We start from the raw sequence: 72,089 nt of genomic DNA, 5'->3' as shown, positions 1-72,089 counted from the left end.
AACCATCCTTTTCATTAAACATTTTAATTAATACAGTTAAGTACATTATTTATTTATTTGAAATTAATATTACATATTATTTTTAATTAGATATTTACTGCTTTCTTAAAGAGAGAAAAAAAAAGAAACATTTAAGAAGTCTGTATATGTAGCAGAGGTGGTCTTATTATTATTGAGGAGCTTTTAAATCACTCAGCCATGTGTTGGAAATCAGGAAGGTGTTTTCGAAATCAGCGATATTAGGCTAATACATAAAGGATGGCTACAATGATCGAAAATTTAAGAACAGCTGCTATAGACAAATATGAGGGAAAATTCACCTAAAACAGCATAAACTGCAAAATAAAAAAAATTCTACATGAAAGTTTAAAGTTTAGGTTTAGAATTGAAAGTTTAGGTTTAGGTTTGATCATCATTACAATCATTACATATACTTGCATACCAAATTTCATTTCATCGCAGACACACACATACAAATAGGCATATATATATATGCCTATTTGTATGAGGAGCATATATATATGTACATATATATATATACACACACACATATATATATATATATATATATATATATATATATATATATATATATATATATATATATATATATATATATATATATATATATATATATATATATATATATATGATCGTCATGTTGTTTCGTTGCCTTCATGTTGAATAAATTTAATTTAAGCTATATAATCTCTGTTGCAAGCAATATATTTCTAATAAAATTAAACGGGTTGTTTTATCAACATGAATATGATCCAAACAAAAGTACAAATAATCAACATCATTTTAATGTTTTAAAATTAAGACACTAAAGATTAAGACAATTAAAATGCAGAAAAACTAAATTCTTAAAGGACGAAAGCACTCAATCGAATCGGTCCAATACACAGCTTCCAGCATTCCTCTCTCTCAAAAATTAAAAAAGAAATCTTTTTTTCAAACATTTCAATCACAAAAGCAAACCAGCTTCCGTCATTCAGGGGCTCGATTTTATTTTTTGACCGATCCTCCTCCCATTTAGTGTATGAACTGGTATGGCTAGTCGTCTTGGGCAAGAGGCCTTCAGGCTACCGGAGATTCTAACCAAAGTTCAACGTTACTTTCTCCGTGACCTTGCTGTTAAGCATACGAGTGGCGCGGTAGCGGGTGATGCCTTTTGTTTTTGCTGCCGGAGATCGTAGACCCCGAAATACCGTTTGCAATTCAGGTAGAGTGAATTTTTATTTGAAATCCCTTTATTGATAAGTCGTTGGCATCCGATGTGCCAATGAGGAGACTGTTTATTTCAGTTTAATTTGGTTATGTTAACTTCCTGTTGAGAAGTAATGCTAGAACTATTTTGTGATGGACCGCATAACAAGAAATTAGAATAATATTATTTGTATATAGTATTATCATATTATTCAGTTTGTTTATTTTCTGAAAGTTTGTAGATATGTTTCTGTGTTCATTTAAAAGATAGTTAACAATTATTTTAATTATTTTTAATTTGTTATTTTTTGTATGCATTTTTCTAATAAAGGATTAATTTAAGAATCATACTATGTTTTGAATGCAATTTTTCAGTGTTCTTTTCAACATTACAATAAGATTTAGTTCATGGGCAAATTAAAACATTTTAAAATACTTTTATTGATGTATTTTTCATATATAAATGTATAGCAATAAATTATTATAACTGTCAAAAATTAAATATTTTTTTAAAATTAAAACAAATCTAAAAATTTGGAACAGAAACATTTTTTTTTTTTTTACTCTAATTAAAATTAGCGACGAAAAAACATATTCTGATGTAATTAAAATAGTCAACAGAATCATAAATTAAATTGTTGAATGAAACCAAAATAGAATTATATCATTAAATATATAATTCAAATTTTATCACATAGTTGTAGTTTGATCACATAATTTAATAAGTACTGTTTTTTTTTTTTTTGGTTATATAAAAACTACATCTGAATCTTATTGAGTTACTATTATTGTTTTAAGTTAAATAAGATGAATAATGGAATAATTTTTTTCATGTCATAAGCAACTGTTGCATTTTTACAAAAAATTTGAGTAAAGAAAGCGAAAAAAAAGCCTTAGATTGAAAACAATTACTTAGCTGAAATCCGAGTAAAGCAACTAAAAAGTTTTTCCTTTGTTTTTAAAAGTATTATAAATTAATATCAGAGACATTTGTGATTTTTTTTTTAGTTTAAAAAAGTTTAGATTAAAAGTCTAAATGATGGGAATTAAGGGGATTTTTTTCCAACTATCAGTAAGTAACCGATTAACAGTAATCAATGAAAAGGATATTCGTTATGAATTAGAGAAATAAAATCTCTTTGCGCGAAGGGAATAATATTCAACGAAATCTAAAATACTAACAGAGAGAGTTCAAAAGAATTAGAAAGTTGTAAATCCTCTAGAAAAACATCTCTAGCAAAAAAAAAAAAGCATGATGATGAAAAATGCTTTAATTAAAAGAAATTTTTCTGAATTGATTTACAAATAAAATGTTTTAAATTACATATTATAACGTCTTTTATTACATGGAACCATACGTTTGATACAAACTTAGAAAGACAGAATCTTATTGTGAGAAATCTGAGATTTTTTACAATAAGCTTTATTAGCTGATATAAGCTTTTTGCAATTGGAGTAGTGTTTAATATAGATTGAAATTATTCTTTGCTATAAAACAACTTCCATTCTGCATTAACAAATAAATTTTGAAGAGCAATTTATTTTATAAAAGATTACTATAAAGAAAGCCTAATGAATATCAAGCCATATCAGCAAACCAATTTTTGTATCAATATTTATTAACAGAACAGAATAAAAAGTTAGTGTCAAATGTCGACACTGACACTAAATATTATGAGAATTCTATGAAATAATCAGAAATAGCATAGACACGCCATTTATTATTTTATGTTTTGAATATTATTGTTATTATTGGTTAATTAAAATTACTAAAAACATTTAATACCTAATTATCTTCTACAATACGTTTCAAATTTCATAATCATTTTTTTCTTATTTTAGGATCCATTCAATGAAAACCATCTCTATGGAATTACAGCATCACTTCGCCTGTTTACTTATTGTTTTGGTTTTATCATTTCAAGTAAATATACTTTTAAATTTAGGCAAGATTTTTGACTAAAATGTTTTTTAATACCTAAGTTGAAATTTTACACCTTTTATTCAAATAAAATCGTATTTATCCTTTTTTAAGGAAACGGAAAATGATGAAATTTATTTGTTCATAATTACCTATAAATAAATATTTATCGATATGTTATCACTTAAATGTTTATAAAAAATAAAAAAAAATGATTAAATAAAGGATTATAAAAATAAACAAAGAAGACTAATGATAGACTTTTTTCTTTAATTTTCTCGTATTCATTTTTTTAATTATCGTTATATTTTACTATTTGTTTTATATCTATCTGATATATTCATTTGTATTATACTATCAGAATTCAGCCTTTAACGAACATCTTTGAGACATAATTCGTTTTAAAATAATCATTATTTTCTCTCTTACTTTGACAAAGAGCGTTACTAATATTTGTTAATTATTTAACGAAAAATTTGACAAAATAAAAAATTTTCTCGCCTAATTACTTTTATTAAAAGTTGTCTTCTGATTTTGACTAAATTGTTTCTTAAACATTTTCTGCTAATGCCCTTTTCCAAACCATTTCTTTGTTGACTAATATATGAAACATATTTTAACTGCAAGAATTATCATCTGTTCAGACATCCGCTGTGCCTGTCAACGACGATGCCGAGGCTGAGTCACGGGATCAGCCATTTAATGAAGATGAAGCATTGCCAGTAAGTAGCCTTGTTCCCCAAATAAATTTCAAAACATGAACTTCGTTAACAATAGAATCTCTAATATTTCAACCTGATAATATATTTAAACAAGCATACTATCTGTAAATGGCTTGATTCAAAAACTTTTCAGCATTCTCTACAGAGAAGACAGTTGAACCTAGAACTACCAAATTTGAAATTTGGTTACTTCTTGATAGAAGCTGCTCATTAAGAAAGGATTTTTGAAAGTTTTAATTGTATCTTTAGCAAAAAAAAAAAAAAAAAAAAAATGATTGATACAACAAAAAGTATGTTTCTGTAAAAAATGACTGATGGAACGCTTTCAATATGTCTTTTATACCAATTCTTATAAAATGTTGAATGTTTTTAATCATTTGCAGGATTTTTAGTTGATTTAAATTAGTTACTGGTTTGTTTATTTATTCCTACTAATATAAATTAATTCTTTTTTCAAGGGATTCAATCTTGAGTTGCCTCCTGAAATGTACGGACAAGGCCATAGAGAGTCCGACAGCTGTAGAAGTGGCTCGCATCAGTACAGTTCGGCAAAGGAAGATGACGAAAATGATTATCCTTACATGGGATATGAAGACAGAGAAGATACAGTAATCTTGCTTTCCTCTTTTTTGAAATTTTTTAATTTAATCCTTATCAATTTAGATTTTTTTTAATACAATGTGAGGCTTAATGGCTGTGAAAAGAAAATGAACTTTATAATCCCAAGCACTATGAAATTTCGCAAAACTAACTGTATTAGGATAGGAAACTACTCCACGAGGGAACAGTATTGCTTCTTGTGATGTCTCGTGAATGATAAATATTTTTAAGGATTGTGCATGTTAAGGATATTTGTTTTGATTTCTTTTTAAATACTGATTTAGCCATTAATTCTTTTGAATACTTCACTATATTGTTTCTTCTCTATTATTATGAAAAGGCAATAGTACTCAATAACAAGACAAATTGAATGATTGTCTGCAATATTAGAATCGGACTTCTCAAGATTTCGTATTTTTAAGTCAAATTTATATTAAAATTATGATTTAGGATTTGACAGCCGCTAAAAGAAAACGATATTTCAACTTTCATTATAAAAGACTTTTTTAAAAAGTTACCGATATTGATACTAATAAGTCTAAGTAGTTTCAAATTCTTAAATAAAAAAATAAAAAAATAAATAAAAAAATAAAAATAAATCAATGAGACAACTGATTATACTAATGTATTGATGTTAATTAGAGTCATTTACTATTATATTACTATTTTGTGTATTTTATTTATATTCTTGCAATGAGTTTGTGGTCATTATTCCAATTTTTTCCACCTAGCAGAATTTGTGTAATTATATTAAATTTTCTCTGTTCATTAAAACTTTTACATTTCAGGCCAATCGCTCACACATACGACTTAATACTATTAGCATATATTCCCCTCTTTGTTCATCTGATAAAGTTTAAGTTTTTACCAATTTGGAGTGTTCCACGGGAGAGGCTACTCGTCATTGAGGATAAGAAGCTTCCGGCATGGTGATTGGTTCTCGCCACATTAGTGAATACACAAAAAGGTGGGAGTCTGGTTTCTGTTATCGATGACGGGACGTACCTCCTTAGGAAAGGGTTGTACCATGACCGGTGACGGCTCTTAGGACTTGTAGCGATCGCTCTAATTCTCTCAGAGAAAGCGCGCCAAAGTTTGATGTGCGTTTCATCTCCATTAATCATAAAATGGCATGAATGCGCAGCATGATTCAGTTTCTCGCCTCTCGGGGAGCGCAGAGAAACATAACCAGAGTAGCTCCGAGGGACAGAGCGTGCGATGTTGTTGTGTGTTGAATCAAAATATATTTTTGATATAACCGAAGAGTGATTGCTTCCAAACCCTTACATGGAGTCAGATTATGTCAAATGACATTATGGATTAATCAATCCTCCTCAGACTCAACCACAATTCCAGCCAGTATTGCTGTTGCAGCTGTCTGGTCATTCAAATGTACCTTTCGGCGGTTTTGAGAAACCAATTTGTGGTCTCCTGTTATTTTGAAAAGACAATTGTATGCCATAGCAAGGACAAATCGAATGTTTGCCAGAAAATTTAGGATCAGACTTCACAAGATTTCGCAGATTAAATCAAAATTGATATTAAAATTAGGATCTGAAAACTGCTAAAAGAGAGTAATATCTCAATTCTAACATTACAGAAAATCTTTAAAAAAATTATCTATATAAATAATAATAAGTCTACGTCGTTTCAAATTCTAAAGTTGCAAAAAGAACTTGGAGTCAACCAGATAACTGATTATACATAATATATTGATGTTAATTAGAGTCATATACTATTATATTACTATTTTTTGTGTTTTAATTATATTCTTACAATGAGTTTATGGTCATTATTTCAATTTTTTTCTTTAACTGAATTTTGGTAATTTTATCGAATTTCCTGCGTATATCCAGTGCCATAAATAACAATATTAGCACATGTTTTACTCTTTTGTTCATGTGATCAAGCAGTTAAATTTTTTACAAATCCCACGCTTTTATTCAAAACAGTAACAATTTTTAAAAAGAACAAAATGTAAATTAAAAAAATATGGTGTATAAGTAATCAGTGTGAATTAATCAGATTTTATGATTGAACACTTCCCATTCTTCCCTTGAAACTTTATTTAATATTTTTTTAGTAACAGTTCAGAGTTTTCTTATTTTGCAGCCTCAAGACCTGAAATCGAAAGAAGACTTGCGAGCCCTGGCGGATGATAAGGTATGAAAGAGCATGTTTTATTTAAAGAATTTTATAAAACATTTTTTTTTCTGATTTCAAAATATTGCAATAATTCTCTAAATTCTACGTTCTTGCAGCTCCTACTTTTCGGTGGAAACCCCACTTTTACAGAGGCTGGCGAGAGAATTGTGGAAGGCGATATCGTAGTTCCTAAATATGCGGATGATTATAAGGAATTATCGCACAGAAAAGGGACCATCAATCTGTTAGCGCTATGGTCCAGAGCTACAGTATATTACACATTGCATTATTGTAAGTACAAAATATCAGTTATTAAAAATATGTGAAGAATAAAAAAAAAATTTTTTCAAGTGTTTATTCTAATAATTCAGAAAAGTTTGCTAAAAATTACTATTTAAAATGTTTTCTGAACTAATTTGTAGGGAAAAGAGATCTTATGTAGCACTGCGCCTATCATAATACAACTAATATTATTCAACAAATTTATTTTTATCCGTACTTCTTCAATTGCTCTGTATAATTCCTTTACTGACAGCTTCGATGCTATTTAAAATGAAAGAAACTGATTAAAACTGTTAGTTTAAATTAGAAAATAGTTATTCCGATTCGAAAGAGAATTGTTATTGCAATAGTCATAGCATCGGAGGATATCACCAGCATATGGATGAATGACTGCCACATAAGTATTATGATTGCTTGCCTGTGAGAGGGGACGTTACATAATGTCGAGTTATTCATTCTAATTGCAGAAAGTATTATTTTAACAAAAGATGTCATTAAATAGATTCATTAATAATTGTTGGGACACCAACCTCTATACCCACGTTCAATCGTCGCTAAAAAAAGTCATTCATATCATCTCTGATCTAAAAAGACAGGACTAAATCAGTCCTCGTTTTTACAATGCCTTATCATTTTTTCTCTGAAATTTTGCGTATTTTTAATATTGTATGTATTTATACTGAAATACATATTTTATTTCATTTCCTCATAATAATATCAAATACAGTTCGTACCAACAAGAATTTTGTGTTTTCTTTGTTTGAATAATTTGGAATGTTGTGCATAATAATGATGTATTTAATTAAGATATTAGTTAACACATTTATTAAGTGAATCAATACAGTAATGTAATACACTTTAGTAGGTGAGGTGTCTGAATAAAATAAATAAGAATTATATCTTGAATTCTATAATTTTTATTTCAATAGATACGAAAATGATTTTTTTTTTCCAATTTTGAAAATCAATCCTCATTCTTTTACCTCTTAAAATGCACTTGACTAAAGCAAGTTAAATTTCTCTGAGAAGTAAAACTAACAGGATATGTTTCCAACCACAAACTTAAAAACTAAATATATTTTCATTGCCGTATAAAAAAAATGTAAAGAGATTGTTTATTTTCTGGACAGCTCTGAATCCTCTGGGAAGACGTATGATAAGAGAAGCCATGGAGCATTGGGAGAACATGACTTGCATCAGATTTGTCGAAAGAACGACTCAGCTGTGGTATGTTCGCTTTCGAGGAGACAGAAACGGGTAAGAGAAACAAACAACCGTTGGACTAGTTAATAGACTGAACCATTTTGACATGGTAAACAAATGAATCATGTGATAATTAGTGAAAATGTTCTATCCAAAAATTTATCTCATATTCTCTATAATAAAGATGCTATCTTCGCTCCCAATATACATAAAATTATAGACTTCGGAAAGACGATGAGCCCCACAAATGGTTAAATTTTTATTTTCTAAGGAATTTTCTTTTCAATATTACGAAGCACTTATGAGAGTGTATGCTCCGTAATATAGTAAAGAAAACCGTACTTGTGTATTAATTGCATAACACTGACGAACTACTGTTGAAAAATATGAATCTTAACGTGGATCTACTGTACAATCTTTGACGATTAATCGCGGGCATGCAGCTAATACCCAAGTTTTCGAAAATCGAATATGTATTTTGTATGTCTTTTTCCAAATCGATTGAAAACCAAAATCTGACATTGATTTACAATTATAATTACAAGATTACATACCAAATTTCATTCATTTAAATCATTGTGCTTTTTAAATATTGAATTTAAATGCAAGCAAAAGTACAGATAGACAGATGGTTTCCGCACATCTGGTTCCAAATAATATAGGCATATACATTTTAAATAACTTGAATACAAAATTTTATTTATCTAGCTCTTTTCATGTTCTCATTATTGTCTTCACTTACACTCCGACAACCGGATTGACAGACAAACTCCCTCATCATGCATTTCATTGAAAACTTTACAGAAATCTACAAATATAATTTAAAGTCTATATATTTTAGTGGATTGAGATGCGCGAGGATAGAACCTGGGACCTTGTGGTTCGCAGTCCAGTAACATGACCAGGATACAAAAGCAATTATTCGGATAGCGTAGTTGTTAACTTATATGCTATTCACCACAGACTCACTCTCCAGTGAGTCGGAGATGAGACGAACGATATGGCTGTTGAGTGGTGATGTATTAGCTATCTAGTCTAATGCATGTACCTATTGGAGTAACGCCATGTGTTATGGTGTGGGTGAGTGGTGGCTGTTGCGCCAAGTGAGTCTGGCGATTTTGGTTGCAGGTAGATGGCGCCACAACTGCTGTGCGAAGGTTAAAGGTTCATCGTTCGAAGGCAGACAGGGTCACCATTTTAGCGGATTGAGATGCGTGAGGATAGAACCTGGGACCTTGTGGTTCACAGTCCAGTAACATGACCAGGATACAAAAGCAATTATTCGGATAGCGTAGTTGTTAACTTATATGCTATTCACCACAGACTCACCCTCCAGTGAGTCGGAGATGAGACGAACGATATGGCTGTTGAGTGGTGATGTATTAGCTATCTAGTCTAATGCATGTACCTATTGGAGTAACGCCATGTGTTATGGTGTGGGTGAGTGGTGGCTGTTGCGCCAAGTGAGTCTGGCGATTTTGGTTGCAGGTAGATGGCGCCACAACTGCTGTGCGAAGGTTAAAGGTTCATCGTTCGAAGGCAGACAGGGTCACCATTTTAGCGGATTGAATTGAGCGAGGATAGAACCTGGGACCTTGTGGTTCGCAGTCCAGTAACATGACCAGGTTACAAAAGCATATGCTAGTGTAGCGTAGTTGTTAACTGGCAATATGCTATTCACCACAATATAAAATTTCATGAATCTACCTCAAATAGTTTTTGAGTTATCATGGTTAAGATAGACATACTTCAAAAAAATGTTTTTCGGCATCGGAAATCTGAAACGTGAAGATTCATCAAAACCTCAAATCCTCAAGTACGAATTATTTGACGATCACAACACTTTCTCGTTATATACTTCGTATGCAAGAAAGTAAGGAAATGAACATTTAAAAAATTATAATGATGATCAAATGGTGAATAACTCATTTCATTTAAAATATCTGTTGAAGCTTTAAAAATACAAGTTCTCAATTAAAAGATTTTTAAATAAGGTAAGACTTGTTTCACGTGAATACGTAATTTTGAGGCTTGAAAGCCTCCATAGTTTTGTTCTTATATCTAGTCTGTTTAATAAAACACGAATTCGATTGTAAAAACTTTATCTTACAGAATATGTAGAACGATACTTCCTTTTCCCTTCAAACTAGTCCCTGTTTATTACAATACACTTAAGATCCGAAAATAATTTTTTTTAATTCATAAGTTGGTCTGAAATATACAAATTCTAGCCATTTCATAACTTTTATCAAATAAAATATCATTTAATAATATTTCAATTGAAATGAGGAAAATAAAGGCTAGTTCATATGAAAAACAATTAAATAGTGATAAAATACAATCAAATACAGAAGAAACAATCACGTACAGAATTCTGTGTAATGTTGTTGTCATACCATACAATGTTCAATTCTTTTTTTTTTTAAAATATACCATCTAATGCATCGCCAAAATAACAATTTGAATATGTTTTTAAAGAAACATTATAAAAAATTGTGTAATTTAACACATTAGGGGAAACAAACACTGCAAATTGAAATATAATATTTCATTTTATCGAAACCATGCTAATAAGCATAAAGCAGTGTTCCAGAAATGATTACGTGACACTAACTACATCGAAATTATTTTGTATATTAGGTGCTGGTCGTCAATGGGAAGAAATTTATTACCTCTAATTGGACAAGATCTCTCAATCGGAAATAGATGTGAAAAGGTAAGATATATATATATATATATATATATATATATATATATATATATATATATATATATATATATATATATATATATATATATATATATATATATATATATATATATATATATATATATATATATATATATATATATACCACTTTTATGAATATATATATATAGTATATACCCTTAACCACAATATTTTTAGTTTACTTAAATGAAAAGTTATTTCCTTATTGGATAAGCTCATTCATTTTTATAAATTATATAAGAGAAATATTGTTACTACTACATTAAAATGTTGTAAATCAAATTTATCAAAATATTTTACTGAGACAAATTATTGTATTATTTAGCTACAGCTGATCTCAATTATATAAATTATTGTGAAAAGCAATTGCTGTGTAATCACACAATATGAATCGGAAGCGGTTTTAGTTCCTGCATCAAAATATCGAATATTTTTTTTCATGCTTTTTGACATATACTATATGCGAAATTCTATAATAGTATTTATAATTTATAATGTTTTAACTCCTTGGTGCGATATAACTTGGATATTTTATCAATTTAAAATTATTCTACGTATATCAGATCTTTTTAGAAAGCTATAATAGATCTTAAAAAGACTTCTGAAATTAGTATGGAGAAATTTAAGAGTGTTCGTATCTGTTATTAAAAATAATATAATTTTTTAAAAAATATCTTATTTACTGTTACAGATTGCAATTTTTCAAAGTCATGTTTCCGTTAAATTATATCAACGTTTCCAGGCAGACATGAAGTTAATGTCATCAATAAAATGTAAAATAAAATTTTTAGAACTTTTTTTCAATCATTAAAAATGATTGCACACATTTTTATAAGATGTTCATGAAAATGATTGTACATTCATTTACGATGGCCATTTATTTTCAAGCTCCGATCGACTATAAAAATAAAACAAGAGCAGACAGAAAAGTGAATTTAATACCAATTGTTTTGCACAAAAATGGTTACTTTTCAGCATAATCATTTTGAAGATTCAGGCATTTGCAATGTTGAATTTTTGACCTACTCTTTGAATAATATTGTCCTTAATAGAATGGGATTATGCTTTAAAATTAGTTCAATAGTATAACAGATTTTTTTTTTTTTTTTTTTCATTTTTTAAAGATAGAATATGGAGTAGGAATATCGAAACATTCATCCTCCAAAGTCAAAATTTTGACATTTCTGGGTGACCAGATTTCCAACATCCTTTTCTTCTTCTGAACAATGTTTTCATTCATCAGATGATGAGATATTCCACCTTAGTCCCATTTTATCGAGAATGCGATTTAGAGCCGAGTGATTTATATCTTTTTCAAAAATTGAAAATCTAGCTATAATACCAATATAATAATTCAGGATGAATAAGGAGCTTTGAAGGAATGTTAAGCACATCTCAAATTACTGGTGGCAATTTTTTTTTCGAAGAAAGATTGGAAACCTGATCCACCGATATGACAAATGCCTGAATCTTCACAGTTATTATGTAAAAAAGTAATTATAATTGAACATATATTTTAAAAATAAATTCATTTTATTCTCTATGTTTTCTTTTTCTGTGATCCATTGGTGTTTTAAAGAAAAAAAAATTCATATGGAAATTTTTTCAAGTAATTTTAAATTATGAATTATAAATGCTTAACCATTTTCGATTTCAAAGGCATTTTTTCATATTTTAACTCTTTAATTCCTTTTTAAAATTGAAACATTTTTATGAATTAAATTGCATGCAAAATACTACAGCTATATTTAAAATAACACAATTTAAAAATCAATTTAATAATTTCAGATTTTTTTTAAAAACAAACATTTATTTACCGAATCGAATCCACGATAATGATAAATATTTTTTCTTGTTATATTTATTATATTGTCTACAGAATATTCATAGTTCATCATTTAAAACTCACAGACACATTGATCAATAATTACTGTTTAACATTAAAGCGTTACGTTGTCGTTCATGAAGTCGGGCATGCTTTAGGCTTGAATCACGAGCAGTCACGCTTGGACCGGGATCGCCACGTTCGAGTACTCTGGAGGAACATTGCGCTCGGTGGTCGCCCTCAATTCTGGAGAGGTTTAGACAACGCTCATGGAGTGGACTATGATTTAACATCCATCATGCACTATCACCCGCAAGTAAGTTTACATTATTATTCAAGGAACATAGTAGAGGGAGAGTCAAAATAATTTAAGCCATTGCATCTTGAAAATTCTTTATTTCAGTGTTATTATATTTAATTAGATTCATAAAACATGGGATGACGAATGGAAATAGAGTGCCTAAAATGAAATCTATGAATTATTATTGTAATCAAAATACTGAAGATAAACCAATGCCCATGAAAAGTAGGCTCCGATAGTGTGTTGGCCAGCTGAGATCTCAGTTCTCAAGTACGTAGGGAAAGATTATAAACTGACTGTATAATCAGAGCACAGAAAGTATGTCATTTCTACGGAAAGCAGACTCCTATAGTGTAGTGGAGAGCTCAAATCTCTGTTTTTTAATCCTTGGTTCTCAAGCATGAGGTAGAGGACCTTGAAACAATATCCAAGAACTGTCCGTATATTCAAAACACTGTAAGTAACACATTGCCCATGAAAAGTAAATTCTAATAGTTGTTGTTTCTTATGGCACTTGCCACTGACTTCCAGGCTTAAGCCTGCTGTTCGAAAACAGCCGATTTAAGCCTGAGGGGGAGCGTCTCGTTTTTTTATAGTAGTGCCAACTAGGGCCAAGAGTACGACTTTGCTACTCACGCATCACTCATTCGCTTCCACGACCCCTTTTTACAGGAGGGCAAATTCGAACATCTCACAGATAGAACAACCATGCCCAAACCGAGACTCGAACCCAGGACGCCCAGGTCACGGTAAAGACGCGCTACCCCTATGGCAGGACGCCGGCAAATTTTAATAGTGTTTTGGAGTAACTGTGATCTCAGTTCTCAAATTAGAGAATTCTTAAACGATTTCTAAAAACATTCAGCACAGTCAAAAAACCGAAAATAACTAAACCATTACCCACGGAAATCAGGCTTTGATATTGATGTCCTCGAGAGATGAGATTCCAGTTTTACAAATTACTCGATTTGAAAATTAAATAATATTTTATTCATTTGTGAATTTCAATCTTTATTAATACTAAATTTCCACTTATATCAATTTCTAAATTTAACATAATGTTATCCTACATGGTTGTTTGTGTAAAATAAGTATGCTGTCCATAATTGAAGAAATATTGTCACAATATAAAACTTATTGTAACTTAGAGATTCAGCTAGGATGGAAGAAGTGTGTAAAAGTTATAAAAAAATTCTGTGCAGTGAAAGTTGGCCTTTGCTATTGATGTATGAGATCAAGTTAAAAGTATTTATTTGGAATCTTTTAATTCTCGAAGAAAGATACTTTCTCTTCTGTGATATGGAATTTATACAATTTATGAAAAGATCTGATGAGGTATATTTGCTCTCCTTGAAATTTTTTGTAGAAGTAAGTGCTATCCAAGATTTACATATTTCGAGACGAAATTTTAAATACCATCTATTTTATTTGATTCAGAAACGTATTTTAAAAACTGCTTGAACTAAGCATAGCTGTACAAAATCTAGTTCTTCCTTACTTTAGATCCATTTATAAACTATTTAATTTTAAAATGGTATGTAATTAATAACATATATATTATTATATATATATATGAAATATATATCATTCAGTATCAATTTATATCTCACGATAAACAAGATTCGTATTTATAGGCATTCAGCAGCAGAATGTTTGAAAAAAATACAGTAGTAAGTCGCAATCCACATCATCAAAGGCTCGTCGGAATGCGAAGGAACGATTTAAGCTTCAGAGATGCAAAACTTATCAATGCAATGTACAGATGCGATGGTAAATATGAAAACCTTTTTTTTATTATTAAAATAAAATTTGTAAATTTAACTAGAATTTATCAGCTTATCATAGAATAATTGAAATATATAATTTTTAGATGAATTCTGGAAAAATTTTTAATGTCTTTGAATGCACTGTCTTACAGATAGTAAACAATAATAAATTCAAGATTGTATTTAGGAGAGGAGGGGTGTTAAGGTCATAAAAATTTCGTATCATAGTGACATCTCCAAATTTTACAAGAAAGAACGAAGGTGTTTTCTTAGTATATTATCATAATTTCATAAACAAGATATTTAAACAAGCTAGGAAAAATGTAAGATATATTGAAGGATCTGACTTTGATGATATAGAAAATTATATAAAATTTTGTTCATTAATCATTATTAAAAGTTACGACAAACACATTGACATTAACATTAAAGTAACCAAATTAGAAAATTACAGCAAAATATAAGACAATGTACAAACAGCAGCTCTTTTGGCACTTTATTGGTATTTATGTCTAATATATATTCATAAGTGCTAACGAAGTAAGTTTATTTTTTTCTATGTTACATTATTCGAGTATGTCTTCACGTGTTTTAAGATGCTATAGCTCTTTTCTGATGATACTGTTGCCACTGGTATAACTGTAAATATTCTAAAATGCCACTGCAAGTAGAGGAACATCTAATTTTCATATATATTTAATAGTTCATAAACAATTTAATTCTTTTTAAAAAAAGCAGGTGTATTGATTTTTAAAAAATCAAGAGTATTGCTTTATATCTGGCGCAGGAAAGCTTCTGTCTTAAAGCACCTTCCTTGAATTTGTCACTAGCAAATAAGTTCAAATAAAAGCTGTATATTTTAATTGCATGAATCCGAACATATATTTATAACATGAGAAAATATTTTAAATACAAATTTCATAAAATATTTACTCAAATTTTTGAATATTTCAACAAATTTTTTCAAAAAAAAAAATCTATTGAATTTATGTTTTTTTAAAAGTTTTAATTTCTGTTGTGTTTAAATATAATGGAATTTAGGTAATTCGAAGTAAATAGACCATTTTAAAAAAACTCCATTTATCCAATTTCATTTTTTTAAAGTAGGGTCTAAAAGTGAGAAAATCAGAAACCAACGGCAGTGTTCTTCCTTCTTACATTCTCTTTAATAGAGTGCTATCCCCTCCTTCCAGCATAAAATTGTAAACCTAAGGTAAGGCTGCAAATGCCTTTAATGACATTGGCGAATAATTATTACAAAATACTGATATTTGGTATAAATTTAGCCTTTTCACTGTATCTGTCATGTGATTTTTGTGATCATTCCTAGCATGTGGTTAATACACAAGTGCCCAAAAATCAAATTTTCCTTTTGCACACTTTTTCCCAATCGATTTAAATCAAATTTAGGCGTAGAACTACAATTGTAATCGCAAAATCACACAAATTTCCGTTATTTAAGGCACTGCGCTTTTGAGTTATTGAATTCACATGCACGAGAAAGTACCGACCGACAGACGTCAACCTTCCGATAGATTTGGTTCAAAATTTGATAGGGATCAATATTTAAGATGCTAAAATTGTGAACCAAATTTCAAATTCCCAAGTTAATACGTTTGTGGCGAAAAGCTTATAAGCCAGCTAACAGCTACGAAACACGAGCAATTGCTTTTGTCTGGTGGTCTTGCTACTCGGCTGCGAACCCCAAGGTCCCAGGTTCTATCCTCGCTCATCCCAATCCGCTACATGTTCTTCAGTTATCGCGTTTATATATATGTAAAAGTATAGACCGACATACGGATAAATTTGATAAAAATTTAACATAGATATATATTATAACTGCTGAATTTGTATACTAAATTTATTTTCTAACTATTTACGTTCTGTAATTATCGAGTTCATCTATATTCGAACAGACAGACAGACTTCCTTTGAATAAATCTCATTGAAAATTCCATATGATGAAAATCTACAAATGATGCCATATGACAGAAATCTACAAATGAGATGTGAAGTCTATATATCAAACTTCATCCATCTAGCTTAAAGCATCTGTAAGTTATCTTGCTCACAGGCATACGGACAGACAAACGCGATTCCAGTAGCATTTACTTTTTACACGTCATTAAATTAAAACTCTTGCATTGTTTTTTATTCGTTTATCATGTTCAAAAATATTCATTTTAAATTCCACTAATATTTAAATAATGAATCTTTTAGCTAAATGCCCTAATCGTGGGCAAGTGTGCGAAAATGGAGGTTATCTTGGTCCATACAGGGAAGGAGAGGAAAGTCCATGCCCGTGTATTTGCCCGCCACATACAGCAGGAGATCGATGTCAAGATATAGTTAAAGACTATTATGGTAAGTAAGTCAAAGAAACCTTTCATCAGTATCAATGAATTCACTCTCAAGAATAGCAAATGTATTTTATTTTAAAAAAACTGAATTATCTTACCTTAAAAAATATATTTTTAAATGGGATGGTTTTTCTTTGTACTTCTACAATAGTGGGCTGTATGAAACCAAATTTAAACTTAATGGATATATTGAAAGAAGACAATTTTGATACTTAATATTACATTAAAAAAAGGTTTTTAATTTTTGTGATCTTTGCTCTATTTTTGGTATTATGCAAATTAATACTGCAATGATTATTATTATCTTTATTTCTCTAATTTTTAGGTATAATTAACAGAAATAAGAAGAAAAAAAACTTGAAAAATTGCCTAATAGAATAATTCATTAAAGACTTTCAAAATGTGAGAAAAATTTTACAGGAAAAAAAAAATAACTAGTTTGTTCAGTTATGGATTATTAGAGTTAAAATATTCCGTCAAAATAAACAAGTTATATTTATTACTAATTAAATTACAGATAGAAATTAATATGATATCACCGAATTTTCTCATAAGAGTAACGCTGATTTCAGAATGAAAAATTTTAATTTAATAAAATATTAAATGTTGGTGAAAGCTATTGTATTATCAACTTCTATAACTTATCTGCACTTTTTTCTTAATCACAAGACTATACCAGTTCTAAATTCGGAACTGAAGCCTAAACATGTGCATATTTAGAAGCATTTATTTCTAATACGCAAGTGTATTACTTAAGAATTAAATTAAAGTTATCATTTTAATTACCTCTTCGTTGTACTGCCTATACAGAGAACAAGAAATGTTGATTTCTTTTATTTAAATACATTTACATGAGGAATTTTTAGTTGTTGTTGTTTTTTTTTTTTTGTTTGCACATATATAGTAATTTATATAGTAATGGTGAACTCTCTTAATTTTACTATGAAGCGTATTAGAAAAATTATATATATATATATATAAACTTTTTAAAAAACTTTAATTAGAACAACACTGTAAGAATCATTTCCACTAGACAGAGTTTATCAGCTAAAAATGGTACATCGACTTTTTTTATTTATTTGAGTGATTAAAATGTAAAATGTATGAAAAGAGTGCAATTTTTAAACATTATTTGAACAATGTGTGATTGAACATAATTGGACTCTAAAGCGATAAGAAATCATATTTAAAATTTAAGTTTGCACATTACGAAAAAAACATCGTTTGATAAACCAATTTTATGCAATCGAATTCTTTAATGCATCTTAGACGAACCTCCCTGCGGTGGAAATATAACGGACGAAACCATTATAGAAACGCCCGGTTTTCCCGAAAGAAATGAACCAGAAATGAGCTGCAGTTGGATAATTACCGTAAGTACTTTTGCCAGATACATTTTATTGCAAACTAGCTAGTTGTGGCGACCAGCAGGTTCGTCAAGTAATTTAGTTATGTTTATTTTGGTTATTTGATGAAATAAACCAAACGGTTTCAAATTGATTGCAACAACAAAACTTATTGCTGATTATTATGAGGGAAAAAAATTTAGGAAACAATAAAAGGTAGGTGTTTTTTTTAAATTTAAGGTGTACATACACACTTGAACAATTTTTTAAAAATTTTAGCTTTAAAAATCCAGTGTTTTCACAGTAGGTTATTAATACATGTTTAAACTCATTTCAGTGAGAAAAAACCATATTACACTAATTATTAATTAATTAAACAATATTTAATGAGCTAATTAGCCTATTTTTTGAAACATGATATCTTAAATTCTAATTTGTACAGACATGCAATTCTAGTTGGAAATGATGCCTAATATTAGTCTTCATGTTGTCTGCCTCAAACAAGTTATAAAAATGTATGGTTTTTTTAAAACAATTTTTTCATCAACGATGAATAGAAAAAGCGAGAATTTTTCTGTCATTTTAACTTTTAAACAGCTATTAAAAATTTATTTCGATAAATATAACTTTGATTGAGGCACAAAACATTTGCTATTTCATACAGATTATTTTGATATATTAATAACTGTATTTGGTTCATTTCATGTTGAGTTATGATTGTTTGAATGAAGCAACATAGTGGAAAATTATCATTCTTCATAAAATGAGTTTTAAAGACACCGTAACTAGAGTTTTTAATGAAAGCATCTCAAGAAAAATAATTATAACTCGAAAAATATTGCGAATTTCGACAACATCTTGGTATCGTTTGAAAGCTAAAGGATCAGAGAACTTTATTAAGCAATAAAAAAATATTCAATATTTTGAACGATTTTCGAAGTTTCAAGTGTGTACATACACCTTAATGCACAACATTCTTACACCATTTGTAACAAAATCATCGTATTTATTACTTTGGGTACTACCACTATTTTTAATCATTTATGTTGTATATATAAATGTCGATTGTAAATAAAGTTACTTAGCTCAAACTTGTATTGTCTGATTGGTCAACCAACAACCTACAATGAAATAGTGAAAAATCAATTTGCGTAACAATGTTTTCAGCTGTTATCAAGAAAAAATGTCAAAATCTCGATTTTCTTAATTAAAATTTATAGAATCACCCTGGCATGCACATTCCCACTCTCCAGAGTATATCTGTTACCAGTTTAGTAATTCTGGATCAAATGGTCTCAATACACACACACTTTCTCCTTTACCAGAATTAGAGATGCATTTAACTCTAAAAGAGCTTTACGATACGCATTCAAAATAATTAGTATACTTTAAAAATATGATAATAATTTCGAATAACAATCGAGGAACAGGATGCTAACTTTTTATAGCCTATCTAACTTTAAATATACCAATATTTAATAAATAAATTTTATCACAAGATGAGGTATATATTTTCTCCTATAATATTTCCTTGATTATTCTATTGGACTTTTAAAAAATTCTGAATTTAAATATTTCAGTGTAACTTAACCGAAGTATCAAAGAAAATACCTTTGGAAGAACTATGTACATTCATCAATATGTGCTATATATATATGCTTAAAACAACTCAACAATTTAATTTCAACATTGAATTTTAAATTAATAATTGCTTATTTATCTGCATTTCAACCATAGTTTAATTGCATTAATCCAATGATAATCAGCCTTCGCTCACGATATAAAAAATATTAATTTAAGAATGCCAACCAATTCTGAAGACTTACATCTTATCAAGCCAAATGAAAAGATTATTTTAAAGTTACACTTGCAAATAAATGAATACTTTTTTTTTTCTCACAATGATCCGAAATTCCCAAGCTGCACCAAACAATGAAAATTTTGAAATAAAAATATGAATGAAGATGAATATAATTGGAGATTTCGGTTCAGTTGTGTCTAGGGATTGCAATATCAGACCAAAATTTCAATACCGGTATTCGATATTTTTTAAATCTTAATACCGGGATACTTTCCATGATAACGGACAGCGGAGGTAGGCAGAGAACCAATAATAATATTATTGGTTCTCTGCCAATAACAATATTATATTCTCAATTATTTAGAGAATATAAGCTTTTATATGATATAAAAAATGTCGAAACTGTATCTGTGATTTGGGCTGAGCGATTAGTTCTGTGGTTTCTTAATTATTTCAAATAGATAGATTATCTTCATATGATAAATTCTTGTAGCGATTTTTTTAAACTGCTATAATAAGATACTCAGATTATTTACATAAAGGGCTGAATTTTTTGCATTTTAGTTTCATAATATCTCAAGCTTACAACAATAAATTAGAAAAATTGAACATAAAATAAATTCATTACCAATAGTACTGGATTCAATATGTGCTTAAAATTTAAATTGTGTTCACTTTTATAACAATAATAATAAATCTCTTCATATAAGGCTAATAAGTTGTTTTATTTTTATTTATTTCATTCATTTCATTCCCTATCTAAGGCACCAAGGAGAAAAGAAGTAGAAGTAGAATTCGAGGAATTCTGTTTTCGTGAGCGGTTACAACAGCAATCAAGCTCTTTCTATGGAAGGTGTGTCTCAGAAAGAGTAGAAATAAGGAACACAGATTATTATAATGGAAATTTGTAAGTACTCAATCGTATATTTAATTTAATTTACAAAATATTTACATTCAAAAATAGTTTTATTCTCTCTTACAAAATATTACTGAGACTACAATTTTATGGATTTATATCATGGACTTCAGGATATTAAAACAATATAAATTTATCATCTAAATATTCAGACCAAATAATTTCTAAGCATGTTATCAATGTTCCTGACAGTCACCTTTATTAAAGAAAATTCATGCATGACTAAATTATACTTAAGCTTTCTTGAAAAAGATGTTCTATAATTCATACATTTAAAATTTTAAGCTTAATTTTTTTAAAAGTAAAAAATGAAAAGTATATATACGTGATAAATAGTTTTTTTAAACAATTATGAAATTTAAATTTCAGCTTCAGTATTAAATCTTTTTGGTTAAACATAAATTCAGCCAATTATAATAATCAAAATTATAAAAAAAAATCTTTTCATTTTCTAAAAAGTTATAAGTTTATCTTGCAATTTCTTATCTGCCAAAAAAATATTACAGCAGCTTATATACTCTTTGTCACATCACTTTCATGTCATATTTAATAATAGAATTTTCAACAATCTAACTTCTAGTTTCCTTCTCTTATCTTCATGATATTACATACATAAATAAAAGTTTTAAACATTTGTTTATTATACTTATTTTTTATATCTTCTAGTTATTGTGGAACAGATATAGAACCTGGTACTAAAATGAGATCAAAAGGTGGAACTTTCATCATTATTATTACCGCTGATGATGAAATGGAAGGGAAAGGACTTCGGGCAAAGATAACATTTGTTTAAAAACACAAGGACTTCAACAAAATTCATGTGCATACTTATAGATCATATTTATTAAGTGATTTATTTATCATCATATTATGGCACTTCTTCATAACCAAATCAAACAATGCATAAAATATGAAAATCAATCAATGTTTCTACATAATATTGGTCCATAGAATGAATACTATTAAATTAATGATTTTTTTTTTACATATTTATTTCCCAATGCATTGGTAACTACATTTAATAACATAAATTATGCATTTTAAATGCATTTAAAACTATGTAAATGAGCAAAATATTTCATTAAATATTACCCAAACTGTAAATTAAATTATCATTCATTACAATATTTTTATTCCATTGGAGCTTAATTGCCGTTTATTCCATAAGCAAGCTATAAATAACTTCTTATATGGTCATTTTCTATCACTGTATGCTCAAATGATTAATTTCCCCTGTTTAAAAAAAATAATCATCATTTCAGATATTGCAAAGTGTTTAAATATGTCTCCATTATTATCATAAGAAGTTTATTTAAATATTTATAACCATAATACATCCTTTACAAATTATATATGTGTGCAGTCCTTATTAAAAGCTGACTGTATTTATGAATTTTGCATTCTTGCTTCAACCAAAATAAAAAATAAAACGATATTTCTAATTTAACCAATAGCTTTCATTACGATTTAAAGTTATTAAAAACTAAGATAAAAGTATTTTTAATTAATGAAACAATCAGGAGATTAACAACTTATAAAATTTTATTGCTCAGAAGTGTAAAAAATTGTAAAAACATAATACTTGAATGCATGATGCAGTTAACAAAAATATACACAAAAAACATCACATCTTAAAACTTATATACAAAAGTAATATTTCTGTCAAGTGCATTTTTCATACAGTGAAAGTAATTTTGTGCCCTTTACATGCACCCATAACAAGCAAAAGATAAGAGAATATCTGAAAAAAAAATAATAACATAAAAGATAAAGATTGATTGTGCTACACGGCAAGTTTGAGAGCAAGATACAATGCTTGTAGATTTTACAAAATTGTTTCTACAAAAACTATTACACAATTTAAAACAAACTACACATTCTGTCTGTAACTGGAAAAATGGTCAATATATTTCTCCAAATCTTTTAACACAATCATTCAATAACATTTTACATAATTTATCATATACATCATGTTTACCAACATAAGAAAAACAGCAAAATCTTTAATACCTCAGAATATAAACATATGAATTCACATGCATATATTTACCAACAGTCAAATCTTCCTTAATACTATTATTAAGTAATAATAAATAAAATAAAAATGAACATTCATCCTAAAAAAAATTGAAGCATTTCTCAATGCTCTATTGTAAAAATTATTTCCTCCCACACTTATTTGGCCTACCCTAAAAGCTTATAAACAACTTTTTGGGATAAATTTTCCTGGGAATAAAATCCTTCTGGAGTGTTTGTCAGCAATTCAATATTTATCTATAATCATGGTACTTTTTTAGATTTTTTAACGAGACATTTGCTTTAAACTGGAATACTGAAATTCCTAGTAAGATTTATTTATTAACCATTTGCATTTTTAAAACATTATACTGCAATTTACAGCAAGGCCGCACAAAATATCTGATCTAACAGAAATTGGAAAAAAGATTTATATCTTCTAATAAATTAATTTTAGGCTTGTGAATGTGCTCCTGCAAATTGTGCTTCAGCAAACGATCTCAGTCAACAGCTCACAAACATCATTATCATTTACATTCAATACAACACTGGTAATTTTGTGACATAAACAATTTGACATGCAATGTGTACAATACAACACTGGTAATTTTGTGACATAAACAATTTGACATGCAATGTGTACAATACAACACTGGTAATTTTGTGACAAAAACAATTTGACATGCAAGGCATGCCTTTACAGTGCAAGTGGTAAAATATATATTTAAAAAAAAAAAAAACTTAAAACTAATTGATTCAACATGATTGTAAAAAGAAAAAAAAATGAGTTAAATGCATGTTTCTATGAGAAGTAGAATTTTAAACATATTTAAATTAATAATGATACCACATGTACAATATGGAAGTAAGCATTTAAGAGTGTAAATTAAGAGAGTTTCGTTCCCTACAATTACAAAGGTCCATCCAATTCCAAGGAGGGGGGGGGGGCTTGTGACCTTAATTTCTTTAATGCTTTTTGGCTTTAAAATACATTTTTATTCATATTTACATTCATAAATTGAAGCTTCCATATTCCATTATATTCCTTAAAAAAGTTGAAGCTTACAAAAAAAAAAAAAAAAAAAAAAAAAAAAAGAGGGGCTGGAAGGCTAAAAAGAATGTACATTATGAATGTTTATGGCCAAAAGAACACACACAATTACAATTCCTCTTTTCCACTTTTTTTCCTGCTGAGAAATTTTGAAAAAATGTAAGAAATTAAATAGGTATTTAATTTATCCTATAATAATTTAAATCATTAAAATTTATCAATTTGTTGTAACTTTTTTTTTATGAAATTCAATGTCTAATAGACAATAGATAAAGAAAAAAGATCACAACAAATTAAAATTGAAAGCATGTTGTTTGCAATTCCTTGAATATTTAAAGCTAACAAAAAGCAATACATTCTTTATTTTAAGACATACAAAAATATCACAACAACAGAGGAACAAATGAATGAATATTATTTTATAACTGAATGAATTTTTATGAATATTTTATAACTGAAAACTAGTTCTTTCATTGACAATCATGATTATTGTTCATAAAATCAGAATCGAGTCAATTCAGGCAATAATTTAACTAAATTCATTAAAATATTTTAATATCTAAAAGAACAGATATCTGAAAATGCATTCAGACAGTTTCTTTCAATCTTGAACAATATATTTACATAATATACATTTTACATTTGCAATGACACAAACTTACATATGTCAATGAATAAACAAATTACATTTTTAATCATAAGTTATTTATTTTGAAATATAATAATCAATGTAAATAAATGTTTTATCAGCATACTTACCATTTAAAATAATACATAATAATTTGTTCAAATAGTTCACATTTACTGCATATGAATTAAATTAAATTCTCAGCCAAAAAATTCCAATTTTTATCAAGCTTTACAAATATGCATGGATAAAAAAAAGCATGTATTTAGATAAAGCATTTTATAAAGTAATGGATTCGTTTGTGCTTTCCAAGAAATAGTAAGGAAGTGCATCCAAAACTATATTAAACATCATCAATAAATTATGCAAATATATATATATATATAAACTCAAAATAATCAAACTTTTTTTTTTAAATTTAACTCAACAAAATCTGAAATCAAAGTTTAATATAAAAAATATAAATTCAATACACAATATTTTAGATGCATTTTTATTTGATTGTAGTTATTATCAACTAGTTTAAAGTTAAGGTACAATTTCTGTTATTTTTTTTACAAGATGAAAAAAATATTTTATTCTTCAAACCTTATCTGCTAAGTAAATTCATATTAAAGAAAGCTTTAATGTTTAAATATTAAAAAAAAAAAATAATATATATAATGTGGTACTTGCTCAGCCATTAAAAAAGTCTCAAGACTGAAAAGATTTTGTTTCAATTGCTATATCGCACAAAACTTTGCAAAATTCATCAAATGGAATTTCAAATTTATTTCATAACAATGTTGAAACATTAAAATTTTAAAAGATATTTAATTCAATATTCAAGCACATCACTGAATAACAAATAAATGCCTAAAAAATAAATTAACTAAGCTTAGAATAATGCTTTATTTATCCAAGTTGAAACATTTTGGATAAAAATCAAAGATGATAAATATTTACAATTAAATATAGATAATCAGCTAAAAAAATGTAAACGTTTTGAAATAATAATTTTGATATCAGATTTTCAAATTTAAAAAAAACTTTTTATTACGAAGGTATTAATAAAAAAGCATATTATATAAAAAAAAGAAGGCTTATACAAGCAAAATAACTGTACTGGTTATTTATAATGCAGATTATCCTTTTCTTCTCAATATCAGTTAATAAAAGTAAAAGTAATGAATAGTAAAAACTTTATTAGCAAATAAATATCAGTTCAAAAATCTTGTTATTTTTAAAAAAATTAAAATCAAAGAGCATGGAAATAAATAATTATATAAAAATCTTGCTTCACATCTTTCAGTAATAAATTCTTTCATATTTCTAGTTTGGAAATTAAAATTTATTTTACATACTGTTACTTTGCTTTCTGTTGCAGAAACAAGCTATCTTATTGTTTCCAAAACATAATCTGTAAGCTCAAACAGTAATTCATAAATTAAATATGTTATATAAGGACTATGGTCTCTAGCAGATATTACTCATTTAACCATATAATTTGTAAAGAACATACAAGACATACTTAGATTGTAAAACTTTTCTTAAATTGAAAGAAAATAATTAAAAAATGATTAACTTTAAAAATTTATACAGGTATTTCTTAAAATTTTATCAAAATATGATTTCAAATGAAATAATAACCTTTGATCTAAACAGCTTTTTACTTAAAGATGATAATTTTATGTCTTATCAAAATATTAAAAATTCAGAAACAGTGAAATTTTAAGGAAAAATTTAATTGTTAATTTAATTTTAAAACTTTATGTAACATTATAAAGAAGTAAAACTTTAAAAAAGATAATAAATACAGTCAAACTTTACATGAGGAGCACCTCTAATAACGAAAACTCACATAATGAGAAAAATAAAATGTAAAAAAGTTTTGGAGTGATACTTTACAGAATTAGTGGCATAAAAATATTTCCAGGTCACATGCTGATTTGGCCTGCATCAGTTTGTGTTTATCATTTGATTTGTTAAAAGATCACTCTTATATTTACAAATTTGGATGAAGGCTTGGCCAAATACAGTTGTCGAACATGACTTCGAGGAGTTTGAGTAAGTGTCTGAGAAGTTTCAACTGATGATATTGTGTCTCTAGCCAAGATTATGGTGCAAGAACTAGATAACAATAATACCGATGAGCTGGGAGAAAATGAAACCAGAATTACAGTAGAATTTATATAATTGCATTCTGTGTCACAACAAAACGCTGCATTAGAGATTTAGACAGGAATAGTAGATTAAATAGAACAGAGCTTTCCAATGAAATAAGGAAGATACTGAAAAATGGGAAATTATTGCATTCAGTGTTGAGAAGCATTACCCTAATGAGGTAGTAGCTATGCACAATGCACATTCATTCAACAATAATACTTTTTCACAGATTATGAAGCATAATAACCAAAGACAAATGTCTTTAGAAAATTTTATTGTAAAAAAATTAATTTTAATTCATAAATTACATTATGAATTATAAATAATAAAAAACATTTTAGAATTTTTTTTCAGAATGGAATGCAGTGTCCTATTTTACATAGATTCCAATGGAAAAAAGTTTCACTTAATGAATGTTCCACATCAGGAATAAGATTGGGGAATGAATTATGTTTGTTAAGTGAGGTTTCACTGTATTTATAGGATACAGCCAGAAAAATAGGAGACGGGTGGGTGGTGGGTTAAATAAATATTGGAAATCTTCCATCCAGCAGAGATTTCAACTCTGTTTTCATTACTCAATTAGCTGTTATAAACGCTACAGTCAGCAGCAACCAAAATCTTTTTCTAAGAATAAGATTATTATTTGTATAGAATAACTTTGTTGTAATCCCTCTTTTTATTATTTATACATCATACTATACACAAGCTCCATGAGCACATAAAGTTTAATAAATCGATATAAAATGTACAGAATAGCAGGAAACTTTTTTTTTTTTTTTGAAAATACACAAAATATTTTTAGAACATTAAAAATACTTTGTATTATAACACTGGGACTAAAAGTATAACTTTACAATAAATACCTACTACAGTCAAATTCTGTCTTATATCTTATTCTGTCTTAAGTATCTCAAAACAAAAAATAAAAAAAGACATTAAATAATAAGGTAACAATACAAAACCTTTGTAAAATCGCAATGAGGTCACTTCTTAATAATGATTTTGTATATAAAAATGAAAAAGAGCATTTATTTAATAGATTTAAATACAAAATACACATAAAAGATTAAAAGCCTTTAATTATACATTTAATAAATTATTAATAAATACTACAATTCAATGATTTCTTTTGTTCCATAAATGTATAATCAGGTGCAATACCAGCAGTAAATTCATAAATGAACAGTTAACTGCTACCTCTCACATATATATAAAAAAAAATGTCATTCTTAAGAATAAATGTTCACTACATTAGTAACAGAAGTAGTCCTGCTACTCTGCCATTAAAAATCACAATTATGTTACAATACAGACACATGTTACGACTAGACTTACAAAACTTAGCATGGTAGCTTTTGATGAATGCTCTTTTCACAAGAGAATAGCATTTATTCTCAAAAAGAAAATAAATTATTTCTTTTTAATTTTCACAATATTCAATTATTTTCGATATATTAGCACCTTTATTCGAACTAGGCTTTGTTAAGCACATTGCCAATTCAGATTACAGAAAAATTTATTGATTACAAAGTCTAGTTAATTATTATAATTTTACTGATAATGTCTAACAATATAAAATTTAAAATTTCAAGAGAATTTCTGAAAATTACATAGCTGCCTATATAATATTTGCAACTACAAAAGTTATGATTTATAAATCTTAAATGTCTTTCCTGATAATAAAAATCAATGCTGGAATTGAAAAATGCAATACTTCATTTCATAAAAATTGTACATAACATGAAATGGCCCTTTGTTTATTTTTTCTACAAATATTAAAATTTTGTGCATGATACCCAAGTTTGTGAATTTGGATTTAGAATTGGAGTTTGAACATTTAAAATTTAATAAATACATTTCAAATTCACCTTTTCACAATTACAAAGGTTTAAAATAAACAATAACAACAAGTTTCAGATTAATATTATACATGAAAAATAACTAATATAAAACCAGTAAAAAATAAATAAATTTTTCTCAATCTTTTTCTTCACCTGAAAGAAAATTTAAAAACTGATGAAAATTTAAGAGAAATGAAACATTATTTATTATTATATTTGCTATATATGGTACATATAAAAAAAGAAGTATTTAGGTGTAAATTACTAAAATAGCTAACCTTCCTTTTAATGCTTTGTTGTAAAATGTAATAATTAAAAGAATTATAATTATTTTGAATTAAATACAATCGTCAAAATCTAATAATCACCCTTTCACAGTAAATAAAAAAGTAAGGTGCCTTAAGCAAATATCAACAAAAAAAATACAATAATCTAAATCTAATAATAATACTTTTTTATTGAAAATCAAAAAAATTTGTAAAATTTGTAACAGTAACATTCTATACATTTTTATGAAGAATACTGAAAGATACACTTAGAAATTTATTTTCAAACCACATTTGCTGTGTTTCAAGAAACAATTGTTAATTCAAGTAAAAATTGCACAATGATTTTAAAAAAATGACTAAGAATACTATTTTGTAAAAAAAAAGGGGGGGGGGGAGGTGTAATAAATATTATATTGTGAAAAAGTATCATTTCAGTTTTTCTTTAGGATTAATAAATTTTGTTCAGGTGAATGAAAAGAATGTGATTATTTAATCAAAATAACAATTTAAAATCAAAAAATATAAATAATCAAAACAGTAAAATAATTTCAGAAGTAAAAAAAAAAAATTAATGAAGCAAATCAAACTCATGAGTTTGTTTGGTGAAATAAGTGATTTATGGAATATATCCAAAAATTGATTTTATGGATTACTGATATAAATGCTATTCAAAATAAAAAATCAAATATTAAATTTTTTATCAAATAAATAATTTAACATTTTTTAAAGAAGTAAAAGTAAATCAATATTACTTAAAGAATTTTCATAAAACTGAGTAAGAAAATGAAAGAATCATAGAAGACACAATAAAAATTTCATATGAATTATAAATAAATTATGACAGCAGAGTAACATAGCAGAGTAAATTACAATTTAAGTTACAATCAAGTTATTTCTATTGACTTTTTATCTGATCCATTGAAGTAAGATCATGTATTATTCATAAATAATCATCTGCTAAATATTCAAATTACTGACAAATTTATCTATATATCTCTTTACAGTTAAATTTATTCATATCTCTCTCTCAATTATTAAAGTTAGCTAAATCAGTAACAATGTACAAATTAATTAGTGAAGTAATTCACCTGGCTTTTATCATAATTATAAAACAGTTGAAAGTTAAAATACATAAAAATGGTCAAATCATGTTGAACTAACTTTCCACTAAAGTTTTTATACTTTACTTATCAAAATTCCAAACATAAAATTAGAGTATAATCGAATATTATTATTATTTAATACATGTTTAAAGGGGAAAACAAACAAACAAACAAAAAACAGTATAGCTTTCAAAAAAGCAAAGCAAAAAAAAAAAAAAAGAATATTTACTTACAAATATGTTGCAAAAGCCTAGTTCAAAATCGTTGTCAGTACTTAAATGCCCCATGCCTTGCAGCTTTAACAATAAAATTCTTAATTGTAGGTTCATCCAATTTATTAAATGCTTCAGTTTGGGCAACAGCAGTCAAATGATTTAGAGCAAAGCCAAAACAAAAATCTTCCAATTCCTAACACAAAAGTTATTTTTACAAATGTACAGTAAGCAACAAAAATTTCAAAATAAAAATAAGATTTTTCTAAAATTCATTGTGCATATAACTTAAAAGTTATATTTAAAAATAGTCCTAGTTTATTTTTAAAAACAATTAAAGCATAACACTTCAACAGAATGTTTTGCAATGTATGTGCCAAAATAACTAGTTTGATCATTTATAAATTTTTTTAAAAATAGTTACCTAATAATAAAATAACTCCTTTTAAATTATCTTTAATCATATTTGTAATAGAAAATAATTATTAGAACTCTATTAATTATTATAACTCCAGAATTAGTTAAAATTAAACAAAAAAGTTAATTGAACTTTAATTTAAATAGATTATTTCCACAATACCAGCATACATTTCATTAAATTATAAGTAGAATTATGTCATAGATAATTAATACAGAAATAAAATATAATAATAATAATACCATTTACATAATATTTAAACTTACATTATATTTCAAGATTAAATAAATATATGTTTTCTTTATAGTAAATATTAATCATTAGATACACACACACAAAAAAAAAATTAATATTGGCTTTTCCAATAAAACAATATATATATATATATATACGCACAGATTTACTCAAATAAAAACAAAATATAATTTTTAGCAATCTTTAGACCTTTTTTTTTTCCATTAGGAAATTTATATATATTTATTATTAAAAAATAGATGACAATGATCAATGAGGACATCCTGCATATAAGAGATGAATTTTAAAAATAAATAACATCTCATTAAAAGAATGTAACTAAGACTGCTTAGTAAACAATATTCATGTAAAAATGCACTAATCCATTAATGCAAATAAAATAATATACCTTTTTAAGTTTTCCCCATAAAATAAAATTTTTTTAAAAAAAATTCCTGTTTAATACAGGGTTAATTATTATGTTACTGCAATATAATTTTTAGTCAATCTCATGTTCAGATTTATGATGTTACTTAAAAGTAATTGTTAATATTTTAAAATGACTCCTGTAACATAAAATGTAAAAATAAAAACGAAACTGCTTTTTTTATCATTGAAAAATCAACTTTCTTGTGTATGCCAAACTTTTCATATAAAAATATCAGGATATCATGTAATTAATAACCTCACATAATAAAATCAATCCATTTTTGAAGGTATATGTCAAATAAAAAAAAACTAATATATTTTATTGAGATAATAATATTGGATGTACAGTAGTATTATATATTGTCATCTCACAACTAATGTGGCATTGATGTCAAGATAATATTCATTTTGATGCACACATGATTACTTGAAGAGATTCACTTTAAAAAATAAATATAATGTACTTTCATATTTTTTACGTGACTGTTAATATTCCAATGTTTTTTGAAGTTGGCTCGAAAAGTTATTTTTCTTCCTCATATTAATATATTTCATAACACTAGAATAAATTGCAATATATATTTAGAATTAGTGTTTAAAAGATGCATTACTGACATTATTCTTACAAATATTGACATTTCATCATTTTAATTTAACAAGAAATGATTACAGAAACATATTTTGTTCATTATTTTTAATTGTCAAATATATTATTACAAGCACCATTTGAAAAGAATAATTAGAATTCAATATTTAGAAGTTAGAAAGGATTGTAACCAAGAAATTTTTTTTTCTAAGAGTACATTTTTTTAATGCAAATAAAGTGTGTAAACAGTTTTGAATCTCCTAATTTGTTTCAACTTTCTTATATCTCACCTTTGCACAATATTTGATTGCTGCAGCATATAGCATTGCCACATTTTCTACAGTAATACCATGTTTGATAATGCATTCACAATGTTTCTTAAGCTGTACTTCGCAATAGGAATTTGCAAGGTCAAGTAACCCTGTAAGGCAAAAGAAAAATTCAAAATACAGAAAACTCTTTTGGTTGAAAGAAAAACTAAAAGGTATCCTGTTCAGTCAACAAATAATTTTTACAAAATATTGTCTTTAAAAATTTTATTATTAATTAAAAACTGTTATTAACAACCATATTTTGAAACTATTAAGATTTTACAGGCTCATTAGATTAAATGAAAATATTTGTCCATTTCCATGAAAACAATTTAGTAATTAATCTAATAGATAAACATAATTCAAATATTAAGAAGAAAAATCAAATATAAATGCAATAATTTTTCGAAAACTCTAAAAAAAATCATTGCATAGTGAGATAATAAGAAATATCTAGAATTTTTCAGTCAGAGTACAACATAACATGTACATTATAAACTGAGTAATATTAATGCACATAATCAGCACAAATAATGTACTCATTATGTACAGTAATAATATAAAAACTTATATTAATTAATAAAAAAATATATAACAAAAAATTTTATTAACTATAAATAAGGTGCATTATAAGACTTGTCCATTCATTAAAGCCTTATTATGCTAATAGCAATCATTAAAAATTCAAATTGTTAACAATGATATTGTTCTCTTAACATTAATTTAGTTATCAGTTTTTACATACAGATGAATAACTTCTTTAGAAAAAATGTGAAGGTTCATTGGAACCATTTACTTAATATTTTTAAAAAATTCCCTTTTTGGTACGGATAACAGCATAAAAAATATCAACACTTCAATAAGATGAACAAACTGGAATGGGACTATTTTCAAATGAAGCTGTTCAACTACAATTTTATAAATAAAAATAATGAAATAAAGTTTTTTTCTTTGATGTTTTTTAAGCATTTTCGATGAATAAAATGTCTTTATACTTGAATTTTTTCTAAATTTTTAAAGATGAATATATAGAGAATTCCAATCAGAAATACAAACCTATAGCATCTTCAGGAGGAAGATCGACTTCATCTGTATACAAAAATTTCAAAAATGCCCGATACACTGGATAAGAAAATTGAGTAATATCTATTGTGCTACAATGAATAAAAAATAATTTTTTTGAAAATATATTTTAAACAAAATAAAAGGAAAGATCAAATAAAATAATTGCAATACTTATTACGAAAATTGACACACACAGTCTATTTTGAAAGCACAGAAATAATATTAATTTCATTTTTTAACAAAAGTATTTCAACAACTAATATTTTGAATGCCATTGTGTTTGCATTAAAAAAAGAATAAATTTGTAAAAACTTTAACCCCTGAGATTGATTACATCTGATGTTTGAATTACTGTCTAATTACTGGAAAAAAATTAATAAAATGTTTTGTTCCCAAATATCCAACACAGACACATCCCATTTAAAATTACATAAAATTAAAAAATTACACTAAAAAAACATTAAGTTATGTAATTTTACAATTCAACAAAATATGGGGTTGCTGCTTCAAACCAGATGACCAAAAAATATTCATTAAACTCTTCATTTCGATGTTGGCCAGTTTTGATTTTTTTTTTTTTTTTAACATTCTTAATTCTTAAGCTGCATAAATTCTTGGATAATTTACTAGGAGGAAGCTGGATTATAAAAACATCTGTCACCAAGATTTAATTTGAACACAGCTCAAGAGCTGAGAATTCATCCAAATTCTCCAAACTTTCCTCTTATAAAAGACAGAAAATTGATAATAGTTAAGAAACCACTATTCTGTATACACTGCTAAACTGAATATTGCAAGTAATTCATTTATACAGTTTTTAATAAATTTATTTTACAGTGAAAACTACAGTGAGTCAATTTATAAAATGTTTGGCAATTTAAAGATAGCTAGAATGATTTTTGATAATTTAAGTTTTCTTTTTAATATTTACTTCTCCTCTGTTTCACATTCTTGATGATTTAAAAGCAACTAGAATAGTTTTTGACTATTTTAGCTCTTACATTTGTTTAATTATTCTTTTTTTTAATATATGATTACTTATTAAACAAAAAAAATATCTTACAAGCTTCAATATAAGCAAAAAGTGCACCTTTACTTTTAAATGGAAACAAATAGTTAAAATTATTTACAGTTATACAGAAAATTACAGGTATATGGAAAATGTTATAGTGTTAGTATTAAAGACTGAGTACAATGACAGAAGAGGGAGGAAACAAAACTAAAACATGTATGAAGAATACCTAATATTTACAACAAGGAGTAAGTCTTACAATGTATCAACATCATCTTATGTAGCAAAAAAAGATTTTTTTTGTTTTTTAGAAAATTGCAAGAAAGAGCATAAATAATACAGTTAACTTTGGAATATATTTAATAAATTTAATTGATATATTAGAGAAAGATGATTTTATATCATGATGAAATTTTATTCTCAATATGGTCTTCATACATGACTTATGTATCAAACAAGGCAGTAACACAGATAAAAAATGGCTGCCATAATGAAGGTTTCCTTTATCGAATATTAAATAATGATAATAAATTTAAACATTTTAAACCTTAATGTAACAATTATATGTATAAAATGCTGCTGAAATGCATCAAACAGCATTACAGAGTTTTCTTATTTTATGCTAAAAAATTTCAAGTGAAGTAATAGTATTTGTTCAATTTACATAAAAATTTAAGAATCCCAAGCACAACTTTCATAACTTTTATTTCATAATTTTGACAGAATCAGAATATATTAATTGTGTATTATACAATAAATCAAAAATGTTTGTTAGCATTAAACTTAACAAGCATGGGAACTGAATGAATCAATATTTACACTATTACACATATTTACAGATCAAATCAAACTGCTACCTTTGACATGAAGTCAAATGTAGTGACTGAACTCTATCAGATCCAAACAGATAAAATTAATACTAAAATTAATTTTTAAAAAAAGGAAAAAAAACAATAAGGGATAAAAAAATTAAAATTTGTAAAAATTAATAGTTTTAGTTTATTTGCAGAAAGTAGAACTCTATTTCATGTAGAATGTTCAATCCATTTTCCAGCTAGTTTTCTTTGATATTTATGTTACTTAAATAAACATTTTAATTTCCTGAAAAATTAATTTAAGGATAGGTTCCCAGATTATTCATTCACCTGATTCTTCAAACAGATATAAAAAATAAAAACAAGCGTTGATTTAGCCAAATTAGTGTTCTTCATATCTGCCGCATCAGATTCAACATCAATTTCACAGAATACAAATAAAGAGTCTTCATTCTGGCATTTTCAAATTATTAAGCAAAATATTTAATGAAAAATCAGACAAGATTGATTCATGACAAACTATTTACACCAACTTCACAACCACTGGTTCAAAAGAGTTAAATTATCATCAAAAACAAACATTTAACATCATTGCATATTCTTCATTAGTTTCTTCGTTTTCTACCATTCTTAATGTTAAAAACAGCTCTGAATTATTATTAAAAAGCATCTTTGACATATGAAAATATCATGCATGCAAATAAAATGATAATTTTTTAAAAAATGTTACGTCATTAATTTCACATAAAATGATAGGCATTAATGGCAGGACAGAATGCTTCCGTGTTCCTAGATTTTCTACTACCCCATTACTACTTTTTTTCAATTACTCTACCTAACCCATTATATAAACTATACTTCAAACATTGTTAATCAAATGCAACTAAAATTTGATTGACATGAAATAATATCTTTCATATTGCATAGATAATTCAGATTAAAATCTCATAGTAAGAGGAAAATACTTTCCAGTAACATTTTGAAGAAGGAAATAAAGTTCCAGAAAATTACTTCAAATTATCCATAGCAAAACACGTAATAATATGGGGATAATAGTAAGATACTGGTCAATGTTTCAAACTGACTTTGATACAGTAAAGGGAGCTTTTTGAACAGTTACACATCTTTGAAGTAGTATATTTACAAATTGAATGAAGCTAATACTTTCAAATCAAAACTGAATGGGTGTTCTTAATATTTACATATTGAAGAAGTATATATATGCTATTCATTAATGCAAAAGAGAGCACTTACTCCTTTTCATCTTCACCCCAGTGTGCTTGAAACATAGAACGAAAATGTTCACATCTAAAAAGATATTATATAAAAATTAAATGTTAAATGTTAAAATACTTAAAATGAGCATAAATTCTTAAAAAATGTAGTGACAACTTTTTAATGAGATAAATGGCCTTATTTTATCCATTTTGCAATGAATGATGTTTCTCAAAAATATTATGTTTTACTCTTTAATAAGAATATAATTAAAATACAGTTCAAAATTTATTTTCTAAGCAAATGCGATGACTTGGGTACAGATGAGTAACTTATGTTCATCAAATGAAGACTACTCTATCTCCTTTTGATATCATATCCTTGTCCTTTCTTTCCAGAAATTTTCAATCTAGTCTCAGTGCAATAGAAATTGGCTATCACAGGATTTGCCATCTATTCACAGTAGGATCTGTATCAACCTTTTTTGTCGCTCAATGAACCTAATTCAGATGGTTTTCTCTCCTCCGCCTCTCAGCTAGTCTCTTTCTAATCCAACCTCAACTGCTTACATTTTCGGGTTTTTTTTTTTTTTTTTTTTTTTTGGTCAGCAATTTATCTAAACAGGATTGATCAACGGTGTTAAAGCAGTCGGGTAGATAAAGTGTTTGCTTCCTATTTTTCATGTTCTTCAACAGACAACATTAAATCATCCATCCTGATCCATTTGTAAGCAATCATCTTGAATGACTGAATCCAATCAATAAAAATGCAGAAATATATTCATAACTGCAATATATTAATAATATATTTGTTACAATTTATGTAGAAATATTAATTTCACTTCGACATACAATAACATTCAAAAAATAAACTTGTACTAAATATTAAAATTAAATTGTTCATACATTCTGACTGGAGAAAATTATGAAAAACTTTCAATAAAACAGCAATCAAAAACAGCTTTGATTATAAATTTATATAAATTATTAAACAATATTCTGAATGAAATAAATTTAAAAAAAATCACACAAAGTTAAATTAAATTTTATCAGTATTGATGAAGAAACATATTTCAAAAACAAAAACAATCATTTCCACAACTTAAAGAATTTTGTTTTCTCCCATGAATAACTGATAATAACTTGATTTCTAAGCATTAAAATATTTATTTTTTGGCACCACCCTATATATATTATATATATATATATATATATATATATATATATATATATATACAAGCTTACCTAATTTTTAGTATAGATTTATGCACATGGATCAATTTTCCATCAACATTAAACTTTAAATCACTGGTTTCCTATGAAAGAAAAAGAAAATCTATTTATAAGACAAAGACAAATACATTATTTAAATAATAAAGGAAAATAATTGTGGAAGCACAATTTTACTTATCATGCTTTAAGTAATATACACTTTTAAATAATCTCAAATAACATGTTTAAATTGTATAATACAATTTTGATTGATATATCTAACAAAGCACAAACACCTTCTAGAGATACAAAAATTAATAATAGAAAAAAAAAGGAATTTTTATTTTTTAAATTTGCATATATTTCTATATTTTAAAATAAAAATTCAACTTACAGAATACTACCCCTAAATAATTTATTGCATGCAGAAATTTAATGCCTTAAATAACTTATAATGCTCTTATTAACTTTCTGAAATATTTGGTTTGAAAGAAAATATCTATTGTAAGGTATTTTTAATTTGGGAAAATAATTTGCCAGAGATGTTTAGTAACCATTTGATTATCTAAGGCTTTATAAATGAATGATTATAAAAAAGTTAATTTTAAAATTATGTTTGAGAAAACTACAACAATAATTAAATGTATACGTAAGGGAACAGCAACAAAGTAACTGAATTACATCAATTATAATCAATTTTATAAAAAAATGTCAACAGAAAAATAAAAAATATTTATAACAATAAGTATATCAGCTACATACCTCATCATCAAAGCTCAATCTCACACTATCACTAACTTTGTTAGTTAATACCACATCTACAGTAAAAAAAAAAAAAACATTAGATATATATTAAATTTTCAATTGTTGCAACTAGTAAATTAACTTGTTATTAAATCCATAAATTTACTTGAAATCGATAGCATACAAATACTTTAAAAAATATTGCAATACTGAGTTCACTATCAAAGCAATTAGTAGAGAAGAAATAAACAAGCAGGAGTCGAAATTTTCTCGCATAATTTCGAATAATGATGTTATCCCCCCTTCTCCCTGCGTAAATTTGTAGGATTAGGCATGACTGTGAAAGACAACAGTGCTCATATATTTTATTCTCTTGAAAGTTAGATGCTTTATCATACAGTAAAGAGAAGAAAATACAATGCTTGAGTATTAACTATATGTCATTGATGAATAATAGTTATGAAAGACCTTATTATTTGGCAATCTTTAGTAATTTTTAATTTGGGGGTGGGCAATTAATTGCTGGCACATGGTTAATACACAAGTATTAACTGTAAGAAATTGAACACCTTTTTTAATTGTTTGAAAACAATATTCCTCTCAATTCACAAATTCCTTCAAAATAACTGTAGACACAAGATCAAAAAATAAATTTCATTTAAGACACTGCCTTTTTCTTAATTACCATACTTACATGTATAAGAACATATAGACTGACAGAATATTGACATATTTAAATCAAAATTCAATAAGGTTTTACAATTTAGATGGCAAAAATTGCAAAGCAAAATTACATTTATAATAGTTGTTATATCTTTGAATTATTGCCTTTACAAACCTGCAAAAGTAAAGACCAATAAATGGCCAAGTACTTCACTGATTTGGTTCCATATCTATATTTCAGATATTAAAATAGTACACCAAATTTTATTTATCTAACTCATCATATTTTACAGTTATTGTGTTCATATAGCTATTTGAATACTTGACTTGCTATTTTAATACACATATTCAGATAGCTAGAGGGACATACTTCCTTTGAATGATTTTGTCAAAATTTGATAGAAAATTATAAATTTGGTGTACAAGCCACATACTAAATTTCATCTGTGTGACTCAAAACATTTTTGAATTATCACGTTCACAGACAGACAAAAATAGTTTCAAATCTTTGTTTTTTAGAACTTAAAGAAACCTGAAATGTGGAGAATCATCAAAGTTTCAAGTTCAAATTTTTGCTTTTGTAATTTTGTACAAGAGAAAGGAAAAAATTAATTATTATTAATTGCTATCAAATAAAAATTTTCCATCTATCAGTAATCTGAAAAAGCAGAAAATTTATTATTCTCGCTTTGTAAACATTTAGCCTTAAACTAAAAGCATAAAAGTTTTATGACTATTGCTTATCGTTTTGTATAGATTACGATTAAAAAAACATTGTACGATTAAATCGAGTTTGCAATTATAACTTTAAGGCTTCTAATTCATGACTGAAATTTTAGTCAAACTGGATATAATTTGAAAAACAAATCTGAAATAATTGCTGTCCTACAAAGAGATGCACAACTTAAAAGAAAACCATTAATTATTTACACATGTTACATTCTTTTATTCTTTTCCCCAAGATGTTTGCACAAGCAAATTGTATCTCAAAAATATAGGTAGGAATACATCTATGACTATACATCAACAAGATTTTTTTGAAACATAATAATTTCAAAATTATAATCACTATTTTATGAAAGACATATCGTTTATAGAAGGATAACTTTTAGAATTATTTTAATGCAAAAAGAAAATAAGAATTTATTTGTGTTTCTAATCTTACTGCTTGAAAAAACTGAGGACAAGAGAATCTAATCAATTTCAATTCAGAGTAAGATTTCAAATAGAATCAAATAAAAATTTGAAATTTTATAGATATAATGGAGGAGCATAATCAATCATTTTACTTAGAATTTTTGGCAAAAACAGAGAAAGTGGGGGGGGGAGAGATTGAAAGAAGTCTTGTATTATTTGTTGTTTATAATATTTATTCTATTTATGTTGTTGTTGCTAATCTGCATGGTCTGACTTAGTCAGACCAAATCAAAAAATCCGTTGATAAGAAGAAAGTCAAAAACGAGGATAGGAGAAGAATAAATTTATCCCCAATGAAATCTTAAACAGTCCAGAATATGTTCAGCAGAAGCCTGATGTTGGCAGCATTTCGAGCAAAGAAGGTAAAATTTTTCACACTGAGAAAAGAAAAGACATTTAAGGTGGCCACTGGCAAGGCACAACAGGCAAGTGTTGGTTTTTCTATCACAAGGAAGAATTAAAGACTGGCCTTACTTATTGGCTCTATACCAATCATGAGTTCTCATGATTCTATTTATAGTAATACCCATTTACAAAAGAAAAAAAAAAAAAAAAGAGGAATGTCTGCAAATGAGAAAGAAGACTGATGCTGATAAAATTTCAAGAAGTTTGAAACAATATTAATAATACAAAATATAACAACAACTTTTTTAAAAATACAGTCAATTATATGATCATGTAACTTCTAAAATGTAGATAAAAAGAACAGGCATTCATTATATACATATGAATTATTTTCATATATGAATCAAATATTTTGTCAAAAAAAATAATTTGATTTTGATTTTTTTTTTTAAAAAAAATCATAAACAGAACATAAAAACTGACAGCATTTACCTAACTCCATAGGTTTCCATGTAACTGCTGGGGAAGCAAAACAAGCAAAAACATCATGTAAAGAATGGAATGGAGTTTCTGCAGGAGATGTAACAGCCTGGCCTCGACACTGGCCCCACATGTAAACTTTAGATGTCTGTGTTAGAGCAGCTGATATGTGATTGTAGTGAGAAGCAGCAATTTCCACAACTCTGAAAACATTTAATAATTGAAGCAATAAGAACAATAAATAACAAAGGAAGTTGAAAAAATAACAGAAAATGAATGGAAGAAAATATAATTACCTTCCAATCTCTGTTGCTATTCTAACTGGTAGGACTTGATTTGTTTTGTTCCCTGTACCCAATTGTCCATAAGAGTTAGCACCCCAAGCATATAGAACTCCTTCATCAGTTAGAGCCATAGTATGTGCGTAACCACAAACAATCTAAAATTTATCAAAAGATGAATCTTATAAGAAAAATCTTTGAAACTGAAGTTGATCAAGACACATTTCAGGTATGTTCCAACATGTTTGTTTTTTTTTAATTCATATATATATATAAAATAGTCATCAAAAGGTTATCTAAGGCATTTGCCTCTATAGTTAGGCCTATGACATATTTCCAAATGTTAAAATTCAATATTTAAAAAAAATAACTATGCATACCTTCTGTATCACTACACCTTGAAGATTGGAGACACGGTATGGATTTGCTTGATTAGCATTTCCACCAATACCAAGTTGACCATTTCCATTATAACCCCATCCATAAACCTAAAAAACAATATTAAACAACAAAATAAATGAAGCTGTTCACAAATTTTCTTAGACATCTAAATTATATTTTCAAATAATAACAATAATAAAAAAACATAAATAATAAATAACACAGAAAATTTTACAATGTAACTGTTTTAGTACATCACCATTTAAATAAATATACATCTGCACTTTCAATATTTAAAAATATTTTAAATACCAATATCAAATTTTGAAAATAAATATATGGTTAATATAATTCAAATATTCAAAAGTATATTAGAAAAATATTTATAGATCAGAAATTTCTGGATTACAATAATTAGATGAATTATCATGTCACAATGCCTAAAGTATTTATGAAAATATATTAATAACAAGCACCAGATAAATTTTTTTTACAAAGTAACGGTTCAATACATAGGAAAATAACTATAATTACTGAATAAGAAAAGTTATAAAATCAAATATCAGTTTTGAATATACAATGTCTTCACCATAAAACTAGACATAATACATTTTGCCTATCGAATTTGTAACTTTAAATTTAGAAAAATAATTATTAGCAACAAAAAAAATTGGAAATAGAACTTATGAAAATCAAGAAGGGGGAAAAAAAAATCCATTCCTCATAGATGAACTCCTATAATTAAGAAAATTTTCTCTCGAAAAAAATTGTGAATTCTTTTTTATTATTATTATAATTATTAAACTGTTATTGCAAACCTACTCCATGTAGATTTTTTTAATCTCACAAATCAAGCAAATTATTTATTTATTTTTTGAATAACCAAATAAAAAAGTTTACACTTTTTTCAACTTTTAGAAATAAGTTTCGGATTTGTAAAATTATTAATTTACAATTCATCATGCACAAAAATTATTTTCAATGCATCTATTAATGAATATTATTATTCATGAACACAAAAGTCAAAATGGACTCCACATGAGATTTAGAAAACCAAACTGCAAATTTGGTTCAAGGAGTATAACAGAAGAATTTGTTTAAAAGATTTTCCTAAAAGTAAAACTTTAGATAGAATTAAATGTTTTTTTTAATATGAAGACAAGATACAATAATTAAGTGACAAAACAATATAAAAAATGAGAGTAACGAATTAAATGAAAGCATAAAATAACACACATATATAGAAACTAAAAGAATTAGCTAACCTCTCCATTATCCAACACTGCCATAGAAGAAGTTTGACCACATGCAACGGATATACATTTTCTTGAACCTGAAGTACATGAAGCATACATTTTGGATCAATAATTTTAATTAATAATAGTAATAAAATAATGAATAGATAATAAAATAAAAATCTACAAGGGTGCAATTTTATTAAAGACACAATAAATATAAAGAATATTCAATTAATTTTTTTCCATTTCTTAATATTAAAACATACAGTTAAAAAAAATGAAAATTTTTATATTTCTAATAAATATATTGAAAAAATTTATCAGTGTTTACAATTTAAGTCCTATTGAACTTTAAAATTTAAGCAGTATATTTAATAATAAATTTATAAAATAATGTTTTAGCACATCATAGATGTACAATTAAGTACGGAGAAAAATTAAATCAGTGAAAGTAATTTACTCTTATTAGCATATATAGAAAATATGCTCGATTTTAAAATGCAAAGTTAAGAAGAAAATAAGAAATGAAAAAAAAAAAAAAAGGAGAGAGAGTAATTAAAAAAAAATCGTAAATTTAAGAATGATATAAAAAAAGCCTTTATACCAATGCCAGCAGTAACTTTTCGGGGAGTAGGCTGATTCGTAGTTGTTCCCAGACCAACTTGGCCACAGTTATTTTGCCCCCATGAGTAAACCTATAACAAGATTTTTAATAGTATACAAGCCATATAAGTATTTTCAGTTAACCACTATTCTAAATTTTTTAAATACATTAATTTATTTCTCAGTTTTGTAATGTTTGCCTCTAATGTTCAAAAATTGAATTCTTTAAAGATTTTTTTTTTTTTTAATCTGATTCTTATGACTTTATGATACTACTTATATCAAAATTTTGTATGAAAATAATAATTTTTATAAATAGTTTAATTCATAGTTATCTACTATTATTTAGATAATTTCACAAAATTTAACTTTTTGAGCTTCACAAAGTATATTATTGAACATACCAGAAAACAGTTAAAAAATTAAACTCTTTTAGAAATTAGAAGAATTTACTTATATCAATACTCTCAATTATCAGAAAACACTTAATTGGAGAAAAAAAATACACATCCTTCAGAAATTTCATAGAATATTTTAAAATTCTAAGTTTATCAAATAAAATTCAAGAATATCAAAGTAAGATACAATCAAATCTGAATAAATTTTTATATCATACATAACACAGTCCAGAAAAAAAGAAAGAAAAAACTAAGTCAATGTTTAGAACAATTTATTTAATGAATTGTTCCAAACATAAAAATAAAGAAGTAAAATTATTGAGTGAATAAATTTATACAAAAATTACATGATATATTAAAAATATTGTAGAATTATTGCATAAAAAAAGATAATCAATCACAAGAATGATAAAATTCAACTTTAAAAAATGCTGAAATTTTAGAAACAGACAGACGAGTAAATGTGTCATGTCTGTTCATTACATCAGGAATAATTTTAAAAATTATTTAAATTAGGAATGTTTGACCATTTAGTAGCATTTAAATGCTCAATCACAATAAAAATATTAATATATAATTGTTCTGTATCTCATACCAATAATGAATAAAAAAATTAAAATTAAGAAACAATTTTTAAATAGATAATAATAGCAAAATATGTTTTTTTATTCTTCAATTCAGTTACATATTGTTTTTAGTTTATCTCAAACATTTTAACATTCACTAAATTTTTGCTGAACCAAAAATTAAACAATTCCAAATTTACAATTCTGCAGAAATTACAAGGGTAAAAGAAAGACAAACATAAATGTTTTTTTACTGTAGTGCATCAAAATTAATAATGGTATTAGAAAAAACAAGAAAGTTAAATATATTTAAGCTCTGTTTCTTTACCTTTGAATTTCACACATAAATTCCTTCAACATTCTAGTTTTATTATAAATATAAAAAAAATTGCACATTTTTTTCTATTTTATGTTATTCTGATAATATAATAATCTGAACTTATTGAAATTTAAAAAAAAAAAAAGCATTTTCTCACTTCTCCATCACTTGTTAAAGCTATGGAATGATGACTACCACAAGCAACTTCAATTACTTTCCTTCCTAATACATTTGATGATATTAAGCCAGGACTGAGACCTTGATTTGTTCCACCATTACCAAGTTGGCAATAGCCATTATGGCCCCAACTATACAGTTCCCCATCTGATGTGATAGCTAAAACATGAGGACCACTTCCATAAGCAAAACTTTCAATACCTTTCTTACATAAAGCTTCAACTAGAAAAGAGAAAAAGAAAAAGCAAGCATTTTTATAACAAACAAATTGTATATCTTGTTCAAATAATAAAATATAAAATTAAGAAAATTATATATTATGAATTAAGTACAAATATATATATAATTTAAGCACTAATTTGAAATAAAATGCATGAAGGCAGTTTAAATTATACATGAAGAGTACTGCCTTTATATATTACAAAATTTTATCCCTATATGTATTACAAGAACATGGAGTTTTGCTGTTGAAGCATTCTTTTGTGTTTTATCACTAGAAACTCAAAATTCAAAAATTCAAAAAAAATGGCAATTTTTCTTTTATGATAATTAAATCTAAACACCTATAATGTAAAATTTATCATAATTACTTTTGCAACAAATTACTATTACACAATAGCATTATCCAATAATATAATCTTCTATTATTCAGAATTAGTTTGAAATAGAAAAACTGCTCCTGAAGGAATATTTAAGTAAACTCTGATTTTATTATAAAATACAAAGATTATATTTTTGAAATTAATAAATGATATAAAAGTCATAACAGTAAGTCAATAATTAAATTATATATAAATAATATTTCTTTATATAGTTTATTCATAAAATTTCTGTCAATTATTTTACTATCTAAAAATGCTCTATTAATTCATAAAATTTATATCACATTGATTCACATCCAAAAAAAGTGCTCACACAAAACATTGCAAGTAAAAATAAATTAACAATTGAGCATACAAAAGTAGCAAAAACTTTAAGTCAGAAAAAATATACTAATTATTATCTTTCAAAAAAGGTTTATGTTTAATCTTACCTGTAACACAAAAATTATAAATGCAATCATGTATAAAAAAAACTTCTCAAACAGATAAATCAATAGAATGAGACTTAAAAAGAATATAGAGATAAATCTTTTGCTAGAATGAACTATTTATAAGATATTTAAAAGTATAGTACAAAAATACCATCCCTGTTATTCAAGAATGTATATACTTTTCAAAAACTTTGATTTTTCTTCTCAAGGAAAAGTTTATTTAATTACTTGCACTTAAAGAAATCAGAAATATCTTCAAAGGAAATTAAGTGTTAATTTGAAAAAGAAAATAATAAGGTGACAAATAATTTCAGCATAAAGGTAAATTATTGATATCACCTAGAGAAATTCTTTGATCAAATGATTTCTTTAAACCTAAAAGATGAAATATATCAACTGCTTGGTTTGAGCAGTTTAAAATCTACAATGCAAATCACATACAGGTAAATTGATAATTTTTGTTGTTGTTGTTAGTTTAAATAAATGGAAATCTATATTATTAATATTGTGGCAGATTGGTATGAGCGAGGATAGAACCTGGGATCTTGTGGTTCGTTCATCTCACCTCCGACTCACTGGAGGGAGAGTATTGTGGTGAAAGCTTATAAGCCAGATAACAGCTACAATACACAGACAATTGCTTTTGTCTTGTTACTCGGCTGCGAACCACATGGTCCCAGGTTCTATCCTCGCTCATACCAATCCATCACAATATAAATAAATGATGATGAATGAATTTATTGCCATAACTTACGAATTACAAAAATTATACCTTTTCTAGGTTCCAAACTTCCATGAGAATCCCCAAGACCTAAACAACCGCTACAGTTGGATCCCAAAGCATACACATCATCATCTTTATTTACAATCAAAGCTTCATTTCCAGAACTCCCGAATACGCACGCTATTTTGATACTAGAAATAAAATCTGGTTCTAAAATACTAAATATCAGCCATTTGTCTATATTAGACATCTTCGTTGTGAATGCTGGCATTGGGAGACCTATAAAAGGAAATAAATATCTAAATGTGGTTTAAATAGGACAGTTAACTTCTTTCATAATTCAAAAGAAACTCGTTTCACTTTGTAAGTAAAGCTTTATTCTTAAAGCAAACAAAGAAACAAACTAGAAATGTCAAAATAAAAGCATAAAACCACTTCGGAAATAAAGTATATTAAGAATGAAATTACCTTAATCAGTAGATAGTTCAATGAACCAATCTATAATAAGAAAAAAACACAATATACGCTCTCTTTGTTATAATATTTTGTAAACAATTCTAAGCTTTATGACGGTTGAAGTAACCCAGGCAGTTAATAGACCTTCATATTCAGTTTCGTTTTTTGCATGAAATATTTCAACCAATTTTAGTCTAAAAAAATTATCCTGGTGGACTTATTAATTTCAGATAAGAAACCAAAATATATGATAAATATTATTTGAATTAAGTATATATCCTTTTATTTAAAATAATGAACAGTTAAGCAGTTTAAATGTTTACTATGTACGCTTTGCAAGCTGTGCGTTTTGCTTTGAGTACTTAACTGTTATTTACAAACATAAGAAATTGATGTGGTGGCCGGTATTTTGACAAGTTTTGAATGGTTTAATTTCATATGCATATTACACGTAAGCATATTGCAAATAATACTTTATTAAAACAAATAAATAATTTATCAAAAAACATTACGGTTATATTCTTTTCAGTATTAAGTAGATTACTCCAAATAATCAGAAATAATTTTCAGATAAATAACATTTTATTTTACTTTTCATTTAAATCAAAGCATTTAAACCGAATTTAGTGGATGTAAATATTTTAATGTTGCAAAATTATACGTTTCGTTGTTATCTCAATTTTTTTTAATATTAATTTAAATTTTTTTACATATTTTTCTTAAGGTATTTAATGTTAATTATGTTAAATCATTATGTCATTTTTTTTTCTGTTGGAGTGGATAGTAAATATTACAATAAATGAATCCAAATACTAAACTAAAAAAATCTTTCATTTAAAATTTTTAAAATAATTTAATTCAGAAATCCTGTTTAGGACTTAACTACTGTTTTATCTTTTATTAATTAGTAAGAAATATTTGATTTACCTTGCTTATCATTCTTTTTATAAGTATTTTTTTCATTCTTTTTTAAGTATGACTAAAATGTTTTAATGAACATATGTTTTTCAGCTTTGAATCATGGCTTCAAAACGTGCTAGTGAAAAGGGCCAAAGTGATTCCAAAAAGCCTAAAACTGGCCATTGGAGTCAAGGTCTTAAAGCATCAATGGAAGATCCAAATCTCATTGTAGATTCTGATGACCTTGTAGTTATAATTAAAGACAAATATCCCAAAGTAATTTTGATTGTTTGTTTTTCAGCTTTTAACAGTAAAATAATGCATCATAATAAATAATTTTAAATTTTAAAAGATTTATCATAGTTGATATAGGCAGAGAGAATATGAAATAAATTGATCTCTTGGGAATTGATAGAATTTTATTAGTATTGGATTATTCAGGCATCATTTGTTATGAACACACATTATATGAATTGTGAGATGAAAATAGATACTCCATGTCCAAAATTAAAAAAAAAAAAAAAAAAAAAATGATGGTACCATGCCTTCAGTTAAGCAGTCTTTAATTTCAAAAGTCTTGCTAGAGGTAGAATTTGAGTGTCAAAATTTGACTTGTAATATCTTTACAAATTTTTAATAATATCGGATATTATATATTATTTTTTTAGATAACTTTCTCACAGTAATCATCTGTCGTTACCAATTGATATTTCTTTTTAATACTATTGTGCTTTGCTTGTATTGTCTTAATGCCTTTCATCTAATCTACCATGAAGAGTTCATTTGTGAAATTTGTGCTATTTCTGCCTCAGAGACCTTATTAAACATGTTTGAATAAGTGTTGTTAGTTTTTTATATCCAAAATGTTGACTTTACAATATCTCTCAAACAGTATGAGGGGTACATGCAAATTATAACAATTACTGACAGATTAATAATTTACATTTGATGATGAATAGTTGCCAGACTTTTATCACATGTTAAAGCTGTATCAGAACACTTATGCAAGTGATCTATAAGTGTTCATTTTATTTTGTCCCCACATCTGTCTGTGTATAGTTAGTTGAAAAAGGGTGTCTGAACTGGATGTCAAAAATCTTTGGATAGACTTTAAGAATCAATCAGTTACTTTTACAGTAGAATGTACATTTGTGCAAGGAACAGTTGCTCCAAGAGATTGTTTCTTAAGAAATTCCATAGGTTTTGTCAGCTTATAAGGCTTCTCTCTTATAAAATGATATTTTAAACATAATAGGAAATTTATGGAACTCAAGATCTTTTCTGCTTTCTAAAATTCTTTTTTTCTTTTTATTAGTCTCTTCTTTGTGCAATCTTTTTCCATGTTCCAGTTACCGTTCAAAGGCCATTTATGCTTATTATTGTAAAAATTAAATTCCACCCAAAAAGAGTTTAAATTCCATCAGCTTAAAATTTTTTTAAAACATAATCATGAAAGCTGAGTCATTATTCAGTACATCCTAAATTCCGCTCTATTTTCTTCAGTGACATGTTCACCAGGAACTAATATATCAGCAAAGTTTTCTTATAACTATCTTAAAATTCACTAAAAAACACCTTCTTGTAATGGTCCCCTTTGCAATCATATCCTTGTATTCTGTTATAAAAATAATTTCTATTTGTAATCTTCAGTTAAGATTTTTTTTATTCATAATATATGAAATACATTTCTTTTTTTTGTATATATAAATTTAAATGTGTTATAACTAAATTGGATTTTAATAAAGTGGTGTGTAAAATATATTTATCCAGTTAATGTATGTTTAGTATGATAAAGAAGAGATTATAGTATATTAGTTGTAAAACATGTATGCCCTATATTGTTAGAGATTAAATAAAGTTGTTTTGTTTTCAGCACATAATCTGAAATACAAAATGCATATAGCTTTTTTTTTTTTAGAGAAACATTTGGGAATTATTTAAATTTGTTATCCGCTTGCAACTGCAAATATACTTTTGTCTCAATTTATATAGTGTATTTCCTAGTCATAATTCTAAGACTATATTTACAATATATAAAATATTTTTAAAAAATTATTTTTATATTGCATTAAAAAAAGTTGTAAAAATATAGAGAGCATAAAAGATGTACACAAGACAGCACTGAAAATGCAGTGGTTGTAAAACTCTTCAATCTCCTAAGAGAGTCTTACAATGGGTTTTAATAATTTTTGAAAAAGGACATTAAATATTAATTTTGATATTATGCATAAAGTTCATTAATAAAATTAAGTATTGAAAAGATGTAATCATTGACGTAGTTCTAATGTACTGCTGACTTAACATACTGTTACAAATTTTTAATGTTAGTGCCTAGCTTTATTAACTCCATAGTAAAGAAGACAGCTTTGTTGGATGCCTTATCAATGACCCCTGGGCTTGGCGACAAAATGAAAAATTCTAGTATCTCCAGGAATTTTTTGATAGAACCAGTAGAAGGTGAATTTTGCCTGTCATTTGAGAGCTGTCTGTACTCTGTTCCAGCAGTTATAAAAAGCTGGCAGCTGGAATCAGTCACTGCTGAGGTAGTTGGGTCATTTGAACGAAGCACAAATGTTGAGTAGATTGGATCGAATAGCAAATTGAGAATTGATTTGTATACCAAGTCTTTGAGATAAGTTTTGAAGCAGCAGTACATCTTGTTCTGAGTAGAAAAATCATATAATGGTGAGGCGGCAGCTAAGTACATTAATGTGAGGAGACAGTGCAGAATAACTGGTGTTTTGTGGGATGTGAATAATTGCTTGAAATTTCTCTTCATGCTGAGTTTTGTGTGACTGCTTTGTGTGCTGTTGTGGTTGTTTTTCACTGATTAGCTACTTGTAGCTTGCTTTTTGTAGTATGTTGCTGTTTGTGTACATCTTGACTATCTATGTCTGCATGTTAATAAATGTTGTTTATAATTAAGGCCTAATGACTGTTTCACCATATACCTGCTGCAGCAAACCTGTCGATTGTCATCTACTTTATGAAGAATTTTTCTGCAACCATAAATTTCTTAATTGTTTCAAAAGTTAAAACAATTTAAAAAAAAAAAACAGTTAAAAATATTATCATTACTATTTTATAATTTGAAATAGTTAATCAAAGTTTCAAGAATTATGTATTTTAATAGAAATAGCATATGTTATTACTTGTAATTGGAATTTAAGATATATGAGATGGTTTTTGTATCATCTCTGATTCTTTGAAGTTAATATATAAAAATACTGGTTATTAAAATTAGTATTTTCCATCATTTATTGATGAATTCTTTATCAATAAGTATTTTTAGCTCTCCAAGCAGACATTTATTTTAAACCAACAACTTTAAGATTCAACTTTTTTTTTTAATAGATTGAAGCAGTTTATTTTGTCAATAATCAAAAGTCATATCTGGTAGTTAAAAAAAAAAAAAAAAAAAAAAAAAAAAAAACCTTCAGTAAACATGATTTTACTACTTTGAAATTAGAAAGAATGGAAGAGGCAAGTTCTGTCATATGTAGTATTAATGCATAGATAGATATAAAAGAGTTTCAATTAAAATTTTAAAAAATTAGTCTGAAAAATTATTTTGGCTTTAGGTTTATTTATTTTTTTATATTACTTCAGAATTTTTTACTAGCATTCTTTTTCTTTTCTAGGCACAGCATCATTATCTTATCTTACCAAAAAGGAATATTCCTAGTTTGAAAGCAGTCAATAAAAGTGATTTATCCCTTCTAAAACATATGCATGAAAAAGCTGAAGAATTATGTACTAAGTAATTCATTCTTAGTTATTTTTTATATCTGTAGATATGTAATAAGGCTAATTACTGATAAATATTTTCATTTTTGTAGATTATTAGGGTTTGATCAGTTATGGAACTTGTATGACCAACAGTTACTATTATTTAAAAGATTGTGATTAGTGAACAAGTTAAACTTTATAATGTTGAAAGGTGTTGTTTCATTGTGAGGTTGGTGAATCACAGATTTCAAATTAGTGGAAACTTTTATATATCTCATTTGATTTGAAAGGCATTTATTATGTATGATATTTCAAAAAATTGTGTGCGGAGTTTTTTGAATTATCCAATTAAATTACAAAAGAAATTAACATTGTAACTCTTTTAGAGTTTAACTTTGTAATATAATCACCATTTTGATTAATTAGTACCAATGATTTAGTATTTTCTTAAATTATTTTGAAGTATCTGTTAACATAAAAATATTAGTCAGTTTTTAAAAATATTATGTATTATAAACAAGCATATTTTTTTTCCATCAGTGTATATCTGTCAGATACATTGAAAGAAAAAAATGTAAAGTAATATTTATTATTTTAATTTAAGTTTATTTCTAAGGTAGCTATTAAATTATAATGAATTTTAGATTACAAATTTTTTTGTGTTTTCTCATGTAAATATTTTGTAGTATTGATTTGTTAAATTCAAAACTTAAACTTTTTCTGCTCCTGATTCATTTCAATTTGAGAAATTTTCCCGAACAACATCTAAAAAAAATTAATGTTCAAAAATAAATCATAAAATTAAGTTTGAAAAAGTGAATAAGAAATTTGATTCCCTAATATCTATCAGTGCCGACCTTGGGATTATATATTAGCATAACTTAAGAAGCTCTAGTTTGTTTGTATCATTGTTACATTTTACAATTTACTATGTTATCTGTATGTTTATTTTTATGTATTGTTTCAGAAAATTTCTAATACTTAGATGACAAACTAATGATGGGAGAATGAAATAGATAAATTTCATATTAGATCATTTTTAAATAATTGTACCAATTATGCAAAATACATATGTCTGCAGTACTTGCTTTTTTTCAGTTTTCTATAACATCATTATAAATCAACTGTTGTTAACCATAAGTAATTAACAAGGCTTTTTTTTATTTAACTTTTTACTTTTGTTCATTAATTCAATTTCACTTTTAACCATACAAGTGTATGTCATATGCACAGCGAGTTATCTTAATTTTTAACTTCTTTTAACTTAAAATTGAGTTACTCAACATCAAGTTTAAAACAAAAATATTACTTTCAATTTCCTAAATATCTCAGGTAATTAATGAACAATAATTGAAGCAAAAAATGTATTCCAAAAATTAGTGATATAACTTTTTAATAATAAATCAAAGAAAACTGGACTATTAAATAGCTGATAGTGGCATAATGAGGAATGGATTATAGTGGTTCTTAAAATGTCCTTAAATACAATATTTTCTTAATTACTTTCCATATTTAAAGCCAAAATATGATAAATGAAAATGAAAAATTCATACTGAATCCCATGTGTCATTTATTTTGTATTCCACTTTTTAGGATGTTATTATTGATTTGTATTCTAAAATTGTAGGATGGCAACTATCTTTGTGAATGTGCATGATGTTATTTTTTTAGTTAAGCAAAAAGTTCTGTATATTTCTTTTTCAAAATATAATTTATGTATTTTATAGTTTTTAATTTTATAGTTTATAGTTTTAATTTATGTATTTTATAGTTTTATTGTTTAATTAAAAAGTTTTATTATATCATGATGCAATTGGGAAGAAAGCAGTCAATCTTTTAAAATTATTTACATCCTGTTGTATAATGAGTATAAGAATTATTAACTGATTTGAAGTTCAAAACATAACACCACTGAATGTCAGTAATAACCCAATTAATTCTTTTTCAATTGTGTAAATAACTAAACTCATATTATTAAAACTATATTTAGTGCAAGTTTTTAATTATTTGTACCTTTTTTTTCTTGAATAAGGATTAGAGTTTTAAAAGAAAAATGTCTATTTGAAGTATGACATTGTTATTTAATTTTTCTTCTCAGTTTATCTATATTTGCTCTTTCTTTTATCTGCATAGGAACAATGACAAACATAAATTTCAAATTGGATATCATGCAGTTCCAAGTATGAGGTATTAATTTTAATTTTTCAAAAATATTATGTAACAATTTTTTTCTAAACATATTAAATTATTCTTTTTTTCAGTCACTTGCATCTTCATGTGATTAGTCAAGATTTTGATAGTCCATGTTTGAAAACTAAAACTCATTGGAATTCTTTTACGTCTGAATATTTTATAAGCTCTAAAAGTAAGTCTATTTATTTTTATAATTTATTTCATCATTATGTGAAATCTAAACCACATTATGCATTTTTTTAAGTTATAAAATTTAAGTAAATAACTAGGCTGAATTATTTTATATGTAATATTAAAACACACGAAACATAGTGGTACTAAATTTCAATATTAAAAGCTAATTTATTCCATTTATTTTTTATAATATTTATGTTTATTTATTTAATATATGTTAAGCTGATTTTGAATACTAAAAAAAATACTAAATAAGATCACTAAAATGAAATTTATTAATATCACTTAAACAATTTTTACATTAAATTTATCTCTTAATAATCTTGAAGACCATTGTATAAATTTCTATTGGTTTTATTGTACTAAAAATTATATGAAAGCAGCGGGTTATAAAATTAAAAAATATTTTTTGTTTTTTACAAATATAATGCAAAAATAATTTTATTAAAGTTTACAATTTTATTTCATTAATAAAATATTCTCTTTATAAAAGTAAATAAATATATAACCATCTTTTACATATATATATATATATATATATATATATATATATATATATATATATATATATATATATATTACAGTTACCTAGAAAATGTTTATGTATTTTTTTCAATGTATTTTTATTTGTTTATGATTATTGAATAGTTTGGTAAGCTATATGATATCAAGTTTCCATGAATTTAAAGTTCTGTATAACTCATAGGTTCTGTGATAAAATCAATAAAATGTAGTTATTTTTTATTTTGTTGTATTTCCCATTTAAATATTTTCATATAATTATTGCAAAATTTAAATAAAGCTGCAAACTGTATTACCCTAGTGTAATCTAATGCTTGCTTTTAGATGATTAATGATGGTATTCATTTTCATAGCAAAATAAATTGTGAATAAAAAAAAATTGCCGTGATAAAAAATATTTTATTTTTTTCTCTTGAATGACTGGTTTCATAGCAGACTGGTTTAATACCTTTTAGGAATTTTTTTTATGAATGATTATTATTATGAAATTATAATATTATAATTATTATGAAAATATTTATGTTTCATTCCCTTTCTTCATCCCCAAATAAAGTTTGCAATTAACTATCATATATTGCAGATTTTCTTTGAGAAATATGTAATAGCATTAATGCTTTATTATCATCTGTAATACATTACAATTATTATGTTATAATTAGTTAATTCATGTTTTTTTTCAACCGGGATTTTTTAATACATCAAATGCATTGACTCATTTATTTACATCAAAGCATTGATTCAGTTAAAAAATATACATTTCTACTTGTTGCAGAAATCCATTAAAAAATGATTATAATATTTTTAACATGGTTGCTGTTAATTTAAACTATACTAATGTTTTGTATATGGGCATGATAATCACATCAGAGTTACTCATGCTCCTACTAAAGGCATTGTTAGATGAATGACCATTGTCATGATGCTTTGAGAATAATGATCGAGTCCTAATGGCCATCATACAACCACACGTGTAGAAAGAACATCCTATCATTCACAAGGGATAGTTCAACTTCATACCATTACCATGTTCACCATGGAAACAAGAATCATAAATTGTGTTTGATGGTTCTCATCCCCATATCTTTGGGCCCTCCAGTAGGGAATGTGAACAGGATAAAGATAGCATAGGTTCTGAGTGGCAAATACATTATTACTTCATGAAAATTTCAGTTCCTTGGCATGCTTTACTAAATTAATCATCACTTACAAATATTGCAAAGAATTTTCATTTACAAAAAAATTAATTTATTTCAGAATTAATAAAACAATTGGAATCTACTGGTCAGATAAAATTAATGGATTCTAATGAAGCTAAAGAGTTGTTAAAGCAATCTTTAAGGTAATTCATTTTGGCAAATATAGTTGTTTATATGTTTTTAAAAACTATTTCTTTTTATTAATTTTTTTCTTTCTTTTTAACAGATGCCATATTTGTAAAAAAGAATTACCTACTATGCCAAAATTAAAAGAACATATCAAAGCATGTATAAATAAGTCACTGTGATAAGTTATAAAAAATAAATTTCATAGAATCTCATAAACATAGAATTGTTTTATTTTATACTTTTAATAAATGTACATTTCTGTAATGCTTCTCAATAAAAAATTTAGATTTAATAATAAAAAAAAAATGTCATTGGATTGGTCATTAAAATTTTACAAATAATAAAATAATTATTTGGTGGACAATTTTTTATTAATATTAATTGAAGTTTACTAATCATACACATTTTTTATAAATAAATTGTCTTATTCCATAATTACTTTTTTTAACATAATTACCTGTCTTCTATTTGAAAATCCAATAGCTTCTGTTCAGGAATTAATTTTTCAATAAGACAAAAATTTGGATGTTTTTTTTTTTCTTTAGTAAAATAGTTTTAAAAAATATTCGTTTAAATAAATTGAAAATTAAACTTAATCTTATTTTATTCATATGATTGCTCTTCTCCCTATTCATAATATTTCTTGTCTATATCTGTATATTTTCATGTTGAAATTTTAGGAATTCCATATAAAACTCATAGTTTTTGTTATTATCATTATGAACAAATTAAATATTTATTTTTATGATGAATCAATTTATTTATTTTTTTACTTAACCATACGATGAAAAAAAAGTAACAAGAACTAAATATTTTCATGCTGTGAATCATTTGAAATATATATACTTGATTTTATATTTTTATTCATATTTGTATTTCTAAATTGAATAACTTTTTTTAATTCACCATTGAATAGATATTTGCTGTGATAGCTAAAAAATTATAAACTAATTTTTTTTTTTTTTTTTTTTTTTTTTTTGAATTAAGGATTGAAATATTGATTACAGTTTTGGAAAAGTAATTTCTATATTGAAGGATTTTTTATTATAATTTCTGACACTATGTCCTATCTTAGTTTCTTGTATAAAATACTCTTCCTCATGTAGCTTGCAAAGTATCCTCTCTTTAAATCTAAATTTACTTATCGAAAAAATGATTTTTGTTAATAGTTACCATTTCAGTTATTTTCAAAAACTCAAATTTATCTGAAAATTAGAGCAAATTGAATAATTTAATATACAAATTTTATTGTTTCATTGTTGCTCATATTTATATCATTATGTGTTTTGTTATTGTTGTTATTGTTTTATAAATTTATTTTTTTAGATAGGGCCAAAAGTTATTCTAAAAATTTAGACTGTTTTATTTTTCTATACATATAATAAATAAGGATTTAGATTTTATTAAAAACTTTAAGTAAAAGATATTTTATAAAAGTAACTATTATGCTGATGCTAAATAAATTATATCAAGAAGTGGGCATTTTCTTTCAGCTAAAATCTTGATGTCTTGTAAGCAATGGTTTTGGCATATTAAATCATCTAATGCACATCTGCTGTAAGCATACTGTATTTATTTTTAAATAAGAAAATCTATAAACATACCTATGTTTTGTTGAAGTTCTCTGAAAAACTATTATTTTTAATTGTTAAATGTTTTTTATGAACCATTAATTTGAAACCTCTTTTTTTATAACAGCCATTTGACATAATAATGGCATAAATGATTTTTATTGATTTTTTTCAAAATACTTTGCCAATCATTCATGTGGCATTAGGTTTTGTAATGGGCAGATATTAATGATTATTCAATTGACTATCTGAAGACAACCTTTTTCATAGGTCTGAGGATTTACTACACAAATTGCTTAAACAATGCAGTAATTTGGATCAGGACTGAAAATAATACTTCATTTACAAAATGAAACAAAATATAGGACGTAAATATGCACAAATAGTATCTTAATATGAAAAAACGAAACAAAAAAACGTGTATAAAAAGACAAATGTTCAGTATTTAAAATATAAATACTAACAGTTAGAATTGAGCAAAGTTAATGTTATCTCATTAACTTGCTGCTAAACTGTATTATAAGGAAGTTATCGAACAAAATCTAATTTGTTGTGAATACACTTAAAATTTAATTTCAATTTTTGGGTTACCACACTGACATTAGAAACAGTACCTGAAGATTCATATATCAGTACATTTACTCAACAATACCTCACTCATTTAAGATTTTGTATTACTTCTTTCCTTCAATACAGACTCTGATATCTAAAGAATTTGGGAAGTTAGGTTTTAACTAATCTATTCCAAAAATCATTATATTGAAAGATTATGATGAAAATGTCTTAAATGATGGGCAGATCTCTATAAAAATTTCTTTAAATGCTTTAATTGATGAGTAGTTTACTTGTATGGAATTTTAAAAAATGAAGTTATTAATGGTAACTTCTGAAATATAGAATAATTTTTTAAAAAACAAAGCTAAAAATTCAAAAAGACAACATCATTAGCAAATATAACTGGTATCTAAAAATATTTACCAGATTTCATAATTGTGCCTCTACTAGTTTGAAAGTTTATAAAGAGACAACTAAAACCTATAATGTGGTCAATTTTTATGAGAATTTCTCGAACGTTGTAACAAGCATATCATTTTATATAATATCCCCACCCTCCTGCACAAAAGCATTATTATACCTCTATAAGAAATTAGAACTAATTTTGCAAAAATTTTTAAGTTTTATTAATAAAGTTTTTCTATAGTAAGATATGTGTTTATTTAAGATAACTGTATAAATAAGATAATAATTCTGACCAAGTCCTTGTCAAAGGGATGCTGCACTCTTAGAAAAACTTCTAAAATTGCCTCTCTCCACCGAAAAACTCATTTCTTGCATTTCTCTGCCTACTCTTGCATGAATTTAGCAAATAGGTTTTTATAAATGGAATATATTTTTGAAAATATTTTAACTAACCATACCATTGAAAAATAATTGCACAGCAAATTTAATGTATAATTTCAATAAAATAGACTACGAATTATACATATTAAAGTCTAAATCTTGTCGATCATATCAGCTATTAAAAATTAGTTTTGTATGATGAATAAATAAGGGACATTTTATTTGATTCACACTAAGTACAGTACATAAATTATTAATTGAAGATATCAGAAAAAGTAGTTATTAGCTTGATAGCTTACGTATCACTCGTTTCAATGCCAATTTGAGAGAACCTGGCCCAGCGTCCATTAGCTGGATGAATTGTTGCAACTAACTACCTATAAGCACAAAAATTAAAGTTTCATACAATTTTTAATCAGCTTTTGAAAACCTTTTTTATTCTTTTTTACTTACTAGGAAGAACTTGCCAATCTAACTCACAAACTTAGTTTTATTGAATGGTTATTTTTTTTTACTGCTCCTTCTGGTTGTACCTTTGGCAGAACAAGCCTTGATTGTATTTTGAAAGCTGCAAATTACACACATATATATATATGTATAAATTTGGAACTTGACCAAAGTTCTGATCTGTATCTTAACAAAATATTATTGTTTAATAAATAGCCAAGAATAATACCTAATTGGCAAGTTTATTAAAAAAAATATTCATGTATTTTATTTGATTATATAATGGCTTGAAAGTTTCTTAAAACTACATTCTAGAAAATTTTAACTTAAATATTTTAGTATTGACTGGGTTCCCAGAATTGACTGGGAATTTTGTTGTTGGTTGTTCGAAAAGTTTCTACTCTTTCCATATAGTTTTATTTATAATATATTTTCGCCTCTTCACCATTATATTGTATTTATTTAAAAATATGGAGAACAAAAAAAATTTTTTTTTTTTTTACTTTTATTTATTTATTATTTTTATTACTACCTCAAATATAAGAATATTTTTAAGCTGCGGAAAAGATATGCAGTTTATTGAGGCATAGATATACTCTAAGTAAACAAATAGTGCACAAAGGATTTTTAAAATTCTAAGGGGCTAATTTCATTTTTAAAACTGGCAACATGACGGTTACCATTCGTGGCTGATATCTGCAAATTAAAGTAATATTCATGGATGATCAATTTATCATCATTGTGAAATATCAGAGATTTTAGTTGTCGAATTCGACTATTTACAAATATTCAATGTAACGGCTTCTGTAATCTTCTTTCCGTTTGAATATTTATAAATTAAGAGGTCTTTAAATGGGCCATATTTACAGTCGATTTATGGATTATGTATAAAGAAAACAACTCGTATGAAATTAATGATAACGAGCGATGAGGCATGCGTCCTCTATAATAATGTTGATCGAAAATGGATTCAGATAATACGAATGAAATTTCTTCAAGCACCCAAAAAGTCAATTATCCATTTCCAGAAAGATTTGCTCTATTACTGGTGAGAATAGGTGGGTACTGTGTATTATGCTAACTTTAGCAATAATCTGTTGCTGGCAATAGATTATTGCTATTATCTAACAAAATTCTTCTTCTCAAGCGCTACAGCTTAAGGGTGTTTTTCCAAGTTTCTACGATCTCAAAGTTTAAATATATACTGATAAATGAGCAATTTGAAGCACACTTTTGCCAAAAATTGGTCAGTCGTGAAGTCTTTTACTTGGAAAACGCTAGCTCACATATAACTTTTGTCCCCCTGTTGAAAGTTGCTGGCACTGGATTGAGATATTTTGCCCCACTCGCCGTATAAGCTTGACTTGCCATCTCCGGGCTACCATCTGTTCCGCTCATTTCAAAATTCGCAAAAAAAAAAAAAAAAAAAAAAAAAGAGGTGGGAGGATTTCAATTATCTTGAAAATTAACACATAGAACATTTCAACGATAAAATAGATATGTACTGTGAAAATGGGATAATGTAACTTCAGAAAAAAATTGCAAATCGTCATTAAAAAAATGATGCATATACAACTGTAAATTGGTGATTCAAGCCAGAAGAGAAAGTTCTTTGTTATTGTTTCTTTCATCGAATGAAACTTGTTGATCCGAAATGCAAGTAAATTTAATAAAAATTTTAATGAGAAAATTTGCTATTTCTTTTAAATTCCCATGAGCAAAATACTTGCTCTTTTTTAATCTTATTTTACGTGCTTATATGCTTTAAATTTTATTTTTAAATAAGACCAGGAAGAAAATCACAAGGTGTTATTAATTCAGGATTTTTTGTATGTGTGTGTAAGAGAGAGAAACTCTTAAGAATTCGAACATAAGTCTGAAACAATATCTTTTTGTATTAAATGTTATAAATTTGCGTTTAATATTTAGGAATTAATAAATTTGCCATAAGAAGCAAATTTATTTCTCTAATTTTTCTCTCAGTAATTAAAAAAATTATTCTTACATCTTAAATGAGATAGTAATATTATATTATTAATAGTATAACATTCTAGGGTTTTAAACGTTTATATATATATATATATATACCACCACCTCTTTTGATAATAAATTTTTTGACATTTTACAAAGGATTTTTTATATAATTCTCGAAATTGTGTGTGTGTGTGTGTGTGTGTGTGTGTGTGTGTGTGTGTGTGTGTGTGTGTGTGTGTGTGTGTGTGTGTGTGTGTGTGTGTGTGTGTGTGCGCGCGCGCTCTTCATTGGAGGTTTTTACGTTTTAAATGGAAACAAAAACTATATTTCACTTAATTGATCTGTGTTAAAAATGAGTAATGTATCAATTGTCATACAAATGTATGACAAAAGATATGTTATATTTTATTTAATTTCTTGTTATAATAGTTAGTTACTGTTCTTCACTTTTTTTTTTTTTTTTTTTTTTTGTTTATCCGAAGAAAATACTTTGTGTCTTAGATTCAAAAAATATATGGATACTGTTTTATTGTAAACGATTTCGTAAAATTAATTCGTAATTAATTTTACAACTTCTGTCATTAGTTTTTATTTAAATTATTTCATCAATCTAATTCATTGTTGTTTTCAATTACATTATTAGCTCATACAGATTGTCTGATATGTTTCATTAAATGAATTGTAATATAAACGTTTAAGAATGAAAATAATGTATAATAAGTTCAAATTTTTATATGGAGGGTTATTCTATTTTTCAAGATAATTACTGTCTAGTTCTCTTCCGCAGCACATAATTTTTATATGTTCTTTTTAGAAACATATTCTAGGCGTATTAAACATACGTACATCTTAATATTAATGTTTAAATCGCTTTACTTTTTCTTTCTATCTTAGTTACACTCCAATTTCCAAAAATAAATAATATAATTATATAAATCGGATTTTTAAAAAAATTTAAATGGAACATTTGCTAGTTTCCTGTTAAAAAGTATCGTTTTTCGAAACAATCATACCACAAAACTATTAAACGGAACGACACCTTATTCAGTGCTGTGTACTTCCGATTGTCCAAGATGTCGGGACACAAATTTGGTATGTTCATAACTTGCTGTCAATTCTAAAGGTCAAGAATTCCGATGTTTTTCATTTAACGTTTAAATGAGTTTGGGGGAGAGAGCATTCTAGGTGAACTGACAATCGCAATAACGGACAAAACGATAAATCTTTTTTGTTGGCTATCATTCGACAGCGCCAAATTTTCTCGCCAACAGAATTTTAAATTCCCGCATGAAAAAAATAATAATTTAAAAATTACTTTTTTCCAATACATTTCTTAAATAATGATGAATTGTTATAAAAACATGTTAGCATCGATCCCTGGTTAAACATTTGTAGAAAAAAATGTATATATACACCAAACAGCGACTTCCAAAATTATGTAGCGTTCATGATGCAGTATTTCACTTTCTTCTTTAATTTGAATTTAATGCGTAACTTATTGTTCATGGTTTCTTCGCCAAAGTATTTTTAAATATCAAATTGTGATATATATTCGAGCTCTATTAATCTAATAAATCTACATCCATTTTGTGTATTGTATAATGGAATCAATGCCTAATGGGATCACGTTTTTAAAAATGTATCTGTCTGAATGATCTACCTTCTATTTGCAAGTTGTCTCTCGCGGTATTGTAACTTACTTTTCTTATTTCTCATATAAATTGCACAAATTATGAACAGAATTTTTCAGCCTGAAACTTACAAGAATAGAAGAAAATGGCGCGATTAAATATTAGGTGCTTACATGTATTTTTACCATTTTTTCACTTTAAAAAGGCATTTATTGAGGAAAATTGGTACAATAAACATCAATCAAAATATTTCCCATCATTTTCTACAATTTTTTTTCTCTTTCTATTTCGTCCAGTAAGTTTTGCAATAGATTGTCTTTGAATTTTTTTGGTCCTCCAGGTCATTGACATTGAAATCACCACTCTTAAATCCTTGAAACCAAAATCGACAATTGGGATAATCACCATAAGTTTCTAAATGTATCTGATCGGTTTCGGCAACAGATTTTTTCAAATAAAAAAAAAGGCAATGAATGTCGAAAATGCAATTTGGAGCGCTCCATGATTGGGATCTTTATACATTGAATAACTCAATAATACTAAATGGAAAACTTTCAAAATGATAACAATAATAAATAATAGTAAATTTTTAAAACCTAAAACCATTGTCGTTTATATAGATACTTCGCATGTAAACCAATGGATGCGGCTGATTAAAAGCACCTAATATTTGATGGAACAAAGCCAATGATTTGAATTTCATTGCTTCAATAAACTTGTTAAAATTTATACAAGAAAGATTTTTTTTTATTGTTAACATTCTGGAAAAAATGCAGGACTACTGAATTTGTAACATTAAATAGATAGTTTTTTTTTCTTTTTTTTTTAATTTTGAAATGGAGCGTTGTGTAATAACTAAGTTTACTTGTGCCAAATTTGGTATAACTCTAAGTCAAATGGCGTCTATAGAGCGCCAATAGATGCACACTAATAAACACATAATCTTAGTAGAGATTTTAATTACTTAATTTTTGTCATTTAAAATATTTTTTTAAATTTTTAATGGAAACAGAAGAACATGATTTTGGCATTCTTTTCACTAAACTACAATCTGAAAATTATAACTTTTGCGTTTTTCATTTATCGACTAGAAGATGTGCACATTTAGACTGTCTGTTATTCTGTTAATAATATCTCAGATCTGATTGTCAGATTAACCAACAAAAGTTGCAGTAGAAGTTATACATATTGGCAGAGTGCTTACGAAATTATATATTATTTATAATACAGTTTAATGTAAATGTATAACAACATTAGAAGTTTTGTTTCCTTCCAATGGGATTTTCTCTTCTCATAATATTCAAAAAAACATTCAAATCAAAAGTAATCACTGAAATCGGATTGATGATCTACTAACTGAAAAAAAAGCAATGCATTTTTTATTTATTTTTGATAAAAAGGCCAATAGAAAATATTGGCAATAACCTTCAGTTTGATCTATAACAAAAAAAAAATGCAATACAACTTTTTAAAAAAAAGGTTAAAAGAAAATATTGATAATAACCTTCAGTTTGGTCTATGAAGAGAGAATATAATGAATCAGTATCGCGTACCTGTAAAGCAGTCGATTCAAACCTTAAAAAAATATATATATGTCTCATTGCAAGATACCAGACCAGAAATTGGAATTTCGCATCCGATAATTACGTTACAGATGACAGTGGATGATTATATTCACATATATTGATTAAAATAGAATACATTATATGCAGATGATGTAACATTATAACAGATGTGCACCTTGCTCATGTGCTTCTACAGTATGTCATATTTTGTATTCCTTCGTAATACACTAAAGGGATCGTTGATGCATTTTTCATCTTATCTTTTTGAACAATTATATCCAAAAATTAAAACAAATCTTCTATCATGAGGTTATAATCACAATTCAAATTTCTTTTATTTAGCAGTTTCATTTTCTAGTAATCGTATTTACATTAACACTGATAAACAGACAATCAAACGCTTTGAATAATTTTCTTACACATAACTGTAACTGTAATCTGCCATATATCTTTGATATAACTCTTTGGGTTTTTTACTTAACGTGTTCACAAGAACACGGACCGGACAGATAAACTTTCTTTTGGTGAATTTAGTTCAACATTTAGTATAAATCTTGTAAAGAAAAGATTGTTTTGCCAGATTTGATTCTTCTGATTATTTTTATTTTGAGTTTCTTTACAGGCAAATAAATAACAATATATAGGATTCAAAAAGATTTAAAACGTGAAAATTCATCAAAAAATCTCACAGAATTTTTAATAATTATATTGCTTTTATTTGTACAATATCATAAAGAAGTGATTATGAATACTCTCATATCAACAATAATTTTATAAAACAGAGATTATTAATAATTTTTAAACTATAATATAAAATAATATATATAAATATTATTTATCAAATATAAATATTTCAGTATAAATATTTCTATATCAAAAATTTACTTTCTTTGATTAGTAAAGGATATCTTTTTCCTGCCAAAGGAAGCGAAAAGTGCCAACTATAGCAACCTGAAAATGCAACAGCTGGTTGGGTCCAATAATGCTCGCGAAAGTCTCTTCAGGTATATGGTCTAACCCCTGACCTCAAGCTAATAGTTGTCAGAAGCGACGATACTTCTTCTGGGCTTGGGGGATGGAAGACTGTTATAAACTTCAACGAATGCATAAACAAATCTGTACAGTGCGGGGAAAAATATTTCTTTTTAAGCTCAAGTCCCTTAAATCGACGAACCCTACCAGAGTTTGACATTAAAGGCCAAAAGCTTCTTTCATGCAATTTAAGGTGTTTTTTAGGGGGTGAAAGTGGGCGGGGAGCTATGAATCAGCCAACAAGAAAACACTGGAGGAATTTTTTTTTTTTTTTAAGTATTTAAATCAAAATATGTTTCTTTTACTCTCCTTGACAAAGAGAAACTATAGCTATTATTCTTTATAATGCTAATAAAATAACTGAAATAACCTTAAAAGGTCGTAATTGATATACATATGCTACTCTTAATTTTTGAAAAAAAAAAAAAAAAAAAAAAAAGCTGCTTAAAGATTGTTTGTAATCTACATAAAGGAAATTTTAACTAAATTTTAATTGATAAGAAAAATAACATAGTGAAAAATATAATTGGCATATTTAATTTTCATTTCTATGTATACTTCTCAAATGATCCAGAATACAATAGACCACAAGATAAAAATTGTTTTACTTATTTCAATATTATAATAATATTATATATGTTAATATTTTTTTTTATTATTATTATTTTTTTTTTTTTTTGAGCATTCGAATTTGTCATCAATGATTTTTTTTTTTGCAAAAATTATTTTATTTTTTATATGAAATTGATTATAAAATATAACTAAATGAAAGTATTTCAAATCTGCAGTTTATTGCACCATCAAAGTCTTGACACATGCTTGCCGAATTTTATTAAGTTTTATTGAATTGTTTTTTAAGATATTATATTTCTTGAGAACCAATCATAGTAAAAATTTATTCTTCGCAAATGCTTTTTAAAATATACTTGTACATATTTTATATATCAATATACTATTTCCAACCCTTTTTAAAAGAATTGCCTAAAATATGATAGAGAGAGAGAGAGAGTAATATAAATGTTTTTTAAATAATATTTTGAGAGAATAGGATAAGTAATTAATCTCATATTTAGAATATTATTACTGCCACCTTTATTTTTATTGTATAATAAATGCTATTCCGAAAATAATGGCTGCTGTATCTGTAATTCCATCTTATGTAGAATATAAATAAAGATTGTTTTGAATCTGAAAATATAAGAATCTTTTGAATTTGACCATAAAAGAATCACATTTACTACTGAAAAGCACTTTACTTTAAACTCACTCGAATTCGAAAAGAAATTATTCCTTTTTGGAATTACGGCTGTCTGTCTGTAAATTCGATTATTGAAAAATGCAACAAAATTAACGAATGAAATGTGTTGTTGGTGTTTATACTAAAATTGCAAATTTCCATCAAAGCGTTTACAGGAAATCAGTATGCCCATGTCATATACCCATACGTAGGGATTGCAATACCGGACCAAAATTTCAATACTGGTATTCAGTATTTTTTAGATCTTAATACCGGGATACCGGTATTAGAAATTTTAGAAAAAGAAAGAAAACACAGGAGTTTCTTTGTATTATTTGCCAGTTTTATTAGAGTGTAAATGTCACAAAAAATAATTTGTAACCTATAAATTATAAAAGTATATAAAGAATCACAAAAAAATAAAGGAACATCTTATTTATTTAAATCACAAAGTGTAAATATCACTATTCAGTCTGTGGTACTATTACAAATTTTTGAAAAGTGTTCTTAAACATAATGCATCAACTGTACTGTCATTAAGCCTGAAAAGTAATTTTGTGCAAAAATTACCAGCTGTCGAAAACGCTCTTTCGACATCAACGCTAGCTGGTGGTACTGTTAGCAATACGCGATATACTTTTCCAAGTAATTACCTCTAAATCCCTCATTTTCTAATAAATCGATTTCTCAGATGATTTTGGATATAGCTGATTTCTGTATTATATTTTGGTTCGTTGATTTTTTATTTATCGCGAATTCTATTTTTTGTTCAAGAGACAATTCCTTTTTACTATCGACATTAGTATCATCATAATCTTTGATAACTGAACCGAATTCTTCTGACTGTGGATAGGTTTGTGGGTAAAAAAATTTAAGAAAATATACTCTAAATTTAATCAGATGTGAATTGGTTATTTTCTTTTCTTCTTTTTCATTTTTATTTTTAAAACCATTATAATTATGTAAATACCATAAGATATTTTCTATTTCGGTATGCCTTTCTTCTGTGCGATTTTTCAATGTAATATATAATTCTTCAGATAGTGATGTGTGCTGTTCTTTCATGACTGGAACATGAAATTTATTGCTGTGTTAGCTGTTAATAAATTAGAATCTCTCCAACATAATTCCTCAACTGTCAGTTTTATTGGAAGTAGAGCTGGTATAGCTCTGAATATTAAGTCGAATTCACTATCTGAAAAATTAATTTACAGGTTTAAGGCGATTATTGCTTTTTGGATTGGATTTCTCAATTTCAAAAATCGTTTCATCATTAGGAGTAAACTGTTCAAATGTGTTATTAATCTAATATTAACATATATTCTGTTTTATTTTCATTTAGTATATATTTTAGTAATATATCATTTTTATAGGAAAACATTTAAATATCAACAATTTTTCGAACTTTATAAATTATAGGAAGCAATTCTTTATGGTTAATATTTCATCCTCATTAGCAATATCTTCTTCAACAATAACATTGTCATTATCTTCATTGTCAATATCAATCTCACTCTTACTCTCTTCAAAATTGGAATCCGAAGTTTCTATATCCACAGTATTTGGATTCTTCTGTTCTTTATTTTTTTGTTATAATGCTCTATTACTCCTAATTGAATTCCATGTGCATAGCGCAATTGCTGATTTGCACCAATCAACTTTCCAACTTTTTTCATAACTCTTGCTCCATCAGTCGTTATGAATACAATATCTTCTTTCGGGGATAATCCATGTTTCGCTAATTTAGATTTAATCAATTAATTAAGCCATTAATTAGCTAATAAATTTCGCCCGTTAGGATGACATAAAAACAAAAACGTATACAGTTTGTTATGTTCGCGATCTCTGAACATATAATGGAGACAATTTTTAAAATTTCTAGTAAATACCGAAAAACCGGTATTTAAACTTATGAATACCGGTATTTCAAAATTGTACAAATGACTCAAAATACCGGTATTCGGTATACCGGTATTGCAATCCTTACCCATACGTGTAAATATAAGTGTTTTATTTCTATTGTAGTTTGACTGTTTACATATTGTTAGAAAAGTACTCCATGCGCACAGTTTTTTTTTTTTTTTTTTTTTTTTTTTACCTTTGAGAAAATTTGTCGAAAATTTACAATTTTTCTTTTAGAAATTTTTAAAATACTGTATTTAAAAAAAATCTAGAGAAATAAAAATTTGACGAATCTAGATTTTTTCCCCCCTCCTTTTATTCTGTGTTTAAATTAGGTCGAAATTGTAATTTCTGAAATATTCCCGAAAAGAAAAAGAAAGGGGGGGAGAAAAGATACAGGTTGATGGTTTGAAATTAGTTTGAGGCTTTCATCATAGATGGCAGCAGGGATATTAGCCAACTTCGCTGCTGAATTTCTGCTGAGATGCCTCTTCAACAATGTTACAAATAAACAAAAATCTTTGCTGAAAAATGGATTGATTCATTTCCAATTAGAACTTAAATGTTTGTAATCTCCACTCCAAAAGAAATATAAACAAGAAGCTATTATTATTTAATATAACCTTTAGGATTATCAACCGTTATAATTTCTTTTCGTTGCTAATTATACTCTGTTTCACCCTAACTTGGCAGTATTGTAAAAGGTAGAAAATGTGACGCTCCGCGTTGGGAAAGAGTTCCCCATCAATTCCGACTTTAAAATAGTTAAAATGCGCAGAAATTTATCAAATAATATCATAAATTACAGAAATCCTTTTTCTATCAATATGTATTTAAATTTATTCTCAAGTTAGAAGTGCTTATATGTTAAGTATTTTGTAAATAAAGCGAACGAATAAAACTAAAAGATTGACATAATGAATTCTACTTTGGCTAGAACCGGTCTTCAAGGTCAAATATTTGGCGCGCTTTTCTTTTACGTCTCCGCCAACTCAACTTCATTCAGTTCGCAACCATTATCATCTTTCGTACTTTTTTATTCTCGCTTTTTTAGCAGCTGATATTTTTGATACTATTAATCGCATTAGTAGTTATTAGTTTTGTTTGGTGAATATTTATTCGATTCATCATTTCTATTAACTTCTAAAATGTTTGAAAAAGAGAAAGTGTTATCATCGACTACGCTGTGCACACCTTCAAGACGAGTGAAACCATCAAAAAGTGTAGCACGCAGAAACATATTAAATGTTTATTCTCGACTCCGAGAAAACCCTTAAGATTCTATCAATCAAATCGTCGATAAAGTTTCGCATCTTACAGATGTTTCGCAATGAACGGTTTTCCTTTTGAAAAAAGAAAGAAAGGCATCCTTTGAGTACCCTGGAAAGAAGCGACCAGGCTCAGCAGATAAACATTCAGGTCTTGTAAAATATGATGATTTTACATTATTCTGTATTTGACGAAAAATCCATGCATTTTTTTTTTCGCAGAAATGAGATCTCAACATTAGATAAAGTTTTAAAAGATGTGAACGATAATACAGATATCTTTTCGAAAAACATTAGCCGAACTACGCTTTACAGAATATTGAAAGATATATTGTTTTCTTTTGAGAAACGGTGAAACGAAAGGAAATAACTTTAATGATTTATTAAAATAATGTGTCAATAATATTGAAAAAATAATGAAAATAAGGAAACAACTAATTCTCCGATAAAGTGATAATATGATAAAGTAAATAAATATTTACTATTTGGCGAAAAATTTGCGAGATAAAGTTTCGCCAGCGATCTGCATTTCTAGTAACTTTGTACTTTAAAGTAACCCTGTTCCCCTGACGACGACTGCGATTCGGCATGCCTAGAATATACACTACTGCCAAGTTAGGGTGAAACAGAGTATAGTAATGTGAAAGTTGGAATCCAGAAATGGTATGCATCCATCCAATCTGAAAACTGCTGATATGTTATGAAATAATTCCGATGTTTTCGTTTCTTCTTACCTCCTTTCATCGAAATCAACCATTAGCTTGCTGCTTTCTTTTGCTAAACAAGTTTTACAGTATTAATATATATATATAGTATGCGCCAGTGTTCTGCTCTGTATCTTAAAAGTTCATTGTCTTTCCTCTCCTTCCATCAAAAGTTTTGTCGCTTTGCCTGCAATAAAAGTATCATTGTTTGCGAAGAAAATATCTCATACTTGCAAGAAAATAAATGTTATTTCTCAAAACCCAGTTTACTGTAAAGTCTTTTTTAACCGGCAATAACAGAATTTGAAAGTAATCCAATGAAAAATAAGAATTTTTTTTTTCCCGGGATAATTTATTTTCCAATCATCTAATCACAACTGAATAAATGATATTCAATATCTTCAGATCATTTAAAATGAAAATATATAAATTTAATTTAGTATTTAATATAATTAAAATCAAATAACATTTTAAAATTACCAAACGTAATATATTAAAGCGACGCATTTCCTAGCTATCTTACCAGATTTTAGCCATATTTTTAAAGACTTAATATGTAGACAATGAAGTTTCTTGATATTATGTGCTGACGCTGATACACAAGCTGAGAAAATTTTTGTGAAACTGCAATTTTTCATCTATTTCCTTTCAGAATAAATTTACGCATCAACTCTAACTTACACTTTTTCTTCACTGGTATGCATGTTATTTATCTTATAGGTCTGGCGTATTTATATGAATTTATACCGTCAAAAGTTGCGTTATTTTGATATTATTAGTTGTGAGAGATGTTAAAATTTATTGGAAAATATCTGTAGTGGATTACACACATTTTAAATACTTAATACATATAAAAATGTAGTAAAAGTATCAATTAAAAATCCATATATTCACTTTTTTTGTGAAAATTAAGTTTTTTCGGAGTTCTTTGAGATCTTAAGATGCCCTTATATTCAGCAGCGGATTCCCATCTAGGCAGCTGCCTAGAATCGCAGACAAACCTATTAAAAATGTTATTAGTCTAATACCCATATAAATTGCCAAAAAATTCTATTAATTATGAATATTAAAAGAATTTTATAGTGAAATATAATCTACCGATTCATATTTATTCTGCTATTAAGAGTCTGCCTATATCCATGTTTAAATAGTATTGTGTAACATGGATATTGCACAGCCGTAAATTGTATATAACAAACAAATAAATATCTTTTACAAAGTTGCTTTTAACAAATAAGCTAAAATGGATCTTTATTGATTAAATTGAAACTGTATTG

General features: G+C 26.5%; 3 protein-coding genes across 3 annotated transcripts; 2 read left to right on the top strand and 1 right to left on the bottom strand.

The window, feature by feature from the left end:
• The first annotated feature begins 1,136 nt into the window (after positions 1-1,136).
• Positions 1,137-22,482, top strand: LOC129966707 (blastula protease 10-like). Its single transcript, XM_056081229.1, has 14 exons — positions 1,137-1,225; positions 3,052-3,133; positions 3,775-3,852; positions 4,311-4,460; positions 6,565-6,615; positions 6,714-6,888; positions 8,010-8,136; positions 10,723-10,798; positions 12,760-12,954; positions 14,574-14,709; positions 16,926-17,069; positions 18,335-18,438; positions 20,977-21,119; positions 21,795-22,482. Exons 2-14 carry the CDS (start codon positions 3,062-3,064, stop codon positions 21,919-21,921), a joined length of 1,578 nt encoding a protein of 525 aa, XP_055937204.1. The 5' UTR covers positions 1,137-1,225; positions 3,052-3,061; the 3' UTR covers positions 21,922-22,482.
• Positions 22,483-26,354: 3,872 nt separating this feature from the next.
• On the bottom strand, positions 26,355-47,408 carry LOC129967072 (RCC1 and BTB domain-containing protein 1-like). The gene is made up of 15 exons (XM_056081734.1): positions 47,310-47,408; positions 46,890-47,120; positions 45,065-45,306; positions 43,626-43,716; positions 43,049-43,116; positions 41,783-41,890; positions 41,418-41,560; positions 41,134-41,324; positions 38,455-38,510; positions 37,726-37,796; positions 36,521-36,574; positions 33,431-33,528; positions 32,354-32,484; positions 30,418-30,592; positions 26,355-28,965 (listed from the first exon to the last, which is right to left on the bottom strand). Exons 2-14 carry the CDS (start codon positions 47,110-47,112, stop codon positions 30,452-30,454), a joined length of 1,617 nt encoding a protein of 538 aa, XP_055937709.1. The 5' UTR covers positions 47,113-47,120; positions 47,310-47,408; the 3' UTR covers positions 26,355-28,965; positions 30,418-30,451.
• A 250-nt stretch (positions 47,409-47,658) lies between these two features.
• LOC129966711 (aprataxin-like) lies at positions 47,659-56,341 on the top strand. Its single transcript, XM_056081234.1, has 7 exons — positions 47,659-47,748; positions 48,309-48,473; positions 51,839-51,957; positions 54,060-54,113; positions 54,188-54,291; positions 56,070-56,154; positions 56,238-56,341. Exons 2-7 carry the CDS (start codon positions 48,318-48,320, stop codon positions 56,317-56,319), a joined length of 600 nt encoding a protein of 199 aa, XP_055937209.1. The 5' UTR covers positions 47,659-47,748; positions 48,309-48,317; the 3' UTR covers positions 56,320-56,341.
• The last annotated feature ends 15,748 nt before the right edge of the window (positions 56,342-72,089 follow it).

This window comes from Argiope bruennichi, chromosome 4 (genome assembly GCF_947563725.1).
Source record: "Argiope bruennichi chromosome 4, qqArgBrue1.1, whole genome shotgun sequence".
NCBI classification, from domain to species: domain Eukaryota; kingdom Metazoa; phylum Arthropoda; class Arachnida; order Araneae; family Araneidae; genus Argiope; species Argiope bruennichi.
Note: the sequence above shows the minus strand (reverse complement) of the source record. Positions and strands in the feature narration are given on the sequence as shown.

Coding starts and splice junctions, on each gene's coding strand:
- LOC129967072 (XM_056081734.1), bottom strand. CDS start 47,112: ATGCCAGCATTCACAACGAAGATGTCTAATATAGACAAATGGCTGATA. Junction 36,575..37,725: donor AAATCTATACTAAAAATTAG/GTAAGCTTGTAT, acceptor ATATCTTTTTAG/ATGTGAACATTTTCGTTCTA. Junction 32,485..33,430: donor TCCTCCTGAAGATGCTATAG/GTTTGTATTTCT, acceptor TTTGCCTTACAG/GGTTACTTGACCTTGCAAAT.
- LOC129966707 (XM_056081229.1), top strand. CDS start 3,062: ATGAAAACCATCTCTATGGAATTACAGCATCACTTCGCCTGTTTACTT. Junction 3,853..4,310: donor ATGAAGATGAAGCATTGCCA/GTAAGTAGCCTT, acceptor TCTTTTTTCAAG/GGATTCAATCTTGAGTTGCC. Junction 6,889..8,009: donor ATATTACACATTGCATTATT/GTAAGTACAAAA, acceptor TTTTCTGGACAG/CTCTGAATCCTCTGGGAAGA.
- LOC129966711 (XM_056081234.1), top strand. CDS start 48,318: ATGGCTTCAAAACGTGCTAGTGAAAAGGGCCAAAGTGATTCCAAAAAG. Junction 48,474..51,838: donor TTAAAGACAAATATCCCAAA/GTAATTTTGATT, acceptor TTTCTTTTCTAG/GCACAGCATCATTATCTTAT. Junction 54,292..56,069: donor ATATTTTATAAGCTCTAAAA/GTAAGTCTATTT, acceptor AATTTATTTCAG/AATTAATAAAACAATTGGAA.